The sequence below is a fragment of the Nansenia antarctica genome (genome assembly GCF_963989245.1).
Source record: "Nansenia antarctica genome assembly, chromosome: 8".
Lineage (NCBI taxonomy): Eukaryota > Metazoa > Chordata > Actinopteri > Argentiniformes > Microstomatidae > Nansenia > Nansenia antarctica.
In genome coordinates this window covers 45,409,252-45,481,340 of record NC_137678.1, presented here as the reverse complement: position 1 = coordinate 45,481,340, position 72,089 = coordinate 45,409,252, and the positions used below count along the sequence as shown (strand labels likewise).

Below are 72,089 nucleotides of genomic sequence, written 5' to 3'. Positions count from 1 at the left end.
AGATGGAACCTTTGTATTTGATTAATTACTAACTCAAAAATGTCAACATTTTAAAAATAACACCACACAGGCATTTATTAAACACCTAATGGACAGTGTTTCTCAACCCTCTCCTCGGGGCGCCCCAGCCGCACCACATATTTGATCTGTTCCACCACCAGCACACCTGATTCAACTAATCAAGTGCAAAGCAATTATGGTTTGTACTTGATTAGTTGAATCAGGTGAGCTGGTGGTGGAACAGATCAAATATGTGGAGCGGCTGGGGCGCCCCGAGGAGAGGGTTGAGCAACACTGAGTAACAAACTAAATGTTGACAAAAATGGAGATAGAACCTTATAATTCTAATGTCACGAAATGTGTCTTTACGCGCCGCTTCCGACCCTTAAAAGTTGTAGTTCCGTAGTTGTGATGTAATTTGCATGTCTAGTGTTCCCCCCCCCCCCCCCCCCCCCCCCCCCAATTTAAATACTATGTTCATGCTACTCAATTGACTGTTTATGAGCACGGTATTATTTCCTCGAGATATCGACGTTTCGAATGGAAAGAGAGCACCGACATGGCTTGTTTTGTGTTAACAATAGTTCATATAGTATATTGTTGTGTACTATAGGATTGCTTCAATAAAACCTAGTCCTGGTTAAGCAATCTGGATATATTTAGGTGACTTGAGTACCTGCTGTCAATTCTTACGCGTTATTACCCTACCCCTCTGTCCCATCTTCTCTCTCTCTCTCTCTCTCTCTCTCTCTCTCTCTCTCTCTCTCTCTCTCTCTCTCTCTCTCTCTCTCTCTCTCTCTCTCTCTCTCAGTATGGAGGTGGAGGACTGGGACCCGAGCCTGGAGGGCCTCGAGATAGACAATGACTCTCTAGGTGGCGTCCACCCGCCGTTGCCCATGCCAGCGGTGTTTGTGTCCCAGGCTCCCACCAACACCCCCACGCAGCCTAACCCCAACCTGAAAGACGACGAGCTCCGCATGGACATGAGCATTCTGGGAAGGAAACGCACCAAGACCTGGCACAAAGGCACTCTCATCGCCATCAATCCAGTCGGTAAGAAAACCCCCCCCAAAAAAGCAGCTGTCCAAAAGCTTCCCGATGATGCTTTGATGATGTTTAATCAGTAGTGCTCAGGGGAGGTAGAGTTGCCGTTTAATGATCACAAGGTTGGCAGATCAGAGCCCCGGCTGGCCACATGTCGAAGTGTCCTTGGGCAAGACACTGAACCCCAAAATTGCTCCCAGTGAGCGGGCCGGCGCCTTGCATGGCAGCTTGCCGCCATTGGTGTGTGAATGTGTGTGTGAATGGGTGAATGAGAGGCCGTTGTAAATCGCTTTGGAGCAGCGCTATATAAGTGCAGTCCATTTACCATTTGAACTGAATTTCACCACGGTGGCCAGAGGTGGCATATTTCCAACAGACCTACTCTACGCCTTGCTCCTTTTTAAGTTCCACGCTTGTATTTATTTTCTCTCTTTTGTTTGTAGTGAATAGATTGAACACCACCCTGTTTCCATCTGTCTGTCTTTGTGTTGTAGGGAGTGGCTTTAAGTTCAAGGTGAAGTTCGAGGACAAGGGAAAGACCCTGCTGTCCGGGAACCACTTGGCGTTTGACTATCACCCTACTCTGGAGCGACTGTACGTGGGCGCCAGGGTGGTCGCTAAGTACAAGGAATCAAGTGTATACGGGAACCAAGTGTGGCTGCATGCTGGCATAGTAGCAGAGATGCCCAATAACAACAACCGCTTGAGGTGAGTGGAGGGGGGGGAGGGGGGCGAGGCGATCGTTTGTGTGTGTCTTTACAGGAAGAGATAATGTGGATGTTTTTAACAATGCACACAGGTTCTGCTTCCAGTGTTTTTTGCCGGGTGGGATGTCTGCAGATGAAACGTTAGCAAATATAATTGCTGAGTGTTCTGACAGAGAAAGTTGGTTAAAATGGGTCGTTATTATTGTGACTAGAAAGTGTCTAGTAGATATACAATCTTTCTAATACCATAATGGCATATTTACAGTACATGAACAGTGGATTGAAGCATTGGAAATGTCTGTTTTTTATAGTTGGACATTGCCCACAGCAATCCAATATTCAATTATAATTATGTTATAAATTGATATGGATCAATGTATACCTCTTATTAGATTATAAATACTCTGGTTGTTATGTTTGCCTTTTGGTTGACAGCAAAAGAGGGAGAGAGGAGGATAGAGAAGGAGAGAATGAGAGAGAGCAGGATGGTGTCAGCACTAGGGATGGGACGATTATCGTTTTTATCGTTAATCGCGATAAAAACACCCGCGATAACTTAATCGTGGAGAATTTTAATTACCGTATTTTCCGCACTATAAGGCGCACCGGATTGTAAGGCGCACCTTCAATGAATGGCCTATTTCAGAACTGTTTTCATATACAGGGCGCACCGGATTATAAGGCGCACCGGATTATAAGGCGCATAGAATAGAAAATACTGCAGTCAAACGTTTGACTGGGGTTGCGTTACGCCCAAGCTCCACCTACTGCGTTGCGTCACCTCTCCATCGGTGTTGTGTCAACTTCCCGTGGTCCATGAGCGTTCTCACCGTCAATGTTCTACCTGCTCCACTGTCAAAAATATATATATATTTTTCCACCTCAAGTATCAGCCGTTCGTCATCCATTTTTGCAACAAGCGTCAAGGACCTGCGGTGATTCACAGCTGACTCGCGTGAATAGCAATTCGCAATAGCTGCGACCACGAGCTATAGAGTAGTTAGCTACAAGCATTTTCAATCTGGTATTATCTCTATTAGTGGATTAACCGCTGTGGTGATTCAACAGCTGATAAAAATACATCAAGTAGACTACAAACAGAGCAAAACAATAAAACACCAGAAAACAACCAATAGGCTATACAATTATAACCAACAACCAATATGTGACAGCTCCTGGTGAAATGTGCAACGTCATTTTTCAGTTTTTACACATGCTTAAACTACAGATTGTAAGCTTTCAAATGATGTGTCATACATTCAAATCAGAGAAAGATTGAACACGACAGGCGTATTTGAATGTTGGTTCACCTCAAACACTGAATGGGAGAAAAGTGACTCTGAATCTGAACGCAGCCACAGCTACGAACGCTGCTAACAAAACACATCGCTACGAAGGTCCAAACTGTATTTTAATAACATGACAACATACTGGGAGAACATCGACATACTAAAAACACATAACTACACATAACAAGATGAACACACAGTTCTTACTTTTGAACACGAGCTAAAACGAAAGTATGTTTACAAGTCAACCCTCTTACCGGTAGCCTCCGGCAAACGAGAATAATGAATCCAATACACACATTATAAGTGTTTAGTGATCGTTAAACTGTTGTTTATTATATCGAGTGGGTACTTTAAAACTTAAAGTTGAAAGCACCAAGAAGGACCGCCTCGAAATTCTTCGATGTTCATGTCCCGTGCTCGCGCTGTTGCCTTCATTCGAATAGTGACTGTAGAGACGCTTCTACTTGCGGCTCTCTGTTCAACAACCCACTGTTCGAGTTTGTCCTCTAACTGTGTTTGTCCTCTAACTGTGTCTAACTGTGGCCATCTCGCTTTGTTCCCTCGGAAACTCTGTTTAGTCTTCTTTACTTGGGGTCTTGTGGTGTGGGACTGTGAGTAAGCACAACACCGGTGTTTACTGATTACCGTAATGCTGCAAGCGGTGCGGCTTTGTAGTTTACCAGTCGTACTGAAATATTTTGACAGAGCGCCTTGAGCGCCGTGTACAACCAGTATGGATCAACCAATTAACAAATTGATCCATATATAAGGCGCTCCGGGTTATAAGGCGCACTGTCGTTTTTTTTGAAAATTAAAGGCTTTTAAGTGCGCCTTATAGTGCGGAAAATACGGTATTTGAATAATCGCATAATCGTATGTTATTAATAAACTGTGTTTAACAAATGTCTGGCGCTATTTTTCAGCCTAGGCTACATTACGGTACTTTTGCAGTCAAGTTAGCGACTGTTACTGTAATATAATTGCAATTCCTCACATGAGCCGCGCGCGAATATCCTCACAGAACTTGTCTCGCGCTATTGTTCAGCCTGCATGGGTAACGTTACTGTCAAGTCAGCCTTGTCAGTCAGTCACTAGGTAACGTATGCTAGCCTACTCACCATGGCTGGTTCAGTCACTAGGTAACGTATGCTAGCCTACTCACCATGGCTGGTGAAAAACTTTAGACGGGATACTGTCATTGGCCTTCCTTGTTATTACCAGGCAGTGACAGTCTATGGCTGCAAAAGGCACGGTCGCCCCTAAGCTTTAGCAAATATATTGTGGTTTACTTAATACTGTTCAGCACTTGAGGTTACATTCAATGCATGACTTGTGCTATAGGCTAAATACAATGATTAAAGCGGCAAGTAGCAAGTGTGCGCATCAAAGGCATTAGGCACGTAACATCCATGCTGTATAAACACATGACAACCGTCCGTTATTTCCCGAACTTTGCCCGAACCCCCTGCGAGGACCCGGGGAACAACGGTACGCTCCCCGCGGCTGCTATCAGACTGGCCGCGGGAGTGAGTGTTGAGGGAGAGAGGAGACGGCAACCCTCGCTCGCCATAGACTATATCCCTACTCGTCTCTCCTGAGCTCGGTTGTAACGTGAACCGTGGAATACAGGATATGTTAGATGCTTTACAGTAATTCCCCAAATGACCAGAAAAGGAAGTTAGATTTGTCGCTGGTCGCTTTTGACTAGTCGCCAAGGGGCTCTGGAAGTTGGCAACACTGGGAGTGCGTTCTTTAAACTTCCTTGGGTACGTTAATGAAAGGTGCTGATTGGCCGAAAAGGAATTGCTCTTTCTTAAGGACCCGGATTATGGCCAGAGATATGTGCCACTAGAATCTGAATTTGAATTACTGACTTAAAATGTCCTAAAAATACAACAAAATCTAAGTTAAAGTGATTACAGTGTGTTTTATTGGCATAAAAAAAAAATAATAATAATAATTTAATTCTCGCGATAATTTTTTGCCCACGATAATCGTGACATGACATTTTCTAATCATCCCACCCCTAGTCAGCACACCAGAGAGCGAGAGAGCAAGAACCGGGTGAGAAAGTGGACAGGTAGTCAAGACCACATAAGTAAGTACCCTTGAGAACCGATGGTTCTGGAGCCTAACGGCCCTTAGGGGCCTATCTCCTGTTTCCCTAGCGTGAGGCAGCTTAATGTACAAGTACACCCCTGGACATGACCCTGGTATGTAGCAGGGTCTTACCCCCTGGGCCGGGGGGGGTCCATGCCATGGTCCATGCCACCCCCCCCAAGGCAGCAAACCAAGGGGAAACACTGGCTTTCTATGGAGCATGTCAATAAAACAAACTGTTGATGTGCCATTTATTTCAAAACAAGTTTGTGAAAAGCGTTTATCAGATCCTATGTCGGTGTGTGTTTTAGGTTCCTGATCTTCTTCGATGACGGTTACGCCTCCTATGTGTCCCTGCCGGAACTCTACCCAGTCTGCCGACCCCGTAAGTCTCCTCTCTAGGTTTTTTTTTTCACAATATTTTTATTATCATTTTTATATGCCAACATCAAAGAAAAAACAACAAAAGACAAAGAAAGAGAAACATACAATAACAAAGATCACAAACATAGACACACACAACCTGCATCAATTTTGGATTGAATAAAAAACAAAACAAAAATTTCCTCCACTTTGTATAAAGTATTCTATCCTACATGTTCTTCATGTATGGTTCCCCCAGCTTGTCACCTCTCTAGGTTACTTTCATTCTCTATCTATCCTTATCCACCCACCTCTTCTCTCCATCTCACTCTCTCTCTCCTTCCCCCGATTAGTGAAGCGTACCTGGGACGATATCGAGGACGTGTCGTGTCGAGACTTCATCGAGGAGTATATAACAGCCTACCCCAACCGGCCCATGGTGCTGCTCAAGGTGGGAGAGGTCATCAAGACGGAGGGGGAGGGGACGTGGTTGAGGAGCCGGGTGGAGGAGGTCGACGGAAGCCTTGTCAAGATCCTCTTCATTGTACGTACACCGTCCGTCACCGTCCGGTTAGAATAGATTACGTTCAAAAGTAAGTTGTGGTGTGTTTAGTATGAAGAGCAGCGTGGTATGAACAGGGTATCCGTGGTGTCTTGAAAAGTATTAAAAGTTGATAAATCAATTTTGAAAAAATCAAGACCCTTAATAAGTATTAAAAAGTCTTATCACGATTTTATGACGTCTTGAATTTTGTTGGTATTTTTCTGAATTAGACTCTGTCCAAAGAGTTTGAGTCCTAAAAACTTTTAGTGAATTTATTAGTTTTATAAAAAAACAAAGATGAACCGGAAATTGTGTTGTATGATAGTGGTTTAGTCTATTGCAAACTAAAAATGTTAAGTTAAAGGTGTCACTGATGTCAACGGTTACAGCTCGAAGTGGCGGTGAGGTCTGGAAAAATATTGACAAGGTCTTTAAAAAGTCTTAGAAAGGTATTGAAATTAACCTCAAGATTCCTGTATATACCCTGATGGTGTACACTCTGCCTAAATGACTTATGTCACGAAAACACGTCCTTCTATAGCGGTGATGTGGTGTTGTCGTCCACAGGATGATAAGCGGAGTGAGTGGATCTACCGCGGTTCCACCAGGCTGGAGCCCATGTTCAACGTGATGAACATGAAGAAGAAGATGGCCGGCCAGTAGAGGACACGGACCAACATGGGTAAACAATCAGTCACAATCGAATCAATTGATCAGTCTGTCTGTCAATGAGTTTGTAAGATCAATCAAACAGATCTCCCTCTGTCTCCGTCTCTCTCTGTGTGTAGGAGCTTTGATGTCCTGGTTCCTATTAGGTTCCTCACCTTCAACCAAAGTGTCAGTGTCCATTTTAGACCGAACCCGCCAAAAGAACGATGAGACTCTCTTCTATCATCAGGGAAAAAAAGTTTAGCTTTTTCCGTTCTTTAGTAGAGCTTTTTGTTAAATAAAGCATTTCAAGTAGAACAGTGACTCTGAAGTTAATATTTTCTGCTTTGGGTTAGGTCCCAAAGCAGTTAGGACCCAGTTAGGTCCCATCAGAAATGTGTTCGTGGACGTGCTTTACGCTCGATCCTAGCTGTGAGGAAAGTGAGCCGAGAGGAAGCGGAGAACGTGGTGGATGAGGTGTTTGACACCTGCTTCAACGACCATGCGCCTTTCGGCCGGATCCCACACAGCAAGAAGGATGCCAAGTTTGCCTACAGAGATTTTCAAAACCGAGATCGATATTACGCAAACCTTTAATGTGTTGAAAGGCACACAAATTAACTGTCATTTAATTTCCAATGGTGCTTTGCCGAAGATCCTCTCCAAAAATGGGACTATGGTGCCAGTTACCACTGCTGCAGCAGAATGACTGTATCCCAAATGATCAAATGGGTTTGAAATCACCTCCGTAAGGGAAATATTCAGAGAGCACTTTCTCTCTGATACTATATTGATTTGATAGATCTAAGGATATATTGAATGGTGTGTTTTTATGACACTTTTCAGACACTAATGCTGTTAAAAAGAAAAGAAGCGATGTGAAGGAGTTGTGGCCCAATACTTTTGTCATCCTTTTTTATATGGGCAGAGGGGAATATATACAGTATTTTCTCTGTAGGGTTCCTTGGCCACCAAAGTAAGTGTTTATGCAGAGTAGGATGCCTGTTAAACTAATTTCAAGTGAGGAAGGTTTGACACATTTCCATGAGGTACTGTTCACTCTCTCTTCTTTGACCATGTGGACCCACAATGACTGAGATCTGAAAGTTCCCTGTAAATATAGTTGATTGTACTGTACTTGATTAGAGTCAACTTGTGTTGAATAAAGTTTTGGCTCTTATGAATAGATTTGACCTCAATGATTTATTCTCTAATTACTCCCTGTGAATTGAATAACAAGTTACAGAGAACAATGTCCAGTCCATCACGTCACAGTATCTCTGAATATGTGCATATTCCATAACAAGACTTTATTAATTGATGGCCAGTCAGTGTAGGCTTATGATAGTACTTATATTGTATGTCAATTGCAAAGATATGATACAGTAACAAGGTATATCTTCTACCACTAAAATGGATTGTAACATAATTGAATTTAATTCAAAGGCCCCTTTACAACAATTACTGACTAAAGCATAGACATTTTTTCCCACAACTGTTCTTTATAAGTTAATATCACAGTCATATTAGGCCGATTCAACAGCATGTGACTGATTGTCCCAGACCATAAATGTAATAAATCCAAATGAACAAATTAACAATTTAATCTTATAAATTCCTATTGTATCATAAATGTATAGATAGAAAGATTTTCCATGCTGTCTTTTTGTATTCTTTCTAGGAACTTGAAAATGGTTATTGCATCATGTTGTAATAAAGCATGCATTGGTCTTTGTTAATTCCTCTATTCAACAGTCAACACAGTAAGGGCATATCTAAAGCCAGGGAATATCTAGTGTTCATTATTGCATTGGCATGCAGTAGATGATCAGAAATGTGCCTGTACATTGATTAGTTCAAACGCAACAAAATAGAATAGGGGGGTTTGAAGCACTGGTTAACCACATTTGGATGACTAAAGGAAGAAACTTCACTTCTGGACAATTCTCCACATACTGCAAGGTTAGATGTTGTAGCCTTCTGTGTGACTGAGGCCTGTCTATTTTAAATGTGAGTGCAGGTCAAAATAGTGAAAATACCACCACTCATCCGTAATCAGATTTAGCTGTGGTGCTGGAGCTGAAGAGATTCAAATGGAATGAAAAAAGGGGTATACCTGAAGAAGGTCATGACGCTGAAAGCTTGTGCAATAAAAACACAGATTTCTGCACAGTTTTGAGTATGCGGATGCTGCTGTTTTAAAATCCTTTTTTTTTTTTTAAATGTTTCTTTTTATTGTCAAAGGTCACTGGTTACAACAATCGTCATTACATTCAACATATCACAGTCAACTCAGTTCCTATGACCAAAGTCTTTTTTTCTTTTTTATATTAAGTAAAGTAAAACAAAAAAACAAATAAAAAAGAAAAGAAAAAGAAATAGCCAGTGAACTTGGGGAGCTTTCATCTTACATATGACAGATTAGAATAGAAAAGGATTCAAGAAAAGAAACAACATTACATCACCCTCTCATGTTCTTTTAACAGTTCAACAGAAATCTGACCGTACAGGTTTAACATATCCCGTCCTCTGTTTTTAAATTCTGAATGTGAGTGGAGGGAAAACATTTTTTTTAAATAAATGTTTTAAATTAAAAAATAAAGAAAATTCTTCCATACCCAGATGGTGGCAACAACCACCTCTCCATCTTGTAAACTTCCTCGGTAAAATGTCATTGGTGACATTTTTATTGGACATTAGCATTTTAAGAATCTGTTATCCATCTTCTTTGATTAATGAAGAAAAATTATGTGGGAATTAGCCTCATAATCTTCCCCACCATTTGCTGCAGAATATGGCAGCTTTAAGTATATCGCAAAGAGAGCAGACATCGCAGTATGAATTGTAATGAGATATTGTGTGTGGTAGGGTGAATGTTAGACTGTACTTGTCTCTCATGTACGCTTCTCTGACGGCACTACAGATGGCAAGAATCTTACACGGGATCAAACAACAAGGCGAGTGGGTGGAATGGGACGAGGAAAGAAGATTAAGTTAATTTGAGAAGCTTACAGAAAATTGCTCTTCTATGCTTCAGACAGGGGATTACTGTTTGGTGAATGCATCATGAGAAAACAACATCAGTGGAGGATATTTAGGGGAATATGGTACACAAGAAAATACATCTGTATTCAAATAAAACAAAAATAATTACTTGTGGAATTATTTACTTATCAATCTTACTCTTATTAAGGAGCATCCCTTACATCAAATGTATTATTATCTACCATGAATGTTTGTGACACGGTGACAGAGCGTTTCACTTAACATACAGTTGAATTCTGAGCACTTGAATTCTGAGCATTTGATTACTGCAAACAACTTTGCTCAGTAGTCTACAGTTCTACCAATTAAAAACCATTGAATGTTTGGCACTTGCATTCACAACAGTCCAAGTCCATTGCAATACCGTACAGGAGTAGTACCATGATCATCCTTAGGATGGCAGTCTTGATATATTAAACTTCAAGCTACAGACAGGATGAGCAGACTCAATCAAGACTTTGAGAAGAAAGTGCTATCACCGTTTTATTGTTACACACATAATTGAATCAATTTCAATAAGCCACGGTTCAGGTGAATGCAAGGATTTTATAGGGTAAGATACAGCATGGTAATTAAGCTTCCACAGAGAGAACATCTTCTCTCATTATTCCATCTATTTAAACAGGCAGCTCCCGCTGAGTTCTAATTAGAAGGCTCCGACATCATTTAAGTCAGTCCCTAGACTTCACTAATCTACTCTAGGACAACACATTAACCTGGAGAGGATTAATGAACTTGTTTGATTAATTTGAGTAATTCCATATTTGGGTGTAAGGTTGAGAGACCATTAGGGACATTTAAACACACAACTTGTCTTTTGGTGAGAAGTTTTTAGGAAGTCTTAAAAATAATGAATTCAATGTAAATCCTATTTTGAAGCATTGACTAATTTGTTAAGCTGGTACTACAATGTTCTTACAATTCTCTTGGGCAAGGGTAGCCATGAATAGCAAGGTGTGAAACCCATCTTATCAGCCTAGGGCTAAAGTAGAACCACCTCCAAATTAGTTTTGCATTGTGTAAGGTTGAGAGCCATTAGGGACATTTAAACAAACAATGTTTCTTCTGGTGAGAAGTTTTATGAATTTTACTTCTGAAGAGGCTGATGTGAAAGCCAGCTTATCAGCCTAGGGCTAAAGTTGGAACTCTGAATTAAATAAAATGCGTTGTTCCAATTCTCACTAGTGACTCATATCTTTTCTAAGGCATGTACAATGTGTTATGTTTAAGTGCAGTCATTAAACATTGCTAGAATTAGTTTTAGAGGGATGCAAACAAATGACGTAATAGCCAATGTTGTGTACCTTTCAAAATGATCTGCCATGTCTGCCTACTGTATGATCTTGCCAAAGTAATTCTTTATAAGCCAATTACTGCCTGTTAATCAATAATGAGACAACGTGTATGTAAGGGATGGGTACACACAGTCCTGGGGGAGGATGTACATGAAATATAATGTGATGTGATATAAGGAATATGATTGAAATGATACACATAGGTGTTATGAAACATACACAAGCGTGAGCAATATGGAGTGATGATTTTAGGCAACTCCTTGATAAAAAAGGGAGAGATGTGGAAAATGCGGTTGAGTATGATGACCTTGCAAAGGAAAACTGCTTGGAATCAAATTGCTATCACTAGTTCATCTTTGGAGATTTTTACATTAAAAAAAGGCAGGTTGGAGATCTCTCCTCCATCGCCAAGATGGTCCTGTACTACCTTATTGCCCTCACTCTAGGGAAAAGTTCTAACAAAGGAGATATATTGAGTCCAAAGTGCCAGTTCTTTAGCCTGAGGTGGACATTGACATTCAGATGATTGAGGACAAGGGTGCATCTCTAAAGATGGCTTCATGAATCCTCTAATATCCCTATTACTCAGTTCACAGGGATACTAAGGACCACTATTTCAGCATGCAGTTTGGCTTGAGGACTTTTAAATGCACAAGTTCTACTCATTCAAGAACAAGCACATTAGGTTATTTTATTCTTTCAGCTCAATCATACAAAAGTCCACCATGTCGCGGAATTCTTATTTGCATCTCCAAAGTGTGCTGACCGCTAGTATCAGTCATCAAAACAAATATTGGCCGATACGATGATTAACTGAAATGATTAACGAAGAATAACATGGATATATCTGATACACAATAAATTACCATGTGCTCTCAGTGTGGCATTATGGATAATGATATGATTAAGGCCTATCAAGTGACTGGTGGTAATGAATTGAGTAGATATCATTATAATTCACAGCACAAGCCTACCTGAGGCTAAGCATCTAACCTGACGATTAACTTGCCCAGCAGGTAACCGCTGTAAGAGACTGACTCCGCATGGTGGTTTGAAATCAATTAATTATGTGTGCGGGGAATTTAATAAAGTAGGTGTTTAGAGATTGGCAAATAGCCAATTAACATCATTGTATTTTTATATTGGTTTTGAACCCAATGAAGGTTTTAGCAGGCAAATATTAGCAAAGCACTTCCGAAACTGTTCTTATTTGAACATAATTGTCACTCAATTCACTCAGTTTATTGAGATGCAATTTACACTTTAAAACACTTCTGGTGTGTGTCATCTTCACGCTCGTTCATAGAGAAGTTGTTGAATCTCCAGAACTAATTAGGTTGGCAAAGTACAGTTATGAAACTATGGAGAGAAAAACATCCTTAGTCAGCCTGCTGTGAACCCCTCTAAAGTACTGAAGGTCCTTATTTGTGCTTGATCATTATCATGAAGTCATCTCCCATGTCTGTTCTGCATTGTAACAAGCCTGTCAATTATCCAACACAACTATGTTTACCACTCCGTGAGTTTAGAATTATAAGGTTCTATCTCCGTTTAGGGTAGATCAGAGATATTGAGCGTCAAAGTTTTTACATTCCATTATGTTTTGTGAGATGGAACCTTTGTATTTTATTACTATAACTAAAACATGTCAACATTTTAAAAATAACACCACAAAGGCATTAATAAACACCTAATGGATCAGATTATGTAAAAAAACTCAATTTTGACAAAAATGGAGATAGAACTTTATAATTCTAATGTCACGACTCTCTCTCTCCCCCCCCCCCCCCCCCCCCAAAAAAAAAAAAACTAATTTGGAGGTGGTTCTACTTTAGCCCTAGGGTGATAAGATGGGTTTCACACCTTGCTATTCATGGCTGCCCAAGAGAATTGTAAGAACATTGGCACAAAGGCATTAATAAACACCTAATGGATCAGATTATGTAAAAAAACTAAATTTTGACAAAAATGGAGATAGAACCTTATAATTCTAATGTCACGACTCTCTCTCTCCCCCCATCCCCCCCCCCCCCCATCATCCCCTCAGACACACAAGCATGCATGTAGGGTCAACAACAAGTGGTGCACTGATAAGAAAGAAGACACTGAAAGTTACATAGGACGCCATTGTCCAGCCCTATTCCCATAGAGGTAACGGTAAGATGCCTGAAAAGGTGTCCCGGTATTTCCTGTCTGAACCCTGTTTACCTGGGTCACTCGTTTACACACATCAGTGTGTGTGTAAAAGTGGGATGGGAGGGTCTGGGAGCCTGCGGAGGTGGGAGGAGCAGGGCACAGGAGGACATAGTGGAATTCAATGCAAATGCAAATAAGCAAACCTGTGGGAGGCACAGGAACCGAGTGGAATTCAATGCAAATTGCAAATGAGCATACCTGCATTTACACAGGCCCCAGATCAGCTTTTTACCACGTCTATGACTAAAGCCCTAGTCTATGACTAAGGTCTGCCACAGGTAAAAGATTTAGCAGTATCCCCTGCCCCAGGCCAGTTTATACAGACAACAGTCACAGTAAATTACTGGTAAATTACCGGGACATGCCTCTGTGTAAACAGGCCTACTGTCACGAGATGACAGATGAAAAATAATTGTAATAAATGACTCTTGGCAAGACTGTTAACATTCATGGCAGAAATGCAATGCATTCTTCAGCAGTAATTAATGTTTGCTGGCATTTGAATCTTCATTTTGCTAATGGTATGCGTGGTATTAATTAAGCGATTAGCATAACAACCATTGGACAATATCCTGGGGGAAGAGCAAGGCTGCTGTTTCCCCGCAAGCCGTGTGCTCATTAATGAATCCTTTCAGCTAACTCCAGTGTCCTTGACAAACTTTTTTTCCCCAAACGAGATGTTTTTGTCATTAGTATTTGGTAATGCATTTATATTCCCTTTCGTTGAATCCTGAGGCAGATTTAAGATTCATCCCCGACCCCCCCACATTGGAAGTAATAATGCAGGACATAATTGCAAAACAACGCTTGGCCTCGAATTACTGATGTTATTGATTAAAAATACATAAATAAAAGCAAGGTTTTCAAGCATCAATGAAGATGAACTCTGTTCATGATGAAACGGTATGTACACACAGTACCAAACCCACCTACAGTACTCATATTTTACCAGTGTTCAAACACTGATATCGACAAAAAAAATACTTTAGAGAGAAGGTGAGTAGTAAGAAGGATTTAGAAGTAAACTTAGAATCCATATAGAATATACACTACCTGTATACTTTATTAGGAACACTATACTAATACTGGGTAGGGCCTCCCTTTGCTCTCAAAACAGCCTCAATTCGTCTTGGCATTGATTCCACAAGATGTTGGAAACATTCCTTTGAGATTCTGGTCCATGATAGCATGATTGCATCACAGAACTGCTGCAGATCTTTCAGGTGCACACAAGCTGCGAATCTCCCGCTCTACACATCTCAAAGGTGTTCTATTGGATTCAGATCCGGTGACTGGGAAGGCCACTGAAGAACACTGAACTCATTGTCATGTTCATGAAACCAGTTTGAGATGACTTTTGCTTTGTGACATTCTGGAAGTAGCCATTAGAAGATGGGTAAATTGTGGCCATGAAGGGATGCACATGGTCCATCACCAAATCCGCCTTCGTCCACCTAAGAAACATTGCCAGACTCCGCCCATCACTCTCAGACTCTGTTCCTGAAACCCTGGTCCATGCTTTTGTCGCCTCCCGCCTGAATTACTGCAACGGTGTACTGTTCGGGGTACCCAACAAAATCCTGGACAGGCTCCAGCTCCTGCAAAACTCAGCTGCCAGGGTTCTCTCACACACCAAGCCCTGGCAGCACATAACCCCACCCTCATCCACAAACCACATTTGTGATCATGAGTAATCATACTAATTTCAAGCACTCCTCGTAAACACTGTTTTTAATTATATTCGTCACTTTGTCATGTATCTGTGTATTATCTCGTTTTGTACTGTATTGCAATGTTGCGTAATTTTGCTGTGCCTGCTTAACTTGTATTGTCTTGCTTTGTCTTGTATTGTCATGTAGTGTATTGCCTGTTGTGTCGTTTTGTTATGCTTGCTGATGTTTTTAATGACACTACACCATTCATTTTGTAATAGCCTGCTCAGGGACTTGGGATGGAAATTAGCTCATGAGCTAACTCTGGCGCATTTACATTGATGTGGAAACTGATACTTGTTGATTAATGTGCACTGTCCCTGGTAAATAAATAAATAAAATAAAATAAATAAATCCACTGTGCTTCTGGTTAAGTCCTGCATTACCTATTCCTCCTCCTCACCTACAAGTCCCTCCATGCCCGCGCCCCCCAGTACCTATCTGACCTCCTCCGCCAACATGCCCCTCCCCGGGACCTGCGATCCTCAGACTCAGGTCTGCTTGCCATCCCCCGTACTAACCTGCGAACCTTCAGAGACAGAGCTTTCAGTGTGGAAGCCCCCACTCTCTGGAACTCTCTCCCTGCTGTGATCCGCAACGTCCCTACCCTGAACGCCTTTAAAACAGCCTGCAAGTCCCACCTGTTTGCCAAGCCGTACAGCATTTAGTTTAGTTGTTGTTTTTGTTTGTCTGACTGTGTGTCTGACAGTTTTTTGTTATTTTCTTGTATTTTTGTAAAGCGACCTTGGGTCCCTTGAAAGGCGCTATATAAATGTATGTTGTTATTATTATTATTATTATTATTATTATTATTATTAGTAGTAGTAGTAGTAGTAGTAGTAGTAGTAGTAGTAGTAGTAGTAGTAGTAGTAGTAGTAGTAGTAATAATATTAGTATTATTATTAACAATACTCAAATAGGCTGTGGAATTCAAGCAATGATTGATTGGTATTAACAGGCCCAAAGTGTGTCAAGAAAACATTCCCCACACCATTCCACCACCTCCACCAGCTTGGACTGTTGACAGGTATACAGGTATTCCTAATAAAGTCGAAGGTGAGTAAATATGTCTTACAGATCAATAAAACTACGAGAACTTGGGCCTTGAGTTGGAGTAGTAAGCGAACTCTGTGAGTTCTCAACTGGGACTTCAGTGGAGAAAGACTGGCGTTTGCCCCAGCATGAGTAAAAAGGCCCCTCTGCTGTACACAACAGGGCTGTCCCAGTGGTCCACGGAGGAGGCACAGCAGCAACCACAGCCCATGGCTTTGCTGCTTCGTTTCACTCTGAGGGGGGTTCGCCCCCTGATGGAGGAGGTAATTAGCTCGAAGTTGGTGCAGAGCCTGTGAATACACTTGACCTTGAAACAGTGAAGAAAAGTTTCTCCTTGAGCCTGCTGTGTAGTGAAAGTGGAGTAGCCCTATAGAATACAAGTGCGGGGAAAGTGCATCGTTTAGGATCGCCCTGAGATGAGACTCTATTCTAGTGTCAATGACAGAGGAATGTCCGGCAGCGTTCCACACTATTACTTGTTATCACCCAACAAGACCAAACATAGGAGCGGCAAAATCAATAACAGTTTTGGTGTTAAATGCCAGCTGACATTGAGTCATTCTTTGTCATTCTTGGCTCCAAGGACACAAAGTAGAATCACTTCATTCACTTCCTATCGGCCCCATTTGCAAGACAGCGTCCGGCCTTCTCTGCACTGTAAATCGTCCAGGGGAGTTACACATCAGTGGAGGGAGGAGCGGGAGATTGCCCGGAGCAATGGGAGAGCTCTCTGGTGAGCCAATTTAGAGTGACCTCGAGTTTGTCCCCTGCGTTGAGAGTCCTGATAACTGTCCCCTCGATCTGGGGGCTTTGTCACGCCCGACGCGCTCACTGTCCTGCAGCCATGCAGGGGAACCGAACCCGAACATCTACTGACCAGGGGGATTTCCTTTGACTCGACAGGGCCGGAAGACACACCGATAAGAACGGGAACGATTGGTGGATTTTCCTGGATTTTTTTTTACTGTACTTTGTCTCACTTTTGTTGTTGGGGGAGAGAGAGGTCTGACCCACAGCAGCACTCAGTTTAGTTAGGTGGTCTGGATTTTGATGAATGTTAAAATGCCCCAAATCTGGCTCAGCATTTGACCTCTTTACATCTCCAACAAGGTCTCTACAGTTCTGTGTGCATGATGGGATACAAAAGGACATAAATGTGAAGTTTGAGACATATTATTTGTGAATGTTTACAAGACCAGTTAAGTCTTAAGCTACTTCTGAGGAGAACGTCAACTTATAAACATCATAGACAAACAAACACACACACACACACACACACACACACACACACACACACACACACAAAACAATCAGAACTCATCCAACCAATCCATACCAACACCTCATCAAGCTCCACAGCTGGCCCATTTAAACAAGTCTCGGTAATTGTCATTTGCATGTTGGTTAACCTAAAGTGGCCCTAAATCCACAGAGGGTTCATTATCCAGGAGGGTGCCCCCCGGTAGGACGTCTTTGACCGGCTCTCTGACCCTGCCCACATCAATGCTGCATCTCCACCTCATTAGTAGTAGAAAGACATGGCAGAGCCTCGCTCCGAGGCAGGTCTAGAATGCACACACTGTTATTGATCAGCCTTTTTGTGTTCAATGTTTTCGTCGCACGAGGCGGTGCAGGCAGCAATTAAAAATGTAAACGTTCTGAAAGCATTGCGCATTTACCGTGACATAATGAATGCTAATCATTTCATACGGGAAAGAAAGAACATTTTTGTGTAGGCTACTTACAGACGATGAGGTTGAAGGAAAAACCGGAAGAAAAAACAAACACAAGGCGTTGATAACTTCTGAATACATTGAAACATTTTTTTTTCAAGTGCAAACAATGGTCTTTGTAGGGTTTTAGATCTTCCAATCACAATCAGCAGGTTTCTCAGAAGTACTAGTCAAAGCCACTAGATGTCGCTCTGATGATGCTGCTCACATTTTCAATTGGTTTACTATCAGTATGATTATGATCTCCTCAAGTCTCAGCTTCTAAACAACACAACATTTCTGTGAGTGTCAAATGTGTACTGTCCTCATCTTGACCTACAAGAATCCATTGCCGCATTATCTTGAGGAGAGAGAGAGAGAGAGAGAGAGAGAGAGAGAGAGAGAGAGAGAGAGAGAGAGAGAGAGAGAGAGAGAGAGAGAAGAGAGAGTGCTCACTTCCAACACATCGTGACGTTAGAATGATAAGGTTCTATCTCCATTTTTGTCAAAATTGAGTTTTTTACATAATCTGATCCATTAGGTGTTTATTAATGCCTGTGTGATGTTATTTTTTAAAATGTTGACATTTTTGAGTTAGTAATTCATAAAATACAAAGGTTCCATCTCACAAAACATAATGGAATGTAAAAACTTTGACGCTCAATATCTCTGAACTGCCCTAAACGGAGAACCTGATCATTCTAAGCTCACGACATGACATTACAACGTTTTTATTCTGTAATTACTTTACCACTATGGGCCACAGTCTTACAGTAGGCCTAGGATCTGACTGGTAAAGCCACAAGAGAATTGTGGCAATGTAAACACATTACTTTGCTTTCAGCAATCATAGACCCTGTGCTTCGTAAGCAGTCTTAAACCATAATTGCATTGTTGAGGAGCTGCCGGAGAGACAATACTAATTCAGCTGAATCTACCTGGTACTGTAAGATTTGCAATAAAAATGTAGCATCCTCTTGAGCGGACGGAATGAGCTGACAAACTTTTCTCAACCTTGTTTGACAGTTTCATTTTCTAGAAAGGTCAGTGCATATCATTATTTTCAACCTGCCAATTAGATTGGGCAAGAATTAGATGACCATATTACGTGAGTACTGTTGGGAATTTAGCCATACATTGGGGGGCAACCAAACAGCCTGCAATAATTAATAATAGACCTACTTGTTTTATAACACAGTTGCATATGCAACCTTATTTTCTATATTTTGATTATATCTCTCTATATTTGTTTCTCTCTCTCTCTCTCTCTCTCTCTCTCTCTCTCTCTCTCTCTCTCTCTCTCTCTCTCTCTCATGCTCCCCCCCCCCCCCCCCACACACACACATCTCTAGACATCCATGTGTAATGAATGCATTTTCATTTTGTGTTTGCTGATAAAGGCATAGACTATGGAGCTGAGCAACAGCCACATGTTTTCTCACTTAAACTCAGCCTTCACCATCTTTCATCTGCAGCCCTCCCTCCTATTCTCCTGATTCCCTCTCTCCCCTACCCCCTCAGAAAGAAAAACGACTCTCAAACCACTTCTGATGGAAAATGCAGCTGTTTGCAAGTTTGCTCTCTGAGAGTGCATGGAAATGGTTTGCAAGGCACGCTCCCTCAGACAAGCGTACTGTAAGTGGGTGAGGAGAGGGGGGTGAAGAAAGAAAGAGATGTACACAAGGGCCCGTAGCTGCGGCCGGGCATGAGCTTTGAGTCATTGACCAGAAATATGTCTCCTCACACAGGATGGTGGGGTATCAACAAAACAGAGTGACAGAGGTCACAGCGGGAAACAGCTTAATCAAGTACTGTAGCCTATGTTACTGTGCGATTGTGATGGCGTAATCTGCGTATCAGTTAATCTAATGTGCGTAATTCTGATTTGTATCAACTCCAAAACGATGAGTCAAGTTGCGACGAAAAGAATTTGCATGAACTTGCAAGTAACAAAAAAAGAGAAAGGTTGTGGTTTCAACAGCTACACGTCTGGGAATGCAGAGCCTCTCCCCTAAAGCAGTATTTGCCACCAAAAGTGAGAGAACATTTTGTTTTAATGTTGTGGGATATGGTGGTGAATAACAATAAGTTGTTATGTTGTTTAGAGTCATTTAAATTCATACAGTGAAAAAAAAAGAACAAGGTCCCTGTGAACTTGGAGGGTATGACATGAAAGCAAGGCAACCTGACTGGTATCACTCACTGGTTATTCTAAACCTACAGTATACAGTGTAGGCCTATCTCAAGCCAGATGAACTTTTTTATTCATCTGTTTCTGTCTTTTCTTTTCCTAACAGGCAAAGTTCGAACAGCTTTGTGGGTGTCAAAACGATCATTGCAACCGTGGCGAAGTGATTAAAATCGGACCTTCTTTTTTGATTGATGCAATATGGCCCACATATGTGCTCTTGAACTCTGGTAATTACAACACTTTGAAAGCCGTGGAATGTGCCTTTTGATGTATGTCCGTCTGCGCTGACTTTGAAGAAGTCCAACTAAAAGGCCATCTGGGACTGAAAAGAAAGATGTTCGTCAAAAAAGAAAAGAAAAAACCCACCCAGTGACATTCATGTCTGAAAATGCAGTTCGAGTCCTTTGAACAGCCCAAAACCTTTTTGAATTCTGACTTTGGATAGGGTTGTGACATGTGTCCAGTGCCTGGACGTGACGTAGAGAACCCATATGGTCATTTTTAAGACTCATGGGTAGTTTGAGGCGGATAGAGTGAGGTGTTCATATGGGTTATACGAAGCGTGGGAGTTTAAAGGGGTCAATACATGCCTGTATCGTGCATCACTGGAGCATGAATGAGAGCCTATGGGGAGATCATAACACAGTTTTCCTTATGACCACAGAAATGTGGTCATGAAGTAACCTACATCCTAAGAACAGTTGAGATATGAAAGCGGAGTTTTATATCTGGCATCTGTTGGTTTCTACGTACTCCCTTGAATTCACTTTTGTTATTGTACGATTATTATTCAGCAATAACATGAATAACGACAAAACTGCATCAAAACGGCACCAAACAGCTACGTCTTCTATTGTGGACATGATCAGTTTGAGTCTGCTATCATGGAGAGTAAAGCTCATTTATTTTCTGGAGGGAGTCATTTGTCCACCTGCACTTCTGAACACTAGGTTTGGTAACAATTACTGGTTCTGGAAAGAAAACATTACAGAGCCATTACAATAATGATAGTAATTCAGGCCAGGATTGATGTAGCCTCTGCAGGCTTACTCTCTCTGCCTCCTCTCCCTCCACTGCTCTCTTTCTCTCTCTCTCTCTCTCTCTCTCTCTCTCTCTCTCTCTCTCTCTCTCTCTCTCTCTCTCTCTCTCTCTCTCTCTCTCTTGCCCTTTCACTTTCTCTCTCTCCCTCATAAAACTTGTTTAATTTATTTGTCTATCTCGTATTTATGTCCCCCGGCGTCTCTCGTTTACTGTAACACAGCCCTTTGCGCCTCCCACTCACACAGTACATAAACAAATGTGGCCTTAATACAAATGGACAGACTTATATAGCGCCTTATTCCAAAGCACTTTACTTTCGGAGCAATTTGGGGGGTTCAGTGTCTTGCCCAAGGACACCTCGACATGTGGTCAGCCGATCCGCCGACCTCGCAATCATTAGACGTTAGCACTACCTCCTGCGCCACAGCTTTCCCGCTAGGGGTCTAGCTAACCTACATACAATTTTCAATAAAGTGAAGTATCTGCATGGTAGAGCTGGAAGACACTAGAATTCAGAGAATGGATTTCAAGCCACATGCTACCACTGTGCTCTAACTTCAGAGATAAAACGCTGCAATGACTTTTCCAATTCCCAAACCAGCAGGGGGCAGCAGAGCAGGAGAGGTGGGCTGCTCTCGCCACTAAGCACAGCCAGCAGCATTTTCTTTTTTATAATAATCTTATTTATATTTCAGAAACCCAGTTGACAGCGCCAAGACATTATTTAACACGCTGAAGGAGTCGCCACAGTTCTTGCCGTTCTCTCCCCCCTTGCAGTCTGGAAAACATTAAATCTTTGTTATGAAAAGAGTGTGATGCTGCTCACCCAAATGAACTGCACATTTCAGCTCTTCTGCTTCAGTCTTCATGTTGGAAGACATGTAAAAAAAAAAAAATCTCAATTTCCTTTTGAGTTGTACCAAATTAGTTTGGGGGAGTGGGTAATGTACACATGGCTTTGGCACTGTTACCCCGGACCAACCTACAGGGGAGAACGGTTGTATATCTTATTAAGAATTGATTGTAATATTTTCTGGGTGGGCTTCGATGTACATCTTAAATTAAGTCTCCAGAGGGGCTTAACTGTACCCTTCAGTCATATTTGTGAGAGTAATAACTTTTAAAAAAGAACCAGCCTTAGGTAGACCTATCCATCAACAGGGAGCCCCCCCCCTGGACAAATCCACCTGATATGGAAACTCTTCATCTATCAACTTGAGTCAGTGTTATACCTTAAACAGAATCCACAGGCTCAAGTGAGCTGGGAAATTCCCCTCCCTTCTCTCTCTCCGTACTGTTCCCTCTCCGCACTGTCGTCCGGCGTCGTCATTCAGCACTGTAACCCAAAACCAAACAATAAATATTAGACAGTTGGGTTGTTTTAAAAGCACCCGTGTTTCCACAACAGTGCCTGTCAGAACATGCTCACACGATGACGACGAAGGCGGTTTTTCTATTGTTAACCACTAACCCCCAAAAACTAACTGTAGCCTGCATTACATACACCCAAAATGAGATTTCACACGCTGTGTTTGAAGGAACACATTCCTCCGCTTTAGAATGTGTAGTCGATTCCATAGTCTTCACTTTAGGCATTATGGAATAAGTACAGTTACTACTCTGTCCACATCTCTAAGAGCTGACGGCCATATTCATAGGCCTACAGAAGAAATACCTGACCACCCTGAATCTTACTCTAGACCACAAGTCATGTTTTAGTTGTTTGTTTGAGCAGTTGATCACTAGCTTCCCAGGCCCAGTGTGTAAACCATGTCATGTGGCAAAGCACACGATGGAGCCAAGACTAGATTCTTCTAGAGGGAATCAACCATATTGTGTTCATTAATGACTGGCAAAAACTGAGAGAGCATGAGGTAATTGCATTTAACGCAACCAACCAACCACCCAAGACATTAACTCGATATTTCTCATGTTCCCCCACAGTGAACACTATTGCAGCTCCGACTGAAAATGTCGGTGAAATAAAAGGTAAAGGTAAAAAAGCACTCCTCACAATGAAACCCTATCAGCCACGGCGCAGTAACGGCTAGCTGTGTTTAACTCCGTGTAGGCCCAACGCTACTATGCTTGATCCCCACTCCTATTTGGCCAAGTGATTTGGTGCATTCCAAAACAGCAGCCATTTGGCGGCTTTTGGTCTTAGTAAACAGTGTATCGGTTACTGTGGTGAAACGACACACACCCTCTCTGAACCCATTCCCCTGTTTGTTTTCTGTTATCAGATCTGGATTCAACAAAGAACACTTCAAATCAATGGAGGGATTCTTTTTTCTTTTCTTTGGGGGGGGGGTGCATGATTAACCCTGCTTGTGCAGTGCATGCTCTTTCCTCCCCCTCCTCACTTGTCTGTCTTCCTCCTCCTACTCCAACCTCCTCCTCCAACCCCCCCCCCCCCCCCCACACACCCCTGCCCCCATCTCTCATTCAGGTGTTGTTTGAGCTGTCGACAGGGGGCTTGGCCTCAAATTACAACCCTTTGGTGTTTGCTTGCTCGTTGTCAACAAAAGGGCCCTACCATCCATTCCTTGCTGTGCATCAGTCACACCTTTTGAGAGTGCCTCTGCTGTGGCAGGTCATCCATTCCAACGTGCTAGGGGGAGTCCGGGGGGTGCTACTCAATCCACTTTTGGTGCCATTTTGTTCAGAGAAGGTGTGTGATTATATATCTGTGAGTTTGGGTTACAGTGTGGGGTCTTGAGTGTGTGTGTGTGTGTGTGTGTGTGTGTGTGTGTGCGTGTGTGTGTGTGTGTGTGTGTCTGTTCGTGTGTGTGTGTGCGTGTGTGCGTGTGGTGTGTGTGCGTCTGTTCGTGTGTGTGTGTACGTGTGTGCGTCTGTTCGTGTGTGTGTGTGTGCGTCTGATTGTGTGTGTGTGTGTGTGTGTGGCACATGGTGGGGTCCTCGTGCCTGGTGGTACAGGTCAAGCACACACTCTGTGTCAGTGTGTTTGACCCTGGAGTGTCTGAAGTGCTGGTGCTCCAGGAGGTCATAGGTCAGGTGGTGGTTGGTGTGGGAGTGGTGCTGTCTCCATGACGAAGCACTCTGGGATACATCCATTTATACATCTGTACATGACATACTGTACATAAGCTACCTTAACTGTACATATCTCATAACTGCATATGTACATATCTCATAACTGCATATACCTCTAAACCGTACATGCCTTACTGTACCTCACTATCATGTTTTTATAATCATGTTTTTTTAATATGATGTTCTTATATCACTATTTGCACTTCTGGTTAGATGCTAAACTGCATTTCGTAAGTTTTGTGCTTACCTTAAGTTTACATTCCTCCCTAAGTCCCCTAGGTTTGCCTAACCATCCATGGTTGTCTGACTGTCAAATCGCCCCTATGAATACTTAAATATGGCTGTGTACCTATCAAGGGTTTGGTGTATCATCCATTTGGAGGTGTTGAGTATTGTTTGATTGGATTCCACATCCAGTTAAGATCTATACAAGTAGACACCAGAATATGTCCTCCCTCTCTTTAGGGGAGGGGAGGTATATGTATCTTACACAGCAAAGCTTAAGGGTCAAAGCAATAAGTCCCTTGCAGTGAGAGTGAATAGCCTTCTCTTGATCGTCAAGCGTGCAAGGCAGATATCCTATCTATAGATAAGTGGATAGACCCTCTGGCCAGTTGCAAATTTAAGGGGGTACTATGAGTGAGCCATCTTCATAGTAAGGAAGCACCATCATAAAGGCAGCCATAGCCAGTGTTGGGGAAGCTACTCTGAAAATGTATTACCAATTACTTTACTAAGGAACGATGTTGAACTACACTAAAACTCCCCTAGAGATCAAGTATAATTTGTCAAACTAAAGCTACTTTGCTTTCAGCAAGTAGTTCACTACATCAAAACAATTTAATCCAACACTAAAAAAATGTTGACCAGTGCATGCTACAGAAAGCGTGTGACTGAAATGCTCTGGAATCATTGGGAGAGAAAAAAATGGTGAAGTGGCGCAAAGTGTGGAGAACGAATGAATGAATGAATGAATGGTCTTTATTGTCATTGATATAGTACAGGTACCAAACAACGGAATTTGGGAGGGGGGGCTCCCCTGGTGCTAGGAAAAACAACTAAAAACAAGAAGGGAAAAGAGCTGGTTTACATAAATAAAGGCTATGTACACTATCCACTATACTATACTATACAAATAAAACACTGTGCTGTACTCTATGCTATGCTATACCTAGTATTCTAACATTTCCTATCTCTGAACCTTATGTACCCGAGGGTTGTCATATTGCACATAGTGTTATTGCACATTCATTTAAAGTGTCGCAGTTTGCAGGTTTGAAATGTTCACAGTTGTGTTTCAGTATTGCACTTGATTTCAATCTAGTAGCTGCCATCAAATTGTCTAGATTGTCCAGGGCCTAGAACCTAGGTCTTTGCTGTGTTCAGGGCCTGAACGGCGCCTGTCCGAGGGCAGCCGAGCAAAGTGTTCGTACCCAGGGTGGGATGGGTCTCTGGAGATCTTGGAGGCCTTCCTGAGGCAGCGTGTGTTGTACAGCTCTTCCAGAGAGGGGAGGGGGGCGCCGGTGATCTTCTGGGCCGATCTCACGACTCTCTGTAGCGTATTCCTCTCTGCGGCTGTGCAGCTGGAGAACCACACGCAGATGCAGTAGGTGAGGATGCTCTCCGCTGCGCGGCGGTAGAAGGTCACAAGCATCTCCTGTCCGATGTGGTTTTTCCTGAGGACTCTCAGGAAGTAGAGCCTCTGTTGTGCCTTCTTGATGATGGCTGCTGTGTTGGTCTTCCAGGACAGGTCATCCTGTATGTGCACCCCCAGGAATCGGAGGGTTGAGACATTCATTCATTCATTCATTCATAGAGGTCAACCTATGATCCAGTAACAAGGCGATATTATTCAATCATCAATCAGTATTACATTATGTTCCGAAGCCATTGATGACAGCACTCCAAATAATTTTTAATCAGTATTACATTATGTTCTGAAGCCATTGATGACAGCACTCCCAAATAATTTTCAGTAACTGTACAGCAAAAGATATTCGTTTTTGGTCCTGACCTCAGTTGCATGATAACAGCCCCTCTTTTAAAATGAGATTTCGTATCAGTAGGCGGCCAAAACGGGGTGAAATATAATATGATTCGAGTAATTGCAGGAGCAGTCTGTGCTCCTCAGCCCTGGGACACGCCGGAGGTAATGGTTCTTCTTAATGGAGAGACTATCACGTCTTAATGGGCCGTCTGATTCGCAAGAGCCCCCTTCTATAATAGGAACCAACGATGTCATGGTAAAAATGGCATTAAAAAGTTACTAGTAACGAGGTAGTGATGGAAGAAAACTCAGGGAAATTTCAAGGGCTGGAATAATAGTTTAATTCCAATGTTTTTATGGTTTTCTTTTGGAAAAATGTAGTTACTAGTGACAGTGGGTTACTATACTGCTACATGGCAGAAAAGTAGTTAGCTACAGGTAACACTGCTAGGATAGAGTTCAACTACCCAAAGCTACCGCAAGATACTGAACAGTTCAACTGTTTCTGTTTGGGTATTCTTCCCATGAGCCACACTGAAATATGTAAATCTGTCAAATATGAAAAGTGTTACAACTTTTCAAGACTCTCTATCCACTAGTCCCTTTTTCATTATTGAAATAAACAAGTGAACTCAACAAAATTGCACAGGGGTTATGAAAACACTTCAGAGATGCACAAACAGGGATCAGAGACGCACAAACACATTAATATGATAATGATAGCCTGTCAATGACCGTATACCCATCGGGGCACAAAGTCACAGAGAGGAGTGTTTGCTCCCCGCAATGGCTCTCCGCATACAGTGAAAGAATGCAGAGAGGCTGGAACGTCAATCGTGTTGACAGGAAGAGCGGAAACCACCTGGAGTTAAACTAAACAGGCAAGGTCACCTTTCTTCAAGTGTTTCTCTCTCTCTCTCTCTCTTCCCTCTCTCTCTGTCTCTCTCTCTCTGTCTCTCTCTCTCTGTCTCTCTCTCTCTCTCTCTCTCTCTCTCTCTCTCTCTCTCTCTCTCTCTCTCTCTCTCTCTCTCTCTCTCTCTCTCTCTCTCTCTCTCTCTCTCTCTCTCTCTCTCTCTCTCTCTCTCTCTCTCTCTCTCTCTCTCTCTCTCTCTCTCTCTCTCTCTCTCTCTCTCTCTCTCCACTCACAGAAGACGCCCTGAAGACATATACTTAACCAGTCTGGATTTGTCTAGGGCTATAATTTCAGTCAGGTTAAACATAGACAACATTTACCTCTTTATTGGCAATTTGTTGGGATTATTTCTGTGGTGTTTGACACCGGCAGCATTGTGATACTATTCTTGGATTGGGATATCCACTGTGAACCTTTATCTGGTTAATGGCCTGGGGGGGTCCAGTGGTCTAGCACAGTGGCCTAATGTGCACACACATGCACATGTCGGTTTAGGTTTTAATCCAGCTATCTCAATCTCTATCCAATAAAAATATAAGAGAGGGATTGCCCCACTCAAAAAATATTCATTTTTTATTTTATTTTGAAATGTTTGATATCTTATATACAGATATCTAAAATTTTATCTATACTTCAGCAGTCACGTATACCAATCTTGTTTCATTGTAAGAATTACAGTCCATTACAAATCCCAACAAAGCAAAGCAATTAAGCCTGCACATAACAAGTCAAGAACATGTAAAAACCCTAACCCTATTGACTGTCTGAAACATACTAGCGGAGTTAGGAGACGGAAAAGGATGTCTTGTGGGAGTCTTCAATGCAGCTGTAAAGCAAAAAAAAAAAAAAAAAGGAGAGAAAAATCTTAATAGTGTCTGAGGTAGCCCAGGTGCTGCTGAGCTCCATGGCCTCTAGCGGGTTGCTGTCACCATCGCCCCCATAAATCCTCACACTTAGCCTCTCGTCACTGTATCCCTCATTCCTTTCTCATCCCTATCCCTCACTACACCAAGAGCACATGTCACAAACCCCCATTACCATGCTGGGAAAGGAGGGGCCATGCCGGTATAGTGCTAGATCTATTCCAGCATGGTTCGTCACACAACTAGCATGAGATAGTGATGAGGGTTGGTCCACCAACTCAGCGTCTCTCGCTAAATGCGGGCAGAAAGACCAGGGTAAACTATTTAAAATACATGTCTTGGTTTTACTGGTGGGGGCATGTCTGAAATGCAAAACCACCTAGAAAATGATGTCTGAATTCAAGAGTTTCTATTTATTTATTTACTTATTATATTATTAATATTCTTAGGTAGGTGACACACTTAGCATTATATTTCCCAGGCGATCAAAACAATATTTTCTATTGTTAGAGCATTGGGTGTTAGCCTGGCTATCATTCTGGCATGTATTCCTGCATAGCGAGATGTCCTCTCATACTAGACTGATTTGATCAGTGAAAAATGCAGTGGGGTATGAGTAGTGAGTGTGGCTTTTAGGCTATGTGAGAGACAGCGTCTTTTGAAAGCCTTCAAGAGTCTGATTCACGGCCTTGGTCTCGTCTTAGACGTTAGGGCTTTTTTTTCACAGGGGTGGGGGTCTCGCCAGTCTGACTGATTTAGCCATTGTTTTGTGTGGAATTAGTCACAGTAAAGGCTGAAATGGAGAGCTTTGGAGTTGTTGGGGGGAAGAGAGAGTGAAAGAAAGAGAAAGCCGGGTGTGGGCGTTTTTTTAATGTTTTCATTTATGGCCCCTCAGGTTTCCACCTGTGCTGACATGGCTGGGAGTTTACAATTGTCCCGAAAGAGTTACAAGCACCCTGGTAGAAATTCCAGTCTTTTTTTACGGGAAGGGTGGGGTGGGGGCCTAAGTTATTGTGGAACGTTTGTCAGACAGCCAGTTGCTGAGGCTGGGCCAACTAGTGATTTATTGCAACATCTGCAAGACGAAAAATGCTTGTATCTGCTTTTAATCATACGAGCCCCCATAGCTTCGATGGGAGAGACAAAGGAGATTTGGGGGGAGAGCTGGGGGGGGAGTCATTGATGGTGGCAGCGGTGGGATTGGAGTTGGAGAGTGTCTGCTCATGGGAAAAATGATAACTGACAATGTTTGACCGTGATGTTTGCAGCCATGTTTTCCAGTGGCTAAGTTGGTCTGGAGTTGACCCTCCCTAGTCTCTATTCCTGTTTTACCAGCCATCTGGGTCCCTTGCGGATGGATAGTCTACACATGCTATCATGCAGTGAATGATAGTGGTCAGCCAATGAGCGCAAAACATCCCTCTGCACAGTTGGTTTGAGTTACTTCAGTGGGGTGAAGTGTGACTATGTGACTGTGTGACCGACATTGTGTGACCGTGTGACCAACAATGTCAAATAGTAGTTCAGCTAGATGTGACAGACAGAAAGCAATCTTTTTTTTTCTTTTTTTTACTATTTGTACTACTGTTAATCATTTTCAAGGTGGGTGTAGGAAGTTCATTTTGGTATGAAAAAATAAGTCCAGTCAGTCTGGCAGGGAAAGGTAAGATACAGTGCTAGAAAGATTTTCCACTGACCCGACAAACTTGGTCTAAGCATCCATCACATGACAAAGAGCTTCAAGATGTCAAAGTCCACAAAGAAAACACATTTTATGAGTGCAAAAGATAATGTGAATTACATGTTTTTCTATTCAGTGTTTTGAAAAGTTCTCACCAACAGAGTTGAAAACAGAACACAGAGCTCTTGAGGAGGTAGTAAAAGTTAAGACTCTAGATTCCCTGAGCCTCACAACAAAAGAAAAACAATTTCAGTGAGCCGCCTGTAGCCATTTAATATCATAAACATCTGTCTCCATGTCGCCACATCTGGCAACAATGAAGAGAAATTAGCTACGAAATTCAGAGTGTCTGGCAATGAGATAAGGCTCTGGCATGCTAAATTAATTTGCTGGTCTTAGTCACAAGGGCTGGGAGGCCGAAGCCGGCCTGAGGAACTGATCTAAGATCTGCGTTCGACTGCTCCCTGTAAATGGGCATGGGTCAGCGTGTGAGGCTCAGAAGCTGATCCAGGACCACGAGTTGGGGGACTCAGTCACCCCACTTCCCAGTCATTGGTGGTCTGGAGGAATAGTCGACTTCCTGTCTCGTTTCTCTGGAGCCCAAATCAAAGAGGGGAAATTATTCTGCAATCTGGCCAGTGTTTTCTTTTCCCCTCTGGCTGGAAACGCTAAGGTTCTCGCTGGCTGCAGTCTCTGCAGTAGACTACTGGATCCAACTAAAAAAAATGTTTATGCAAACCTGATAACCCCCCTCAGCCCCTTGTTACGGCACAAATTGTTTCTCGATTGCAAGTTTTTTCAGAAAGTTTCCCAGAGGAATAAATAAACGATTTTTGGCCTCACCAAAATGTTTGGAGGTAAATTACATCTCCACGCTTAATTGCTACATGCATAGTTTCGTTAAGTGCAAACTTTGTTTGCTGGTCTTCACCGAAAAACATTGTGTGAAAATTCACATGGCCTCCTAATTCTACCATGTAGAAACCTCTATCGCTCCGCTCAACTAATAATAACTAATAAATCTGAGTTAACACGACAATGTTCAATGTCTACAATTAGCTTTACCTAGAACTATTAACAAAATAATACTTAATAGAACCAACAGAAACATTTAAGTAGGACTTTATTCTCATTTAAATATGAATTGTCACACTTGAAAATAAGGGAAGGTTTTACAAGTGAATGCTTTCAGAATATGGGAGTTCTTCCAAGCTCATCATTCATCACATCTTTTTGCATCCCCTCATTTGAATGTTCTCGCCTCAAATCTATCAGGCCTGACACACTACTCGAAACCAATGGAGTGCCAGGTTGAGATCACGTGACTCAGCAGCTGTCTCCCAGGTGTTTGAATGTGTGCGGTTCCACCATCTTGTGTTAATCCCAAATTCCTCAAAGGGCTGGCAAGACTTTCAAGAGGATTGTTTAATTCCTTTACAGTTTGGGAGATGAATTCATACTGAATAAGCATGCAGTGAATAGCAAGGTGTCGTCACTCAAGGAGGACATGAGTGGGTTTTCAGAAACATAATATTATGTCATTTTTTACAAACAAACCTCACAGGATATGGTTTCATAAACCAATAAATAAAACATTGTGTATTATTATTACTCAAAGAAGACCTTAAACAATTCCTACATTGAGATATTTTCCACATTGCAAGATTGGCGATGAAGTCGAGGACTGAAACGTCTTCCCTTCGTAAGGTATCCTGCTTAAACCCCCTCACACTACTGGCGGCACCATCCCCTCTCAGTGAATCAGCCATTTTATAAACACATTTCCAGTGTGGCAGCAAGAGAGCAGCCCGCAAGATGCTTTCCAAGTGCAAGTTTCGACAGCTAGCGCACAAGCACACCTTTTTCCTCCATGTTGAAAAGGAGAGGCCTGAAAAAACAAACCGAATGTGAAAAAGCCAGAGGGGGGACGGGCTTGGGGGGATGAGTCATCTGGTGAAAAGCCTCCATATGCTGAACCGAGCAAGAGCAACAAACCCCCACCCAACCGTGAGACGAAGCCCCGGAGAGGGGAGAAGGTCTGGGACTAGCTGGGCCGGTTGGGTTAGAGGAAGACCAGTCTGCTCCAGTTCTCATGTGACTTGTTCCTCTCCTGTCCTAATTTGGACTTCCATCTCTGGCCTCAAGGGGGGTCCTTTTACAGTACTGAGCCAAAAGACTGCAGGAGCACAAGCCCTAAACCCCAAACACACAAACCTCTTTTTCCAGCGTACACTTGTTGGATTCTGTTGGGACGACAGCGTGGGGGGGCTAATGGCAAGGAGCATGTCGTCCTTGGCGGTCTGTGGTTCGGCTCTGAAAAAGCCACTCTTTTATGCCAACCCCACCTTCTTATCCCCTGCAAGACTTGAGCAAGGTCCTATAACCTTGTTGTCCTCAGTTACGTACGCACAGTGTGGTGTTGTGCGAATCGTAAAACGCTGAAAAGTATTGAAAGACTCGCAGTACTTTTCGTGTACGTAGCAGCACATGTAAAGGTGTTTTATTAAGAATAGGTATGTGCAAAAGGGTGCTTAATCCAATTTAAAGAAACACAAAAAGAGGCTGGAATAACTGTATAGGCATGGTCTCTCCACACAAACACATTCATTTACAGGAAAACGTAAGCAAAAATAATTGATTCTATTTTTACACTATTAATTTACAAAATATAATAAACTTTGTATAAAAAATGTATATATTCAATATTCGTCTTCTTAAATTGAAGTTGTTTCCCCATCTTTCTTTCTCATTTAAAAAAGAACAGTCCTTACTGTTAAACATCTCCCTATTTTCATTCTCTGCATTTTGAAGGAATAATGCATTCTGTTTACATTCACTAGTTGCACATTTTCGGTGTCCGTTATAGAAAAAAAGTGTCCATTCACTGAGGTAGCATTTTTTTGGTTATCCTCTTGACGAAGGAAAAACAAAAAGGAATGTCAGTCTGTTTAACGTGGCACATATTCAGCTATGTGATCACTCGCGCTGGCTGAATAGAAGCAGTCCTGTTGCTATCAAAGGGTTGTTCATAGACACTCTGTTCTGATTGGGAATCCTCCTTGGAACGCAGCGTGTCCTTGTCCTCCTCGCGTTCTGAGTCTGTGTCCAGGGCGGCGTAGGGGTTCTCATGCAGCATCATTCCGTTGTGCATGGCCGCTGCTGGCGGGGGTGCGAATCCAGGGTATAGTTCCTGTTGAGGTCTCCAGGGGGCTTTCCCAAATGTCCCTGAGGAACCGGAGGGGGGGGACGACGACACACACACAATGTCAGACCTCCAGCATTCACATATTAGGTGACGTTAGAATTATAAGGTTCTATCTCCATTTTTGGTCAAAATGTAGTTTTTTTTACATAATCTGATCCATTAGGTGTTTATCAATGCCTGTGTGGTGTTATTTTTTAAATGTTGAATATGTTTAGTTAGTAATTAATAAAATACTAAGGTTCCATCTCACAAAACATAATGGAATGTAAAAACTTTGACGCTCAATATCTCTGAACGACCCTAAACGGAGATAGAACCCTATAATTCTAAGCTCACGATATTAGTCATTCAACTAACTCAATAAAATATAAACCTGTATGACTTCAAATGCAATTGAATAGAAAATAAAAGTTGAGATGAGATCGTAGTCTGACCTACTGAGCAGGAAGTGAAGTGGAGACCCTTACCCATGAAGGTGTTGGAGGACGAGAGCCTCTCCTGCGGCCGTCCGTACTCGTTCATGTCTCCCTCGTCCGTGGAGAGGGTGTGGTGCTCGCCCTGCAGGTGGGTGGTGGTCCCCGGGAAGTTTCCGTTGGGCAGCTGCATGAGCACGCTGGGGGTGCCGTGGTCGAAGGGGTCCTGCACGGCCCCCCCGCACGGGTAGTAGGCGCTCCTCTTAGAGCTGGTCAGGCTGCCGCTGTACGAGTCGATGCAGACGGGCCTCTGGTCCACGGTGAAGCCTGGGGGGGGGAGAGGGGAGAGGTTAGAGCGAGGCATAGCGAAGATCGGATGACCGTTACCACAATTCGTGACGTTTGAATTATAAGGTTCTATCTCCATTTTTGTCAAAATTTAGTTTTTTTACATAATCTGATCCATTAGGTTAGTGGTCACCAACCCGTCGATCGCGATCGGTAGATCTTTGAGACTTTCCCTGTAGATCAGGGGTGGCCAACCCGCGGCGGCTCTTTGGCTGTCTGTGTGCGGCTCTTCAATCCATTCATTAAAAGTGTTGGTGTAGCGCTCTCTCTGACAGGCCGCGTTCGTAAATTCGCCGGAGCGCACACTGGGTTTAACGTCATAATGGAACCAAGTAATTTGATTGGACAAGAGACGTGGAGGCACCAACGTTCTCAGAGCGAATTTACGAACGCGGCCTCTGTCTTGCTGCACGCTGCTGTAACCCGATACTTTTTTTTCAAGGATCATCTCGAGTCACTAACAGTGTTGCCAGATTGGATTGATTTTTCAGCCCAACCAGAGTCTAAAAACCCACCCAGAGTGATCATAAGTAGCTCGATTGGGCTGGAATCGGCCAAATCAGGCAACACTGTTCCCTAATTGTCCGTTCTGAGGAGAAGCTGTCACGTAACACGGCTTTTTGACAGTTCATTTATTGACAAATTACGGATAACAACAACAAAATAAAAATGTCAGGGAAGAAATGTACAGCTAAACGCAAGTATGGAGATGAGCACAGGAAGTTTTTAGCCGAGTGGGAGAGTGAATATTTCTTTGTGGAGCGCAATGGAAAGCCATTCTGCCTGATATGCCAAACATCGTTGGCACATTACAAAGCTTCCAATCTCCAGCGCCATTTCAGCACAACGCATGCTAACATTGACCAGGAGTTTCCAAAAGACACCGAACTTCGCAAGGGTAAATTAAACAGCTTGAAAAGCCAGACACAAACACAGACCAAGTTGTTCCAAATATTGGTTAAGCAATCAGAGACAGTGACACTTGCGTCCTATCAAGTGGCCTGGAACATTGCACGTGCTAAAAAGCCATACAATGAAGGAGAGTTTATTAAGAAATGCATCACTGATGTGATGGAAATATTTTCTCCAAATGAAACACTGAAAAAGATGGCCTCAGACATCCAACTGTCACGCCACACCAAGGGACACCAAGGGACAGTGACTTTTGGGGACTTGTCAGCAGAGAGAAGTTTCCTCTTCTCACTGCATGTGCACTAAGAGTGAGTGCCTACTTTGGATCCACGTATCTCTGTGAAATGTCATTTTCACAGATGAAAATAATCAAATCAAAGTACAGGAGCCGCCTTACTGACAGACACCTCACAGACTGTCTCAGACTGGCAGTCAGTAGCTATGAGCCAAACTACAAAGCACTTGTAGACAGTATCCACTCCAGCCACAGCCATCACACTGACTTGAGTGAGTAACATGACTGTTTCGATGTGAAAAATAATGCTGCATAAGATGACTGCACTTAGCACTGACTGAGACACAAGTACACATTACAGTTCTACTTTATAAAATGCTATAATTGTAAATATGTTTGTCAATGTTAATAATATGAGAAAGTACACATTAGTTTTACTTTTGTTTTGATGTGAAAAGTGATGCTGCATAAGATGACTGCACTTAGCACTGACTGAGAAAGTACACATTACAGTTCTACTTTATAAAATGCTAATTGTAAATATGTTTGTCAATGTTAATAAGTAAGAATAATAATTAAGTCAGTCAAGTGTCAAAATGTCAAGAATGTCAATTTGTTAACGTTGGCTAATGTTACTATGAACAAAATGATTTTATCATACATTCCTCCATTCCATGCCTTTATTTTTTTGTGTTGTAATGAAATGACATAATCAAACTTTGAATTGAATTTCAGTTATGTACAATTCTTAAAGCAAGACAGCTGCCTGATATGCTTGATACAGTCTTTTTTGTTGTTGTTGCAACAATTTTAATGTTGGACCAATGCATTGCATCTAATTAAAATACAGGCAAATAAACGTCATTAAGTTTAAAGTACTATCTTGGCTGTCTTTTTCTCTCAACGCTTCAATAGGTAGATCTTGCCTTCACCAAGGCCGAGGTCAGGGATCTTGGGCTTAAAAAGGTTGGTGACCACTGCATTAGGTGTTTATTAATGCCTGTGTGGTGTTATTTTCTAAATATTGAAAATTAGTGTTGTTCCGATACCGATACTAGTATCGGCATGGCCACCGATACGCACAAAAATGCTGGTATCGGTATCGGCGAGTACTAACAAAAAAAAAAAACAAAAAAAAAAGGGATTTTAAAACAGTCGTAGTAGTAGTGCAACAGCAAGTGAACATTTACAAACAAAATAACTTTAGTACTTTAAAAAAAAAAAAAAAAAAAAAAGGGATTTTTTTTAAGTACTAAAGTTATTTTGTTTGTAAATGTTCACTTGCTGTTGCACTACTACTACGACTGTTTTATATCTTAAATGGATATTGCACTGATTGGCATCTGTGAGAGCCACATTTCAGGTTTTATAAGGGGTTGATTTTCTTGTCACCATACCAGGTAGACAATAAAAAAAAGTTCTATAGTATTCACTCTCTGTTGGTATTTTTTCCTGTTTTACAAAGGTTTTGAGCAGTGCCAGACTAAGTGTTAGCAATAATTTTACATCGAGGTGAGTATGCGGCTCAAAAAACATGTTTGTTTTTTCAAACGCCGTGGTATCGGATCGGTACTCGGTATCGGCAAGTACTGCACGGTCAGGTATCGGTATCGGGATCAAAAAATGGTATCGGAACAACACTATTGAAAATGTTTTGTTAGTAATTAATAAGAATAAAATAGAATAAGAATAAAACTGGAACATGTCACATGTTTGTCGTGTGTGAAAATAACAATGATACAGTCTGAATCTGCCGCGCAATGAGTGAGAGGTTTGGTCAGTTGTGAAGAATAACTGAGGATCTAATTGGGATTATATTTAAGGGTAACGAATCACTCTATGGGAAAGATAGTTGCCTTCAGTTATTGGTAGATAGGAAAGTTTTTTTACAATTACTCGCTTACATTTAATAAGATCATTTTCGCTGCTCTCTGTAAAGCGCACCACACTTTTGTGAGAAATGCGCTATAGAAATAAAATGTGATTTGATTTGATATCAATCAATCAATCAAACTTTATTTATGTTCTATAGCACAAATCATGCATTGAATGTAACTCCAAGTGCAGTATTTACTAAACCACAATATAATAAAACAAGAGCTATACGGATCAAGAGTGTTTGTGCACAGCGCCACTGTGTGTGAAGGCGCTACTGAAAGTGATGACAGAACGCATGTCTCAGAAGATACGCGGTCACTTAGTGACGCAAAGGTAGTTCTGTATTTATCTCTATCTGTATTAGTACATTTATTTTGAAAGCTCTATTTTGACAGCTCTACCATGGGCACTTTTATTTTGATGGGGCATTCTTTGTTGATTGACTTACGACAGTTCAGGACGAGTCAGTCTCGCGACATGTGGTTTTTATGAAAAGCTTTAAGTATGTTCACTGCATAATTCTAAGTCTAATATTTCAGTGATTATTGAGCAGTATTCAAATATTTAAATACATTGAGCAGCAGCTGAAACTTTGTCTAAGAACCAAGATATTGAGAAAGCAGTTCATTCAATGAAGACGCTGTGTTGCGACTGTGCTTACGGTGTTTTAATGGTGTTCGACATGTGTATTGTAGCAGTAGGGCTCAATTATTTGAAATTGGCGCTCTCTCCTTTTTTTTTTTTTTTTTGGTATTTTTTTTAAATATTTTTCGGTTAACCGGAAAACCCCGGTTTTACTCTCTGACGGTTTTTCGGTTTCAATAATTGGAAACCGTCCATCCCTAGATAGAACCTTATCATTCTAAGCTCACGAATTGCCAACTTGATATGGTATGACAACAAAGGACATGCACCATGAATGCTGCCCGTGTTGTCATACAAGTGGGACTGCACTTATATAGCACCTTATTCCAAAGTTCTTTACAACGGCCTCTCATTCACCCGTTCACACACACATTCACACAACAATGGCGGCAAGCTACCATGCAAGGCGCCGGGTCCCGCTCACCGGAAGCAATTTGGGGTTCAGTGTCTTGCCCCACAAGTGTACATTTTGTTGTACAAACCTGTGAAAGCTTCCGAAGGGTCTGCGGTGTACATGTTGCCCCTGCGGAGGAGAGAGCCGATGGGCCCTTGGTAATGGCAGAGCAGAGGGTCAATGGCCGCCTCCATGTCCGCCTCGCTCCCCGTGTCCAGCTGACACAGGCCTGGACGGGTCAAACAAACATCTGAGGTCACTTTCTCTGCCATAGCACAATGGATTTTTTTTTACACCAATATGAATTCAGGTGAGGTTTTTTGATCGAGATTAAATATGGTTATGCAGCTCTGACGACGTATGATTGAAATTGTACTATTGCAGTCACGGTAATCGTCCACTTTAACGATGTTAACGACAACCCTGCGTTTTCAATGGAAGGGGGTGCGCTCCTACCGTTCATGTCTTTAGTCTGCAGGTAGAACCCGCCCATAGAGGAGCCAATGAACTGGTGGCTGCTGCCGCTCTCTGAGGGGACGTAGCCATCTTGTCTGTCCGCCAGCGTTCCCTGGGACGACAGGTAGCTAGGGATGTCTGCAGGCAGCTGGGTCTCGTCTACATGGGAAAACACACAAGGGAACGACTTACAATCACGTCCAAATATATTTCAAGCAAATCATTTTAAAACCTAAAAAAACACTCAATAATAATAAAGCCGAAGAATGTGGGAGTTCTAAAAAAACGACTTGCGTGAAAATCACATTTTGTCACAAGGGTGGAGAGACGTGAGACGTTTGTCACAAGGGTGGAGAGAGGTGGAGAGACGACATAGCCACATCAATACACCGTGACGTTAGAATTATAAGGTTCTATATATATTAGGTAATATACTGTATATATATTATAGGTGCTCCATTTTTGTAAAAAAAATAGTTTTTTACATAATCTGATCCATTAGGTGTTTATTAATGAGTTAGTAATTCATAAAATACAAAGGTTCCATCTCACAAAACATAATGGAATATAAAAACTTTGACGCTCAATATCTCTGAACTACCCTAAACGGAGATAGAGAAAACTGAACTCATTCTAAGCTCACGACACCCTAAACTTCCCGAGAAAAAAGAGAAAATACAATACTACTACCGGTCTCCCCCTCTCTCTCCAAAACTCACCTGTGTTGGTGACGCTGCAGTCCTCGTTGCGCCGGCGCGTGTGGTAGATGATGACCACCCACACCAGGGACGTGCCCACCACGCAGCACACGACCGCGATGATGACGATGCCCACCGTCGTCCAGCCGTCCTCGTCCCCGCCCAGCCCTCCGCTGGCGCCCACGGCCGCGCCGCCCGAGTCGCAGTTGGGGTTGGGCAGCACCGCCAGGCGGACGTTGCCTCGCTCTGTGCCCAGGGTGTTGGACATCTCGCACGTGTACTTCCCCGCGTCGCCTTCCGCCGCGTCCACGATGATGAGCAGCTGGTTGGCGGCGGCGAAGAAGTGGCGCTCCGTCACCACCAGGGGGCTGTCGTCTTTGGTCCAGTTGAGCCGCGGGTGGGGGCTGCCGCCCGCGATGCACTGGAGGACGGCCGTCTCGCCCTTGGCCACGGTGCGGTCCATCAGAGGACGCAGGAAGGAGGGGGTTTCTGACGGAGAGAAGGGGGGAGGGGGGGAGCCAGCCTGTCAGTTCTGACAGTTCTCTCTCTCTCTCTCTCTCACATAGACAGGAAAATGAGGTTACAGCCTTCCCTCCCTTCTCTAAGTTGTTCTCTGTCTCTCTCTCTTGCTTTCTCTCTCTCCCTCCCTCTCTCCCTCCCTCTCTCTCCTTCTCCTCCCTCCCTCTCTCTCTCCCTCCCTCCTTCCCTCTCTCTCTCCCTCCCTCCCTCCCTCCCTTCCTCTCTCCCTCTCTCTCTCTCTCTCTCTCTCTCCCTCCCTCAATGGTCGCTTATTAGGCACGGACACACCACTATACGGTTCAAGTTCGTTCACACGAACACACACATGGGTGAAAGTAGGTTACCGTGTGTGCGGTCGGTATAGTGAAGGAGACAACTAATGCAATATAATATCAACAGGTTAATAATAACAGGTATGGAGAAATTCCCTCACCTAGCACGGTTAGCGTAGCGTTAGCTGATATGGCTCCGGCCGTGTTCTGGGCGGTGCAGCTGTAAACGCCGATGTCCTCCGTCTTCACGTCCACGATGAAGAACACGTCGTCCTCCGGCATCACGTGCATGCGGCGCTCCCGGGCGGCCGGGAAGTCCGTGCCCCCGTCCTTCTGCCAGGCGATCTGAGGGGAGGGGTGGCCCACCGCCGCGCACTCCAGTCTGGCCGTGGCGCCGGTGCGGATGCTCAGGTCCATGGGCATTTTGGTGAAAGATGGAAGCACTGGGAGGTACAAAGAGGTTAAATTAGATTTTTTTTAAATTAAATATTTTTTTAAATAAACAGCACCAAAACAGAAACAGACAGCAAAACAGCTTGATTAATTTCTGTGTAAATAGATGCGGTCGGACTGATTTCCTTGCAGGATAAGCTAATCTCATTTTTAAGACCTAGCACCTCTTTTTTTTACCGAATAACTGACATTTTCGACCTTTTTAGGCCTTATGAGTCGGATTGCTGGATTTTAGACTTTGAGGCTTTTTAAGACCAGCGCGGGAACCCTGTATAATTATTTTTATTTTTTATTGATAGAGACAGTAGAGATTTTGACAGGAAGGATGGGTGACAGAGAGAGAAGGAATGACAAGCAGGATATGTCCGTGGCCGGAATCGAACCGGGAACCCTGCGGTTACGTGGTCGACGCTTAACCCGTTACGCCACCTAAGTGCCCCCGACCCTCCAACTTACTGTTGACGGTGAGCTTGGCCTTGGTGGAGTAGGAGGAGCCGAAGTGGTTGGAGATGACACACTGGTACTTCCCCTCGGTGGAGAACTCCACGGTGCGGAGCTGCAGTGTGGTGGTGTACTCGGTGACCTCCGCCTCGCCGGCCCCGGCCACCCCCTGCGCTCTCAGATGGGCCTGGTTGTGGATCTCTGCGTCGTCCAGGACCTCGTTGTCTTTCTTCCAGGCGAAGGTCATGGGCGAGTCGCTGGAGCTGGCCGCCGAACACACAAAGGTCACGTTGGTGCCCTTGATGGCCGACTGGGTCTCAGGCTGCACTGTGATCTGAGGCTTGGGAAAGTCATCTGGAGGGAGGGAGAGAGAGGTGGGGGAGGGGGGAGAGAGGTGGGGGAGGGGGGAGAGAGGTGGGGGAGGGGAGAGAGAGGTGGGGGAAGGGGATTTAACGGGTTTAACTTAACTGACGCTGAAGTTGAGTTGCATTTAAATTCACCAAAAAAAAAGCTGCGATGGGTTGAAAGGCTTAAATATGGACGTTGGAAATTAATTGCCGACGCCAAGTTCCCGAACCGAAGCTTGAAAGCACCTCAGGTTCTAAGACGTTCCTAATTAGTGAAGAAACTGGTGCGCCCGAAACTAGACAGAGTCGCAAAAATTCCTGAGCAATTGTTTCTTCTTTTTCCCCCCTGTTCACTCTGCCAGCCCAACCAGAGCTGAAATATTGTTCCTTTTTACAATGCTAGCTCCACTAGGGTGTCCAGGAGTTGGGGGGGGGGGAAACACTAGAACAATCTGGGTCAGTTCATAAATGGGAGAAACCTGTCACGGGTAAATGGCTCTTTTTAACAAGGGCTACAGTAACGCAGTTTGGTTGTGTGTGTGTGTTTTTTTTCGTTTATTTTTTTTCCTCACTTACCACACACAAAGTCCTCCTGGCTGACGGTGAACACGCTCTTGCCCTTCAGCATCTGGGGATGGGCACAGCTGGCGTTCACGAAGGGCAGAAAGGCCTGCTCCGCCACCCACAGAGGCAACCACTTGAGCTGGCAGTCGCAGAGCAGGCTGGATGTGTTCAGGTGCCTGGAGGGAGGGGAAGGAGGTGAGACGATACTCGGTTAAGACCCAGGGGATCACAATGGAGACGTGATGGATGTAGGGTAGACACGGTGGAAAACCTGCCCACTTCCTTTACCTATCAATCATCGTGAAAAAGAGAAAGAAGACTAGACAGAAACATCAACATGAAATGCCTTTATGTCCGATGTATGTCAGTGGGAAAAACACATTGTGAGATTAGATTGTAGAGTAGAGAGTACTTCAGCAACTGTAAGAGTCCTTCATACTTACAGTTCCTCGAGCTTTTTCATCTGAACAAAGGCGTTCCCTTGGACGGACATGATTGCATTGTTGCTCAAGTCTCTGAGGGGGGGGGGGGGGGGGGGGAAGGAGAGAGGGGGGGAAAAGATGGATGAGACGCTTGGGAGAGTACAAAGAGTAAGAAAGAGGGTATAATATTCCCCCGGTCTGCGCCTATCTGGGATAACTGAAGGCAAACACTTCAGAAAATGGGAGAGAAGAAAATGTCTGGGCTTGAGAACAATAAAACTCTGGGCACCGCCGTGCTTTGTTAATCAAGAGGCCTGACTCTGGCTCCTTTGAGCTCAGACACAACTGGGGGAAAAAGTTAATTAGAATCAAATGCAGCTGTTTCATGACTACCCCAAGCACACAAACTCACACAGCCTCTCTCTTTCTGTGTGTGTGTGTGTGTGTGTGTGTGTTCATGTGCGTGCGTGTCTCTCTCTCCAGTCTTCTGATTTACAGAGATGCTGAGTGAGGAGAAAGCTCTGCTCTTAATCAAGTGAAGAGAGAGAGAGAGAGAGAGAGAGAGAGAGAGAGAGAGAGAGAGAGAGAGAGAGAGAGAGAGAGAGAGAGAGAGAGAGAGAGAGAGAGAGAGAGAGAGAGAGAGAGAGAGAGAGAGAGAGAGAGGGACAGTACGGTCTGCAGTGTGTGCTTCTCATGTTTTCCATAGTTGTGGGTTCCATCCCATTGAGTTTACAGGTATGAGACAGGGATAGCAAGATTATTAGAGGGGCAACTTACAGGTGCTCGAGTATGTCCAGGCCGGAGAAAGACTTCTTGGTCACTGACCGGATTTGATTCCCTTGAAGGAACCTGGGAGGGGGGGGGGATTGTGGGTTTAATCTCAAGAGTCTCACAGTCCTTTGTAGCAAAAGTCTGACCGACGTTCACATCTTTATTGACCATCACATTCTTCATTCAATCATTTGTTCAGGTTTACCGACATATCATGTCTAAAGGCTAAAGCAACTCATGTTGCACTAATGGGAGCAATAGAAAACAAATATAGCTCAAATCAGTTATAGCATAGTCCAATTACTATTGTGTAACCTTCATGAAACAGGTCAGAAACTCACAGTTTTCTCAGCTGGTCCAACGCAGAGAAAGGTCCGTTCATGTCTTCAATGGTCCAGGAGATCTCGTTGTTGTGCAGATCCCTTTGCCGCGGAAACAAAGACAAACCACATTGTTAAAATCCACACCCAGACAACAACTGTAGTTGCAGGCTTCATAAACCTTAATGCGGCTTTACACCCCGTGTGAAGGGGGACAAGTTAAGACCTTAAATGTGCATTCAAAGTGGCCCTCCATCACATGGAGGACGTTTTTTTTCCCCTGGCTTTTGCGGGCCGTTAAATGCTTGCAATGGCTTTGCCTGTGTCTCAAAGCGCAAAGACTGCTTCACATGCAAGAACTTTTAACAAGAGGAACAAAACATGTCGGAGCCACTTCCTGTTACATCTAAGACGTAACTATCTATATTTCTTCCCCCTCAATTTTGAGGCAGGGTCAAATCAGATTTGACATCTTTACATTTACAAGTTTGTTGACAAAGATTTTTAGGAACAACACACTTCCATCAAATTATGATATCAACCTTTTTTCTTTTTACAATCACTTCCATCCTTTGTATCTGAACTGAATTGTGTGTGTGCCCCCCAGCAGGGCAAACAGCTCTGCTAGACACATTTGCTGTATGTCTTCACCCTGCCCCCCCTCTCTACTCCTCTAAATGCTTTCAAACTGCTAGTTTCCTCCTCTGCATGCCTGGTTACCACTGATTGGGGGGTTGAGGAGAGGTGGGGGGTGGGGGGTAAATCCCCCTAAGCTATCCCAGTCCACCTCGCTACACACCTGCCCTCTGTTGACCTTTCGAGCACCGTTAACATTTGGTTTCATTTAAGAGCACAACCAGGGGAAATGTTATACAGCCTTTTCTGAAGGAATTGGGGAGGGGGGGGGGGATGGTGAATGGGGGCGGTGGACTCGTGCTGCTGGCTTGTTGAGGTCGGAGCTGTGCCTCGAAGTTTTTTTTTATGTGTGGGTATGTGCTATTTCACATACCAAAAACAAACAAGGCAGAATATTTCCATTCGCGTTCAGAAGGGAGAGGGGGAGCTAATGTCACAAGCAGGCTGCTTGTTTACTAGCAAGTGCTAACTGCTTGTGTACTCCATTACATACCACACAGACAGGGGCCTTTTCTACCGGGACAAGACACAATGATCAGACATGTCCTTGAGGAGTTTCAAATCCTACCCTGAACCTTGATGAGCCCTCTGAGCTTTCTTCAACAATATTAAGGGGGCGAGAAACACCCGGGATTAGTGATATTAAGCATGGCTAATGCACTGCACTGTGGGAAGTGGAGAATCACCGTTTCACACATCACACCCTCACAAAAAACAATGGGTCATTTCTGAATTCATTGTTTCACTGAAATGTGAAACTTCTTCCCCCACTTCTTCCCCCACCTCACCAAAGTGACACTGGGGTCACTGGGATTGGGTCATCATATATGAACATACAACTCGGTGAACACAACTCACAGCATTTGGAGGTGGGAGAGTCCTCGGAAAGCTCCGTCGGCGATGAAGCTCACACGGTTGTTACCGATGTGAAGGTCGTCCAGCAGACTGAGGCCTACGAAGCTGGACTCCTCCAGCCTGGCCAGGTGGTTTGAAGAGAGGTCCCTGTCAGACAGAGAGGAAGGAGACATCAGTATCAAAAATGGCAGCCACGCACAGGACACACAAATTGGAGAAGAAAGTGTGATAGACGAAGTAAAGGCTAACGCTAAGCGCTAGGATGAGCTAACCCAACTCAATTCCTAAATCTACCCATCATTAAATAAAAAGGCAAGACTGACCTTAGTTTAAAAAAACTTAAGAAAAAGAAATGTTTGAATAGGCATACAATCTAGCTACTGATTATGACGGATTAATACACAATGTTTGCTAGCAAGTATTAGCCAGAAGACTTTCTTCAAGGAATATCCAACAGAGGAAAAAACCTGTTCTTTAGACCGTTCCACTCAAACTCTGTACAGACTTTGAAGTGAAGAAAAAATGTGACATGTCAAGCTTTATCTCGCATTTCACTTGGCATAGTTGCCCTCATCTGTTAACTTTTAGTAGACAGTACAAAAAGTATTAACTTTTGGACTGAAAACATTCGTAAGTAAACATCTGATGAGGGAAAACAAACAAATGGAGGAAAGCCGCCAGCGTATTTACCAACGGACGGGCAAAAAAAAAACTGTCAGCTGCCAATCTGGCTAAAGGTACCCTCTCTGGTTCATCTGAGAGGACAAGAGGAGGAAAACAACAACACCCCTTTCCAAAATGTCCTAGCCCGTTGTAAAAAAAAAAACATGGCTGACTGATTGACTGGTCTCGGCCATAAACTACGTCAACAACAAAGGGAACCCAAACAGTTTCTTGACGCCACTTCACTTGTCGCTGGAGACACACTCACGTTGTGAAAGCCCCCCACCCCTACCCTCTTCTACCCTATAGACGTGGCGAGGCAGTGAGGGGGGAGGGGGTGAGGGGGGGGGGGGGGGGGTCTTTCGGGGGGTGAAATGGGGGGCGTATTTTTTTGGCAGGCAAACTTGCCATGGTGTTGGCACTGGCTCTAAGGATAGAGCCGGGGGGGGGGGGGGGGGGTGTGTGGAGTGTGAGGAAGGGCGAGAAAGAGTGCGAGAGAGAGAGGGGATAGAGAGGAAAAAGAGGTGTTGGGAGTTCAGAGTGTGAGCAGGGAGGGAGGGAGGGAGGGACGGAGCGAGGGAGTACGAGAAGGCAAAAAAAAAAAAAAAAAAAGAGGGAGGGAGGGAGGGAGGGAGTTTGAGGGAGGAAAAAGAAGAAGAAAAAAAGGGGCACTCACAGCTGGCTGAGTTTCTGGCAGAACTCCCAGGCGTCGGGCCGGATCCTGCTGATGGCGTTGTGGCCCAGGTAGAGCTGCTGCAGAGTCAGCAGGCCGTACAGCCAGCCCTTACTCACCTCCGTCAGGTTGTTGAACTCCAGCTGCCTGTAAGGTGGATACAGAGGTACAGGCACACGTCACTTATCTACATACTCACACTGCGACACATACTCCACGTGACTTGAACGCAAGTGGGACACATGAACTGCAGACAAGACACGAATGGAGGGAAAACAATAGGTGGAGGAGACAGTTAAACACACGCACACAGGTAGAGGAAGACCAAATCTGGACAGTTACTTACAAGACCTCCATCTTGCTGAGGCCCCAGAAGGCGCCGTCCATCAGGCGGTTGATGCCGTTCCTCTGCATCTTCAGAGAGCGCAGCCCCTGCAGCCCGTGGAACGTCAGGCCCTCCACCCTGCGCACCCGGTTCCTGTTCAGCTCCCTGCAAGGTGAGACCACAGCAGGACCGTCAGAGAACCGCACCGCCGCCACCGTGTCATATGAACATCAACCGTGGAACTTGTGAAAGTGACAAATCTAAGAGCAGCCAGGGAGATCGGTATTTCAATAGCCGGTACAAAGTGGTCACGAGCACAGTCAGGGACGTCAAAGCAAATGACAAATCGACGAGTGTAGTCACAAAGCAGTAATGGTATGTTTTCAGGAAAGACACGTAAAAGAATGTAAAAAAAATAAAATAAATTGAAAAGTGGTCAAAGCTACCAAAGTGCGTTCAATGATAAGTCAAAGAGAGCTGTCAAGACGCAGCTGTGAAACAACGCTATAAACGGTCAAGAAGTATTCAGGGAGAAGTTTAAGAGGAGTCAAGTAGTGGTCAAACATCTGATGAAAGCACAACGGTCACTTACAGGTGCTGGAGGTTGGGCAACTGAAAGATCTTAGCAGGGATGGTCGAAAGGCGGTTGCGGTTCATCCTGAGTACCTGCAGGCTGCTGGACAGGTTGACAAAGCAGCCCGTCTCCATGGTCGAAATGCGGTTGTTGTTCATGATACTGAAGAGAGAAACACAGGAATGAGAATATGATCCTGATCATAACAATGAGAAAGAGGACTCACACATTTTGGCATTGTGTTTTCACTTCTGTACGGTTTCACCATAATAGGTCAAATTCAAAATGGAGGCACTTACAGGTTTTTCAGAGGTATTGCAGGAAAGGAGTCAGCCTTTATGTCCACTATGTTGTTGTTGCTGAGGTCCAGTGTTTCCAGGGCTTCCAAGGGTCTCAGTTGCTCCTGAGAGATCTTGGTGATTCTGTTGTTTGCTCTGAAAATACAGATACCACAGCTCCAATGAACGACAGAAAGAATTTGAGGTATTTTAATAACGCTGGTCACCAGTTTTCACTCGTTTTCCCCTCACGATTCCAAATATATATAACAATCCCACCAGTCAATTAGTCGGTAACCGGTGGTATTTAAAAAAACGACTAAACTTCACGAAGCATCATCTCTCATTGTCCTATTCTATTTAAATTCCGTCATTATTATGTTAATATTCAATTTTTTTGTTTACTTCCAACTTTGCATCTCTGATGATGATGAGAAAAAAAATGAAGAACCCCATTTCATGGTTGACTGGGCAGAGCAGGAGGAGGCGGCGGGGGCACCAGTGTAACCCAATGTCACACTGCCTCATCGCAACAGGTCAAAAACAGCCGTTTGGTTTAGTGCTGTGTTATTTTGTTTATAAGGTAATTACTAACAAGGTATTTAAAAAAATAACCTGCCAATTACTTGGCTGATGAATACCATTCCCCTCAGTGAAAGCATGCCCCAGCAGAGGCCGGCAATTTCCTGAGCTGCACGCCTCCTAAATTGCAGTGCAGGGACTGCTTAGTTATAAACAGTTCCTGTACAGTGCCCTCTTTGTGTGTATGGGGCTCGTTGGGTAGAGAGAGGGAGAGAGGGAGAGGGAGAGAGAGAGGGAGGGGAAAAGCAGGAATTCCCTCCAATGCACCAGACTTGCAACAGGCCCTGTTACGGTATTCATAGTGAGGGAACCATGTCCCCCCCCCATCTCAACAACACCTAACCCAAGAAGAGAGAGCAAAATAAATCAATCTTGGTTCATGTGATCAATCTGTTATCTGTTTGACCATCTTCTTTTTGGGGGGGGGGAAATTGAGCACAAAGTGCATGTTAGCTTTACATTGGCCTCCTGGGTGGAATGGGAGAATTGGAAACAGAGCAGCTAGGAAGGGGCATGCTGTGTTCATGATGAGTGAGTATAACAAGGGGAAGCCTGCCCACGCACAACATGTTAGGCTAATAGGCCGCTGATTCCTAGACAGTCATCATGACAGTTAGCCGTGACAGTCGCCATATTTTCAGTTAGTTAGGCATTACGGTTACTCTTTCAGCGATCTTGAAACAAAGATTTCTGATTTCGCAAGACGGACGCGTCTCATGAAACACGAGAGCGTTGAGTTGGATAGACCAGTCAACTTTCCACACATTTCGTTTATTTTCAGCTATTCATGCCTCCCTGAAGACTAGACTCCCCACCTAGAGAGACAGCTACACCCTTTGGCAGTCTTACCGTTAAAACATACAGAGGAAGCGAGACAACAGTCAGTGGAACCTGGGAACAAAGAACGAGGGGGGATGGATGGAGGCCCGGGGAGGAGAGGCTGGCGGGGAGGCTGGGGAACGTAGGGGTAGAACCTGCCAGAGCACGTCCCTCTCTGCCTAGCCCCTGGCAAGGCCAAGAGTGAAGCCTTGGTGCTATGCCAATGTAAGAGAGTGCATATGGCGGGGGTGGGGGGGTACTCGAGGCAAAAAAAAACACCGACTTTTTCTTAAAAGAGAAAATATTACTTGTTGCCTAAAAACTTGTCTTATTAAGCGTGGGAAAAATCCCAAAACACAGATTTTTCTGCCATCAGCCACCGACAGAGCTAGCCACAATGCAGCCAGCACACCACCCACAGTAAAAAGGGTACAAGCCTGCCTTTTGTGTGCAGATTTGCAAAGGGCTTTCCACGCACCGCGGCCTCTGTGGTCCCAAACAAAAGGGGCACACACCACCTGGGTCTCGGTTTTCATGTTCCCCTGACTGGTCGCTGAGAGAATGAAGAGAGGGGGTTGGCCAAGGCAAGAACCTGTCTTTCCAGTTTCACAAAAAAAGTGGAGCCCCTGCAATATCTATCTGGGGGCGGAGAGGGGGGGGGGGTTGGTGGAAAGCAACTGTCAGCAACTCTGTGCTCTCTCCCAAAAGAGGGCAGAAACTTGAAGCTTGCCAGCCGGGAGGTGTGAGATGGTGGGTTGTGGTGAGTCCCTGGTCACTGTGCCCCAACACCCACTCCCTACCCTGCTTAACATCTGGCTAGCTGTGGAGCCTCACCCACTAGCCTCGACACACCAAGACCAGACAACTTCATGATCGCATCCCTTCCACAAGCAAAATGTTACTCTTATTTGACGGCCACATTTGGGCCACATAATTCAATCGTTCCAAGTTTGGTTGCTATTAATGCCGGAAGGCCGTCGCAGCCGGAGAGGAGCGAGCTGCACCTCTGTCAGAGAGTTCTGTCCCATATTGAACATCCAGGGCCAACCAGATGGAAGGAAAAGCGCTCTGAGACACTTTATACATGGACCCAAACAGTGGTGCTACTTATTTTTTCACTTGTATTTAGTGAAGAGTAATACAGCCTGATGCACATGGAATATAAATATCCATACAAATAGTATTTATGGGAAGTATATACAGACCACACATGTCAACGCCTTTTATTGCCCCCCTGAGGACCCCCTATTTTGAAGGCTGTGGTCAAGACCATCTGGAAATACATGGGATTAGACACTCCATAGAGCCTACCCGTTATGGTATTACTGGCTTAGATGTCAGAGAGAGGCTGCGAAGCACTCATCCTATTAACCTTTCACGTTTCACATCTAGAACAACAACTGAATCTCCCGACCGGCTCCAACCTTTAACTTTTATCACCCAGTAACGCAGGCAGGTACTGGCCGTAATATCAACGGAGACGTTGTGCAGTTGCACAGCCAGAGAAGCGAAGGAGAACTTGGCCGTGGTCCATTCAACAGAGCTGTTTTTTCTCTCCTCCTCCTTCCTTCTCCAACATCTGCCGAGAGATCTAATGAGTGCCTTTGAAAAGCAAACCTCACTGTGTACCAGAGTTCCAAGTGCTTATCTGTTGATCTCCACCCTCCCGGGCCAACTCTGCACACAAACAAGCGGGGCATTGTCCATTTTGACTGCAAACACTTCAAATTTGTTCAGCCAATTTTCTCGCAAATAAGGTTATTACGCGCCATTATTTTAGGCTAATAGTTTCAGGGCTTTGCCTGTCAATCTTGTTGGAGTCTCGCTACATTTTCTGTTCCTTACGAACATTAAAAAAAACATATAATCCCAGTAATTCAAAGCATGTAATTAAATATGCTCTGTTTATTCAAAGAATGAAGTCGGCGACACACCTACAGTACATGCATGCTCCCAATTTGAGGACACTCCAAGCCTAGAGTAAATGACCAACTTGTTAACTCCTTTAATAAAAGGTCATTTACATGTTATCGATAGAGCTAGCCACCCATGTATTGGTTTCTTTAACAAAAAAACGTGATAAATACACCAATATCTACATCCCTCACAACGTGAAGGAAATTAGACGAGACAGCTCATCGGGGTCAGTGTTCAGCAATTTGAGGTCAGCGTTCTGCCTTCACACTTGGAATTTGTTTATCTGGAGAAATATGAACAGTATAAACAAGACCACAGTGCTAGTCGATTATAGACAGCTGACGCTGTCACAAAACTGAATGTTCCTTTTCAAACGAACGAGAAACATTTCCAATTAAAAAGGAGCTTAACGGCTGTAAAAAAAAAAACACTTTCCAAATGCACTAAAGAGTTCACTTTATATCAAACCCAAGCAGATCGTATTCATAACGCAGCCTTCCAAAGCCCCCTCTATTTTACATTTGGTACAGTCTGATTCCCCCCCACCCCTTCCATACTTCCACATACTACAGAATTTCTTCCCCTCTCTCCATGTCTCTGGCCTGGGAGGGTAGTAAGGGAAAAAAGGCCCCCAGGGTATCGAATGCCACTTATTCAAACAGCCAGGCAGACATAGCGGCAGCTCTCGTCGACTTCCTTGACCCCACAGCCCAGAGTAAAAACAAACGGCAATAACCCTGCAGCTGGTAGTAATTGAGTCGTGATCATCTTAATTAATTGAACAATTTCCCAGGAATGTATGAAAAGGGGGTTAACCCTTGTGCTGTGAAATCCCTCTCACTGTGCATGGTGAGCTCAACAAATGATCTGGAGATTTCCAAAGACTGATTAGGAATTTGGAGAGGAGGTTTGAGATGGAATCTCCTTTGTATGCATATGAACGGTAACCTCCAGTTAAGTGTGGATAGAACCTCAAATTCAGTGTTTATCAAAGCATTAGCACACCGTAATCTAGAGATGTTTGCTCTGCAAGCTATTAAGCATACCTGCCATTCTTTTTACAATGCTTTTATCCACAGATAGAAACACAGTAAGCCTCAATCTAGCCATTAGGCCTATATCATTACAAGTACGCAATTCATTAACAGTAACAAAAGAAACAGCACAAATGTAGCCTAACATTTCAAAACCTCAATCAATGTCTGGCTAAACCGACACTTTACAACCTATTCCTATCATTACTCAACTATTGTGCTTCCCATTAACTGGCTGTATAAGTGTTCTGTGTCGGCCTATCAGTGGTTATGCTGAAGCTGATGTGATAACATTGCTTCACAATTTGCAATAGAACAGCCGGTATAGAGTTCTGATGTGTTCTAGCCATCTCAGTGTGATGCTCTGAACAGCCGGTATAGAGTTCTGATGTGTCCTAGCCATCTCAGTGTGATGCGCTGTGTTTAATATGGCGTCTCATGTGGGCCCGGGCCTCTCTGCAGTCCTGGTTCTCATTACAGGCGCCACGGCAGAAAAATAAGTCATCTGATGGCTTCACAAAACTCTGTTCTTTTTCCAATAGGAAATACCACACACACACACATATATATATTCCCCATGAATATTGCCAACAACAAAAAGAGAGAGGGGGAAAAAAAGTGATTTTGCATTTAAATCCCCCCCCCCCTCCCCTCTGAGGGTCTGTTAGTTGCTGAGTAGACAACGGCGGAACGCAACTGGCAGAATTTTAGGATGGGCACACATACAACACACACCCCCCTTTTCGAAATCGTTGAGAGGCAGCTCTATTTTACCTCAGATGTCATGGTCAGAAGCTACAGCAGCAGGGGGGCAAATTTCAGTTGGTGTATTGTAGCACACAATGTTGTGGTGAGCCATTAGGATTTAACCATTCTGCAAAAAATGCTTTCACTCTGACTATTAGTCTGACATTCTTTGGAAAAAGGGGTCTCCAAGTTAACCGCCGAAATATATCGCAAATTAAACTGCCGTGTCTATTGAAGCCTCAATGAGAGCGGACAAAACTTGTCGAAAAATCTGATTACGTCTCTGAATTTGGTCTAACAAGCAACGTTTACACGCCTGTACAGTCCTCTATGAATCAGACCATAACCCTTTGGGAATCAAACAAACTCTGGTTCTGAGACTCAGGTTCTGCTTCTTCTGCATTGGCTCCAGGCCTGTATACCTTCAGCCTCACCTGCACACACAAAAAACGACAGGACTATAGCCCTGTAAAAGTGTGAGAACTGTTTGACTGTTATCTGAATGCCCCATGGCTGCTGGCTTCCCTGGTGTTGCTGTTTGTCAAGTTCAGGCTTGATGAGGAATATGCCTCCAAACTAGTGCATTCTTCTGCAAAAACATCACATCTATCGATTTTGAGGACACATGTTGCGCCTCAGGAAAAGAACAAATAAAGTCTGTGATTTTTGACATTGATAGCAACGATTCTCCTTTGAAAAAACACATGAAAGCACCACATTGCTCCATCATAATTCTGGGCCAATATTTCTTCAAAAAGTCTGAATTTGTCTGGGTTTGTTTGAAAATCAAACAGCAGTTTTTCCCATGTCATCAATCAACAGCAGCTAATAAGCCCCTCGACACCACCGTGCCATCAACACACTTACAAACGCTACAAACACCCACAAAACACAGGGATTACATGACATATCATATGACACATTCAAAGACCAATTCAACAAACTCTTGTTCTCTGATTCAGGACTGGCAAGGCAGATGGAAACTCTGCAACCAGCTACCAACCCTGGTAATTCCATTTCAAACAATGACATTTACTTTTAGTCATGTGACTAGTCTGAGGCTGGCAGCCATGGCTGGCACTGCCCAGTCTGGGAACCCACTCAGCCAAATGGGGGCAGGAACCGCTTAGCAGCTCAACACTTGCAATAACAACTCTGATGGGTGATCAGGCATACGTTGAATTACTTATACAATAATTATTATTATTTCCAGGCCAGTATTAAAAGGAAGGTGGGGTTGTAGGCATACAGTAACAGTCAAAAGTTTGGACACACTTTCCCATTCAATTGAATGGGGGAAGTGTGTCCAAACCTTTGATTGGTACTGTATTTCAAAAGTAATTCATACTTACAAAAGAAGGGTTGTGATGTTTGCTGCGTAAGGGCCCAAGTCAGGTATCGTCTCCAATTCATTGTTGTTTAACTTTCTGCAAGCACAGGCATAAAGGTTGTTTGTCACATGTGGTATAGAGAGGCGGGGGGAGAGGGTGTTTGAAACGGTTGTTGTTTATTCTAGGGGGTACGGAACACAGAGCATACTTACATCTCACTTAGGTGCTGCAGTTTCGAAAACAAAGTGCTGTCGAGCGACTGCAATTTGTTATGACTCAGGTCCCTGTAAAGAAAGACATTTGTTAGAGGAAAAAAGAAAAAGTACACAAAATGGAGGGCCATTTTACTCCAATCATACAGGCCTCTCTGTTTTTAAATATGAGAGAGAACTTTTCATGGAGAGAGCCTGTACCACAAACTGAAGTGAAACCTTGAGTAATGTTCGAAAGAAACTAACTGCTTCGTTTTTTCAAGCGGAACAAAACCCCAACAAGCTATTGTACAACCTATCATCCTTCTTCATAACACTGAGACAGACTTCCATGGCTGAAAAGCTCACGAATCAAGGTCTTTTCGGGAAACATGGAGCCAAAACAGACAAGTCAGATAACTTATGGAGGGGTGATATTCTTTTTTTTCTCCTTTAAAAAAAAAAAAGGGGGATGAAAACAGGCCCATGGAGCCTGGCGAGGCCAGTGTGCTATAAAGCTGTGGAGTTATTAACGCTGCTGCGCACGACCAACGTTGTGGTGCCAGACACTCTTTCTGGCTCCCCCCCCCCCCTCCTCACCCCATCATCTGGAATCCATCAAGGAGAACTGGGAGGAGGGGAGGGGGAAACCTAACAACTGGTAATCTATTCACAATGCCGGGAAAAGCGAGAGGACTGCCTTTGATTCTCAGCTGAAACACTCCTGTTGCTATATGTGGGCCTGTTTTTTGTTCTTCGGCAAAGGTTTTCTCCAGCTCCTCAACAAGAGTTTTTACTTCTATCACTGAACTGACATGTTTCTCTCTTCCCCCCCCCCCGCCCCCGCCTTTCTTCCCAGCATGCAGCTGTGTTTTTGCTCCAGTACTTGGGGCCATATGGGAGAGGTGTCATATCAGAACCCTGAGATAAGCTCTGAGTGGTCATGACACCTCCTCTTCCCTCCGAAATCTCAGCTCTGAAGTGTTTCAGATAAAAAATAAAAAAAATAGTACTGTGCGTGTGTACACATTGGCCTGTATCGACTGGACCCGGGAAATGTTGCACACTACAACTTTATCAGTGTCAAGAGGAGTGAATGAAACCAATCTATCCATTCTCTTTGTCGTGAGATAAGATAGGCTTCTCGTCCTTTGATGAAAATGCCATTCACAAGGGTATATAGGTCATTGACTGCTAGGCTATACGCTGACAAAAGGCATTCCCCTTCCCACTAGCTAAAGCTCTCACGTTATAATCCAGAACCTTCCTAGTCCCCCCAATCTGTTAGATGACATAACATAAGGGCTTGATATACCATTTCAACTGGGACTTTTCCTGTTGACCCTAAAGCCATAATCTCTGAGGTTAACTGTGGGAAATGTAATGTCATAACATGTCGTAATAACATGTTCTAATAGCGGGACATATCTTCTTTTAGTGTGGTGGGAACTCTAGCTGGTTGGTTGTAACGGAGTGGCCTATTGGGTGAGACTGCTCTCCTCAAATGGTAATTCTGCTGCACTACTACCCTAAATAGTGTCAAAGACTATTGATAGATCAGAACGTTTCTGTCTAGATTTGAATGGTAACCCCTCCTTCCCTCACTGGCTCCCAGAAATCTGAAGCTCAAACCAAATACCTCTCCCTCCTTCCCTCTTTCTCTCTCCCTCTCCCATACTCCCTCCCTCCATCTCTCTGACTTTGTTCGAACTAATCCAACAGCGGCTCCTTAATCAGTACCATCGGTGGCTCTGGAGTTGCTAATTCAGCAGAAATAATGGGGTGCTGGAAAACAAAGGGCCGGGCAGTTTAAGGGGTTTAAGACGTGCTGGAGAGCCACTCGTAAATTAGCATGCCGGAGTGCAAAGAATTTTTCCCCCCATGTGGAACTTTTTTTTCTTTTCTTTTCTTTTGGAAAGCTTGCCTTGGTTACGAGGCCCAATGTTGCCTGTTTTTACTGGCAACATGAAATATCCAGAGGAGCATTTTCACATTTTAGATGTGAAAAATAAAGACAAATCAACAGGAGACTAACTAGAGCCATGTTGTAAAATAGGAACTAGAAAATACAAGACTATGAAGACGCAACCGAATGAAGTCTGTCTGAGAGCCAGGCAGACTTATGAACATCTGTTTATTTTAAGTTTTTTATAGCAACTATTTGAGGCGTTACCATGGGAAATTGGCCCAGGGTGCCTATGACTTCATTTGACGTTATGCATTTATTGTCTTAATAGCTCTGGTGCCTGAATAACTTCTGAGCTCACTAAATATGATTGTAAATAAACTTTTATAAAGTTTAAACATTGTCATTCAAAGGCAATAGTTGGTTGCATACATGTAAGCAGTAAAGACTTACAAAACAATCTTAGATGCTGCTGCTTCTGGTATGACCTGACCTTATGTACATGCAAAAACAAAATTGATCAGCCCATATTTGGGTTCAACAAGGATTGGAACAATCGCAAAGACAATTGCAAAGACTGTTCATTATGGCTTTGCAGACTCCTGGAAACGGGGATAGCTCTAAAATCCCCAAAAGGGCCTGCTGAAAGGTTTTGTAAAGTAAGACAACTTGTATGACAGAACAGAAAAAGTTAATAAAATTGGCCAACAGCCTTATACCTCAGTGTACTCAGAAATAATGATCAGTAGCAGTATAAATTATTGAAATGAGCCCCACAGAAGACACAACCCCAGGCTGTACTTCTGATTCCCCAAGGCAAGGCAGACAATGGGACAGTTAATGTAAAACTAAATCAGTTTTCCTTTAAACAATCAGCTTTGTTAGTATTCACAGGACAGGGCTACCCTGTTGTTCTAGGGGAGGGTATGCCCCCACATGTTGTTAACATAGGCATTCACATATGCAAATAAAAGCAGTGTGACCTCCCAAAAGAGGACTTTGATTTTGAACTGATTGTAAGTGTTAAAAACCCTATCTTGAGGTTTTTTTGGTTTGTGTCTTTAAGTAGGCCTATATATATCTATATATACATATATATATATATATATATATATATATATACTTAATATATACGTAAAGTATATTAGGGTTAGGGTTAGGTGTGTATAGGTCATGCATTCCCTTCCCACCAGCTAAAGCTCTTTCTAGTCTCCCAGTATATATATATATATATATATATATATATATATATATATATATATATATATATATATACTGCAAATATCTAGACTAGCACACAAAAATGCGTGGTCTTTGGCACTTTGGAAAATGGAGAGGCCTATGCGTCATTGCAAAACACTATCTAAACAGACCCCCCAAAAATCTGTTTAATAAATACAAATGTAAGATATGACCTAAGATATGATAGATCTTTCTGAATTAATTCATTGTTTGCGAACTTGTAACGAATGTTTAAAAACATCTCAATTCTCTTGTCAGTAGTCTAGGCCATTTTATCTATTGTATTTATTAGTCTAGGATTTCGTTCAGATCCCCCATCGATATCATAACATTGATCACAATCACAGTGTCATAATGCGTGTGAAAAGTACTCATTAAGATAGCTGTTCTTATCTACCAAACAGTCAAGATAAGATGGGAAGTAGCTACAAAAATAAAAGGCTCTCTAAATTGACTTACAATTGCACGATCCACTTGGGGAGGTTTTGGGGGATTATATCTCCCCTTTTCAACCGACTGCAGTCCAGGAGGTTTCCAAAACATGTGCAGGGAGAGGGACACGCGTTTGTGTTCTCATCATATCCCAGCAGAAGTTCAATTCTGGAAAACAGGACGAAAACGATCGCGATCGCATACCTCGCAGCGCTGAGAGGCTGCATAGATGCGGACATGTTTTGGAGCACACTCAAGTCCCCCCAAGGTTTCACAGAAAAGCGCGAGGGAATCCGATAGAGTGAAAATTCCAATCCAAGGAAAATGTTACGCCTAATAATAGTCAAATGTATCCGCTCCCTTAAATCCAATTCTTCGTTCGTCTTCCTTTGTAACTACAAACATGTAAAAGATTAAAGTTGGACCCAAACTCGTCCATACCTCCGTAAAAACTTTCTGCCTGTACTTTTCGCCTGGCTGTTGCAGCGCTCACACTACTTCCAAGGCTCCCCACGGCGCGCGGCTCCATTGGCTGTTGGGAGTGATGCGCGACACACCAACGGTATGCGTTGCGGAACCTAGGATGGTAGGGGAAGGCAGGGCAATACCGCTACCTGATTGGTTGGCGAAGCACTCGTGAAGAGTCACTCTTCATGAGTGCTTCGCCAACCAATCAGGTAGCGGTATTGCCCTACCTTCCCTGCTTCGCCAACCAATCAGGTAGCGGTATTGCCCTACCTTCCCCTACCATCCTAGGTTCCGCAAATTCGCCAACGGCATGCGGAGGGAGCAACTCAAAGGGGACTTGGGAAACGTAGTCCAAACTGAAGAACGATTCCCAAAACCCTTATTGAAAATAAATGGAAAATAAAGCATAATCCTGCATGGTGCACGTAAAGGTAAAGTCTGTTCTTGGAATGGAATAATCTGTTACAACCGTCACGCAATGATTTAGAACACTATGAAAGAGTTAATGATACTTGATGATAGGCTTAAATAGTTCATAATATTATTTGTAAGTTGGTAAACACATCATTGCATTTGGTAAGGCGTTAAATACACAAACAACTCAAATGCATTCTCTTTGTGTCATTTCAACCAGTTTATCATGGTTTATAAACTATCTATAAAATACAATTTCACAGTCCATAAATAGGCCTATTGCACTTCTAAAACCTTTGCAACCCATTGACGTATTGAGTATTTGATATTGTGTCAACGAAAGAGGAGGGGAAACGGAATAAAAGTTGGCTAAAATGTCCTTGAACCACAAAATGTTATTCGATTTTATTCATCATTTCTGGTTGTTATTTCCTCTAAAGTATAACAATGTCAAATCTCTGATAGATGATAACATTTGCAAGATAAAGGTCACTATCCCGTAGTCTTTGTGTATTACCATGTGAAAACCTCATCAGGAACCATTCATGGCCCATTGTATGGCACTGGGTCTTCCCTGAGGCAACGTGTGAAAGAGCACTCAAGCTGTTTCCTGCTCTCCTCAAGCCCTCTCTTGTTTTATTTAGGCATGTCTTATGTCTTTTATGACTGTCTTATGTGAGGTGTGGACATTTGAACAAATTGGCAAAAACAATTGGTTGCTTCCACAAATTGCATTTGTCTCAACACAAATAAGATCCTTAGGCCAAAATCAGGGTGATCATAGTCATGTATTATTCATGATTGAATAATACTGATTGCTAGCAGCAGCATAATTGATTCGCTCTCCAGTCCTCCTCTATTCCTCCCAATTACAGAAATCCTCTCCCCCCATTCACCAGAAAACTGCACATTCTCTGGTCTATTCCAAACTGGGTTTCAATTTGTCTTTTTTTCCTAGAGTGCTAGTTGCTTTTTGCTCACACGCTCACAATGCAGGTCAATGAGTTCAGGCATTTGTTTTGTTTCCTGTAAGTAGTCTCTTGACTGCTTTATTGCATCAATAATTGAACCTTCAAGGTGTGAGACTTGTCCTTTGGCCAGTTGCCTCAATTAGCTTCCTCATTTGTATTCGAAACGGGGCACCCGGTCAATTGAAAATGAGATTGCCCTCTAGAATTAGAATACAAGCAAACTGGGACACAGGAGTTTCAATTCTCTCAGCTGACATTTTTGTCCAAAAGAGCAACATCATTATTCTGTTCAGACGTCGACTGAGTGTGTCCTCAGGGTCCCACGTACTCAGAAATTTGTAAGGAAATATTCCCATATTTCCCATTTCATTTCATTCATTTCATCACCACTTTCCTTCTGGATTCTAATTTTATGAATCTTCTCCATATTGCTCCAAATTCACTATCGTATCAGAGGTACATTAGTTGTGTGTGTTTCCATGCTAGCTAATGAATGCCTACTTTATGAGAGTGCAGATATAAATGCTGCAGTTACAAGTCAGTTTCACTAGGTGAGATAATAAGGTTTACATCTAAAATGAAGGTAAGATGTCTGCTGCTCAACTTGCAGATGTTCTTCTCACAATCTGGGCCTAGTATTTACTTGTTTGGGACCAGATCTATGTTGAATTTCAAGTAGTAATCAATAGTAAAAAAAGAAAAGAAAAACAAAGTAGTAAGTGCAATCAGATCTGATCTTGGATAGCAAAAAAGAAACCAGATCATTCTGAAGTTGAACTGAGCCCTGGAGTGAGAAAAGCAAAAGTTAGACACAATATTGTTAGCCCATTGAATATCAATAGTTACAGTCGATGCAATTTCCAGTTTGTTTTTAATGGAAAACCATTGATAAACAATATTGGATTGTGCAATCACAGGCACACACGCACACACACAGACACACAGACAGACACACACACACACACACACACACACACACGCACACACACACACACACCAGAGACACCACTCATGTTACAATCATCATTAGTGGTGAACAAAACTTAAATAAACTCTTACATAAAGAGGCAGAAACAACACTCCTTATGAGCTCAAAAAAACATAAAATAATACTAAAAAGGTGCACTAGGACTGTGCAAAAAAACAACTGTCCAACTTCAACACTCTGGTTTAACACACTAATCTGTCGAATCCATAGACAACCGCAAGTATTCGAGAATGTCTGAATTGTAATTGCACCCTGGAACAATCATACTGTGGGAATGGATTGAGTTTTGGGCATGGAATGGCACGCATTTGCATGGCCTCGTGATTGATGAGGTCCCTGTGGACCCCTGCTGGATTAGGGAGAGAGGCGGGAGAGAGAGGGATCATGTGGGATAGCCGTGCCTGGATGGTGTGTGGAATGCCCTGAGGGCCCAAGGAAGTCCATTCCTTGATCAGTTGATTGCTTCCTCATGCTCCACTCTGCAGTGGTCTCAAGACTGTGAGTTGAGCTGAGCTGAGCTGAGCTGAGCTGAGCTGAGCTGAGCTGAGCTGAGCTGAGACAACAGACACCAACGCTATGAGTGACACTATCTACTGTGACACCATCTAAAACATTCTGTATGACTGCTCAAGACTCTTTAGTTTTTTGGGAAAAACTTTCTGTCTGTCTGTCATTCTTTCCAGTACAGTCCAACAACATTCAGAAGTGAAATAATTGGTCCTTCAAGTCTAGAAACGAACACAAGCATATGCCTCTGTTTTTGCATTCCCCAGTTGGTGAAATCATATTTTTCGAGCGGGCTGCTGATTTGTTTGGTCACAACGGCGCCTGGATGATGGATGTTTTGCTGCAGAATGTTAAAAAAAAAACAAAAAAAAAAACGCACCCCCCACACAGAGGATAGCTTTGAGGTACATGAGACTACAGGTCCGTCGAGTGTGGTTTATTAAGACAAGTGTCTGGAATGTCAGAGAACGGAGCCTGTGAAGACCTGGTGAAGTCCTCAGGAGCACGTAGCAGAGGTTGGCAGCTGGCTGCTTTCACCAGCTAATGCTCCAAGTGGCCAAGTGCCAGTCATTATACTCAGAATAGTAACAGCATTAAAAAAAATGTGGTTACCCAGCATGCCTAGCTCCAGGTATCACCCTTCGCCAGTAAAAACATGAGGAGGCTAGAGGTGCTTGTGTGTGTGTGTGTGTGTGTGTGTGTGTGTGTGTTTGTGTGTGTGTGTGTGTGTGTGTGTGTGTGTCTGGGAGGGGTCTCTGCAAGCAATGGCAGGCAGACACTGTTTATACACATGAATTTTCTCAACCAGAGTCAGGAAAAAGGACTGCGTCTGTATTAGCCTCGACTCCTTCTAAATAGCTAATGCTGACTGACCTGATGGGGATGACATTGGTATAATAAAGGACAGTGGGAATTAAGTAGACTACTGTGATAAAATGGGATTGATTTTTTAGACCACAATCTAAGTTTCTATTTGTGTGACAAAGTAATTGGCTTTGCTTGTCATTCAGACATCTGGCATTATCTTATTTACCATAGATCCAATGGTACTTGAGAGCCGTCCTGGAATGCCAACACACGTTCACGATGATTTTATCTTGAACAAGTGAATTTGTAAGTGAGAGGAAGTGCATCGCGTCTGAAGAGGAGGAACCGTCGGAATGTGGCGCATCAAGACACATTCCAAGTTTACGAGATGTCCAGCCAAACGTCTTGACTACGGAGACGAACAAACAAAGTCACTTTCCCAGACTGCCTGCCTGCCTCGTTGACTCCTACCACAGGCAAGTGTCAGAACACTGCGGCCGTTGTCAAGGTTACACACACAAGCCTCCTATGCCTGTGTGTGGTTACTCTTGATGGGTGGTTGAGTGGGTGCAAAAGTGGTCTGTGTTAAGGTCTGAGTTGTGTGGCCCTCGCCAATTACAGGTCAGAGACCCCTAAGCAAAATAAACGTTGTGTTGACTGGGACGTCATATAAAGAGGGTAGTGTGTGGATGCATATTTCACGGTTAAGGATACCTGCCTCTTATAATTAATGAGACGACAGGCCTTGGCATTGAGTGCGAGTTGCAGGTCGATCACCCAGCGATTTGTCAACAAGCACTCACTCACCCCATAATCTGAACACCGCCAACAGCCAAGATATTTCTCTGTGCATACACTAGATCATGTCAGGTCACAAGTGGGGTGCTTTTTAAAGGAAAATGCACTCTCAGGCATTGCCTTGTCCACTTACAACATGTATCAGTTGATCATTGTTTGTCTTTGTGTTCTACTGTTAACTTGTTGACCCTATTAATCCAACATCCAGGGTTTAGGGTTTTTGTTGGTTGAATTTGACCTCACTGTATGTGATTAGGCTATGTCAAATGTCTCATGTGTCCATAAACAGGCATTATAAGCCAACACGCACATAATAACAACACATTTCTAGTAACACTAGTGGAAAACGTATTTTTCTGTTCAAGGCTAAAAGCCTAACGCTTCAGGTCCAAATGAATAGTAGTTACTGTATGTAATTATCTCTCTTCCTAAAGTATCATTTCAGTGAACTACATTTCAACTGTAACAACCTAATTGTCTTTCTATAGTGACCCCAGGTATTGAGTGTCAACATACTGTCAATACTATTATCTCCCTGTGATTGATTACGGGACATACACTATTGATGCTCCAGTTATGAAGTGACCTACTCTGTAGACATCTTGCTGATGAAACACTGCCCCAATTTCTGATTCAATCAATATCTTATAGGATGTGTCGCTGAGGGTTTCTAAATCTAGAGATTTCATACGGTCACAGTATGATTGCCTCTACACTAGAATGCCTGTGGCAGTGTCCTAATTTGTAACCAGACCGACAGTACTACTGTAGCTTGTGCGTACTCATGGCTTACTTTGATGTTCTCCTTTTCATAATGGTCTGCCTACAATAGAAAGCACAACAAAGCATCATCATGTCCCATTCATCTGCAGATCACAATTTGTAACTATCATAATACGTACTGAAGTAATTGCTATAGTAGATGGTGACATTATCCTAATCTGGTTGGACACAATAGCATTTAATTGGGGTAATATAATGCTTGCCAAAAAACGGAGCTTCTCCACTACCGTCCTGTACCGTACCAGAACCCGTGCTCCCGCTTTGTTTTGCTTTCTCTCCACTGCCAACTGGGCCGTACCGGGCCGTACCAGGCCGTAGTACCCGTACTGATTTTAGCTACTGCTCCTCAGTCGGAGCGAAAGGTACTATCCGTGCGATAGAGAGTCATGAAAGTAGGGCGCTGTAACCGCAGGGTTCCCGGTTCGGGAGCGTACCTATATTCCCCGGGTCCTATATTCCCCGGGTCCTATGTTCCCCGGTTCCCCGCTTCCGAAAAAGGGTCCTATGTTCCCCGCTTCCGAAAAAGGGTCCTATGTTCCCCGCTTCCGAAAAAGGGTCCTATGTTCCCCGCCTGCCGTTGTGTCAAGCGACCCCAGGTGTCGTTATGTGGTACTGCATGAGAGTTTGACGTGCGACCCCCGGTGTCGTTATGTGGTACTGCATGACAGTTTGACATGGGTCTTAAGATGTCTTGGAAATGAAGAACACAATGAATGTCATAGTATTGTCTCAGCATTTTATATAACTCCCTAGATAGATCATTTTCGAGATGGAATTGAAAATCTTATATTCCTAAAAGAACACCAGTGACAGTGTATATATATACACATTATTAAATATTTTTTCTATATTTTTGTCAAACGAAATCAAATAAATACAGTAGAGATATCAATCCAAAATATAGGCTTTTATTGCAACCAACTAATTAAACTATGTTTGTGCATACATAATAACCAGGGGTGCACATAACTGGTGCGCCAGTGCGCATGCGTCGCCAAAATGCATGCAGCGCGGCAGATCAGCGGCATGAACGCGCTCTGGCGCACCAACAGCTGGGAGCGCTGGGAGAGGAATTTACTTCCTCAAAAATACAACTGCTGACTGCTGACTGCTGCATCACTGCAAGCCCCACTAATCCATCACAACAGTCGACCGACGACGACCACGGCGACTCCACTCACGAAAACATTCGGAAAGTATCGTAACTCGTACTTTCATTCCGCGTATCGCGTATCGCACGGTTATCTCGCCGCCACGTGAAAATTCAGTCCCGAACGACTCGTCGCTAAAAGGAAAAACAACACCAAGGGACATGTTTCTTTTCTCTGAAGCTTTCAAACGTTCAGACGTTTGTTTTACAGCTTCATTATCGCACCTAGACCCCTGACCCAGGGAATATGGTTGGGAATTCTATTAGAAAAAAAAAAAAAAGACTTTGTTTCACAATCAAAATAATGAGCTATTTAAAGTGATAGCCTACAACATCCTCTACCATGGTTGAAATTGAGGACAGTATTAACAGCAGTCAAGAGAGCAGTGATGATGATGATTAAGCTTGTAGCATAAATAAATGCTTAGGCTGTAACTTTTTGTTGAAAAGTTGATTTCAGTGTTTACAGAACAGAGCAGTGCTTAAAGAGATGTCAGTTGATTTCATTGTGTTTAAAGAACAGACATTCAGTTAGTGCTTAAAGAGATGTCAGTTGATTTCATTGTGTTTAAAGGAGTCTGACAGACTTTCATGCTTAAAGAGCAGTCATTTGATTTTGCATTTGTTTCTTTTGTTTTGCACACAATCATTTGTTCGTTCATCTTTATTTATGACTACATGTCGTTTTGCTAATATAAGTTATCCATGCATCCCTTTTTCATCCATCCTGTGGGACGGGACGTGACTCGCGAGCTCGGGGAGCACCAAGCAGCATCCCTAGGTGCTCCTCTGAGCACTGGCCCCAAAAAGTTATGTGCACCCCTGATAATAACAATAATAACAATAACAATTATAATAACAACAACATCGGCCAAAGTGCTATCCAAATAAATGTGCAAAAATGCAAAAATCAAAAAGATCTAGCCCATACGGACGCTACGGCTGACAGCCCTCCAGTACGAAGCCAGATGTCTGAGGCCCTGCATATACTGTTCTTTCAGCCTCAGTAGACGGGCCTCCAACTCCCTCCACTTCCGTCTCCTTGTTGGGGGAGCGTGGCCTCTGTCTGCCATCCCCAGCTTATCCTCTGAAAGCGTTTGCTGATCCTTCAGGTGTCGAAGGAATATCCAAAGTGAAGGATGGCGCACTTGGACAGCATCGTTTAGAGTACGATGATAAGCTAGAACAAAAATACAGAATTATAACTTATTAGCCTATTAATGGCCTATTAATGTGCAAACTGGTTCTACATCTGCAAGCTGATCTACTAACGGTGTGCAGTGAGGATTGTTGATCTTTCCAATGTAGAAGATAGCGGGCCTTATTTGAAGTATAGCCTATAACAAGTATATCTCACAACTTCCCCTGTGTGTGAACTTCAATTAGTATTCGTTATTTGGGATCTTAGTAAATCAGGCCCTAAATGTTATTAGTTTGGCATGAACATTTTGACATTGAACATTTTCCCCTCTGTGTCTCCTCCTTTCACAATTTTAAATCCTTTCTTAATCCTTTCTCAATCACGGTGCCCGCCCATGATTGGACTGATGTTACGTCCATCATCATTAGCGCGCCTGTACCGGACCAATTGGCAACTCGTCCACCTGTTTAAAGAGCCCTCCTGTTTAAAGAGCCCTCCTGTCCTCTGCTGTGTTTGATGTTTCGTTAATTTTTGTTTCGGCTCATAGTTAACCCTCTATGGCACCTTGTTGCCTCTAGGCAACATACCCATTATGGCCTTTTACATTCACACAATGCATCCCCAGTTATGATGCAATACTTAGAAAAAGAGGCAGGACCATAAGGAACCAAAGGCAGTGATTGAATTTGTCACATGTCTCTCTGGAGGCCATGCAGCATCCCTTTCTTCCAGACCTTCCCACAAGGATCAGCTTAGACATTTCTCTCCACAAACATCGTCTGAAAACATCTTTTCCTGGCCTTTTTCAATCTGGAAAAATATATATTCATAATAATAGCTGAGTAAAGCTTACCTTCTAATAGTTTAATTTACTTTATTTGCTAATTAAGTAATGGAAACTTGTTAAAATGCAAATGTTGCCTTGAGGCAACACCGTACCATTATGGATTCACCATGACACCATGACACTGGTCAGGCGCACCTGTCAGGGGGCAGGCGTGCCTCTCTTGGGGCACCTCTCGGGCGCCTCTCGGGGGCACTCTCCATGCCATTACTTACCATTACTTACATGTATGTATGTATGTACTTTAGCCACTTTACTCTATTATATTTATAGCCTACCTTAATACTTGATGTCTTTTATTTTCAGAGAATCCACAGCTCCTGTTTGAAGGGACCGTGTTCCTGCCACTCCACAGAGAAGATCCCCTGACAGGCTGTGAAGAGTACAAGGAGGGAGCAAAGCTTCTCTTCCCACCCTCAGCCATCACTGACACCGTCCTGTTCCTACATCATAAATGTTTTTGGGAACCACGCCAACTTGTTGGGATAGGTATGAAGTCAACTGCCACCAATGGGCAATACTGTGAAATTGTTGATAAAAGAGTAGTCCACAACATCAGGAACACATGCTACCTGAAGAATAGGTTTCTCCACTCTCATATGGAGTAACTCTCCCATGTCACACTGTGATGGTGGTCATTGTAGTCTGTCTGGGATGGAGGATGTCAGTGTAGTCTCTTTCAGAAGGACAGTTTAGTCTCTCTGTGGTGGAGGGGAATCTTGGGGGAGTTGTTACACAACACATTCTTGTTTATTTATTTATTTGTATTTTAAATAATTAGAGCAACCTGGTCTCACACGGCAGACGTCAGAATTCGACGTTTATGGACAAACGTCGAATTCTGACGTGAGATCGCATCCAAACGTCGAATTCCGACGTGACATTAGCATCCAAACGTCGAATTCCGACGTGACATTGGGGTAGCTCGGGGTGCGCCTGTTATGTGCGCCTGTCGGGGCTTCTCTCGGGATTATTCCATTTTGAATTGCACTGGCATTAATTAGTTAGGCCACATTTAGGGTTAGGGTTAGGGTTAGGTTAGGGGAATAAAAGGCTCTGCTTGCCCGAAGGCTCGCAGAATGCACGGGCACACTAATCTTTTAGTTTTTTTTCTCTACTTTCAGATCTTTGTTCAGATTATGTCGTCGACCATCCACAATCCAAGGATCTCCGGCTTCAGAATTTCAGTACGTATCCAGGTAAGCACCCATTTTAACTGTATTTTTTATTTTATTTTAAACTTTTTTCAGGTTCTATCGGATCGCAGGTAAGTGTTTATTTCCTTTACAGATTTGTTTTCAGGACTGGACTGTACATATTAAATGAGAGGTAAGTTTTTGTATTTCATTTAAACCACTGGGTGAAATTGTGTTTAGTTCTTTAATCCAGTGTCTTTCCCTCATCATTCTCTGCCTTTTTGACCAACAGGTTCCAGATTCCAGGCCTACAATCAGGAGATTCTCCCTACCATGATCTCTAAAATGTTCGTACAGTAGGGTGGATTCCTCAATACGATTTACCCTGTAAAGGTGCTGTTTTAAACGTTCACAAAGTTTGTTCTTAGTTTCACCAATGTACCATTTAGAACAGACCCCACATTTTATTCCATATACCAGGTTTGAGGACTCCAAACCCAGAACATTCCAGATTGGAGCCCCTTTGTCTGTATATATGTTTGTAATGTATTTTGGTGTTTTTAAATGTTTTTTTAGTTTATTTTGTTTATCGCTTTTTAATGCTGCATGTACTAGCAAATCTTTTATATTTTTATTCCTCCTAAAGGCTGCAATAATTTTAAAACCCACCAACGGTTCGACGATATCTTGAGTCCTTTTAAAATTACTTTTAATCATTTTATTAAGTTCCATCGAGGATGGGGAGAACATGGAAACAAAAGGAATTATCCTGCAATTGTCCCCTTCTTTTGCAGGTCTATCCCCCCTGCTGAAGTTTTGCTGGACCTCAGCTTTGATGGTCCGGAGGAAAGTTCTCCCATAACCCCTCGATCTGAGGACCTTGAAGAGGGTCCTCGTGGCTGACTCCGCGTCCTCCTCTGCTGTGCAAATTCGCTTGAATCTGATAAGCTGCGATTTCACTATTCCCCTAAAGGTATGTTTGGGGTGATAGCTAGACTTGTGCAACAGCGCATGGGTATCTGTGGGTTTAAAATATACTCTTGTGCCCAGACTATAACCCCCCTCTCCTCTCTTAATAAACACCTCTGTGTCCAAAAACTCGATTTTCTCAGGTTGAATATTGAATTTTACAGTGATTGCCTGATGATGCGTGTTCAGCACATTAATAAAAACCTGGAAGTCCTCCCTTGTGTGGCTCCAGATGCCAAAAATATCGTCCAAATAACGGACATACAGTGTTGGGAGTTTCGGGCATTTGGGGAAGACAGTCCGCTCCCAATCAGCCATATAAATGTTGGCATACGCAGGGGCGAACTTTTTCCCCATGGCTGTCCCATGTACCTGAAGGAAACATCTGGAATCAAAGACAAAATCGTTTCTAGTCAACCCTAACTCTAAGAGATGGAGAAGAGCCTCATCTGGTCTAGAAGGTTTTGGATGGTCGTTAAATAGCTCCCGCACCGCTTTGAGCCCCAATGGGGTCTCTATGTTTGTATACAGGGAGTCAATGTCGACCGAGAAAAGCATCGAACCAATAGGAACCTGGATGTTTTTCAGTTTTCCCACAAATTCATATGTATCTTTAATGAAACTTTCATGAATTTGGGATAATGGATTTAAATAAAAATCTATGAATTCTGCTATTCGATAGGACTCGCTCCCACAATCGGACACAATCGGCCTTCCTGGGGGGACCTGATGTGGAACTGTCCAGGTCTCTGGATCCTTGTGGATCTTTGGCAAGAGATACAGTTGCCGTGGACGTGGCGGATCCTCCCCATACAGGTAAGTCATTTGTTTGGCCGATATAACTTTCTTTTCATACAGGTGAGACACCGTCGCTCTAATCTGTTTCTGGGTCTCCAGTTGCAGAGAGCCAGTTAAAGGTAAGTAGTGTGTTCTATTTTCCAATTGTCTGTTAGCCTCTGTCAAATATTGATTTTTATCCATTATTACAATTTTAGAGCCCTTATCGGCAGGCTTAATAATTATATCCTGGTTCTTTTTTAATTTGTTCAATGCTTTTCTTTCCCCTTGTGACAGGTTACTTTCTTTTTCACAGGCCCAACGGATTCCCTCCAGGTCCCGCACATCTTCCCTGATCAATCCCTTAATAGGGTCCGAGATGGAATTCCAATCAGGTTCCCAATGAGAGGGATTGATGAACGGTTCCCTGGTGAAATCCGTGGTAAACCGGAAATGATCTAAAAGTTTCAAACGCCTGTGATACTTTGCTAAATCTCTTTGTAAATCTTCTCTGTCTGTTACAGATGGCGTAGGAATAAAGAAGAGGCCCCTCTCCAGCAGCATTTCCTCTTCTGTGGATAGTTCAAAGGTAAGTGAAAGATTTAAAATATTAGAAACATTTAAAATATTAGAATGGGGCTTGGTAAGTGTCCCAGGTCCCCCTCTTTTCAGTTTAACTGTAGCATCCATGCCTCTAACATTTTTTTGTTAGGGTTAGGGTTAGGGTTAGGGTTAAGGTTAGGGTTAGGGTTAGGGTTAGGGTTAGGGTAACGATAGGGTTTCCAATTCAAAATGGAATAATCCCGAGAGAAGCCCCGATAGGGGCACATAACAGGCGCACCCCTGCGCTATCAGAACGAGCTACCCCAATGTCACGTCGGAATTCGACGTTTGGATGCAAATGTCACGTCAGAATTCGACGTTTGGATGCAATCTCACGCCAGAATTCGACGTTTGTCCATAAACGCCGAATTCTGACGTCTGCCGTGTGAGACCAGGCTGATTAGAGTTAGTAGATTTGTGACAGCCCCCCAGTGTGTCTGAATTGAAGTCCTAGCTGGCCGGGGTTTTCACCAACATCTTTAACCAGTCCCTGTCCCAGGCCACCATCCCACCCTGCCTGAAAACCTCAACTATCATCCCAGTCCCGAAGAAAAGCACGGTGAGATGCCTAAACGACGGTGGCACTCACACCAATCATCATGAAGTGCTTCGAGAAACTAGTCCGGGCCCACATACTCACACGCCTCCCGCCCAACCTGGATCCATACCAGTTCGCCTACAGAGCCCACAGGTCCACAGAGGACGCCATCGCGACGACTCTCCACGCCACTCTATCCCACCTGGAGAGGGGAAACAGCTACGCGAGACTGCTCTTTGTGGACTTCAGCTCCGCCTTCAACACCATCCTTCCAGACAGGCTAGTGACCAAACTACTAGACCTGGGTCTATCACACTCTATATGTGCGTGGATCAAGGACTTCCTGACCGACCGCCCCCAGAGGGTGCGGGTGGGCCCCCACACCTCCACAGCCCTCAGACTCAGCACTGGGTCCCCCCAGGGCTGCGTGCTAAGCCCCATCCTCTACAACCTCTACACCTACGACTTCACCCCCGTCCACCCCAGCAACTCCATCGTAAAGTTTGCAGACGACACCACCGTGGTGGGATGCATCTCGGGGGGGGACGAGGCGGCGTACAGGGATGAGGTAGAGCAACTGAGCAAGCTGTGCAAGGTTAACAACCTGCTGCTGAACAAGTCAAAGACCCAGGAAATCATCGTAGACTTCAGGAGGAAAAAGTCCGAGATCCAGCCCCTGCTCATCGACGGAGAGAGCGTGGAGAGAGTCTCAACCCTCCGATTCCTGGGGATGCACATGCGGGATGACCTGACCTGGAAGGACAACACAAAAGGCACCATCAAGAGGGCACAACAGCGGCTATACACCCTGAGAGTCCTCAGGAAGGAACACAGCAAGCAGGAGATACTGGTGACCTTCTACCGCGGCACAGTGGAGAGCATCCTCACCTACGGCATCTGCAACTGGTTCTCCAGCTGCACAACAGCGGAGAGAAATGCGCTACAGAGTCGTGAGAACAGCACAGAAGATCACCGGCGCCCCCCTCCCCTCTCTGGAAGAGCTGTACAACACACGCTGTCTCAGGAAGGCCTCCAAGATCTCCAGGGACCCGACCCACCCTGGGTACGAACACTTTACCAGGCTGCCCTCGAAAAGGCGGTTCAGGACCCTGGCCGCTAAGACAAACAGACTGAAGAACAGCTTCTACCACAGGGCCGTCCAGGCCCTGAACACAGCAAAGACCTAAGTTCTGGGCCCTGGACAGTCTGGACGGATTGTATGGCAGCTGCTGGACTGAAAAAATCAGGTGTAGTGCTGAGGCACAAACATGTACATTTCAAGCCTGCAAACTGTGACACTTTAAATAACGTGAAACAATACTATTGTGCAATATGACAACCCTAGTCGTCTATCTGTACAGTATAGTACAGTGGATAGTGTACATAGCCTTTATTTATGTAAACCAGCTCCTTCCCTTCTTGTGAAACTTTTTTTTTTTTTTCCCCCCTTTCCTAACACCAGGGGAGCCACCCCTCCTAAATTTCGTTGTTTGGTACCTGTACTGTAGCAATGACAATAAAGTCCATTCATTCATTCATTCATTCATTCATAGTATACTGTACTTCCAAATGGTTTAGCATGGGGGGTCAGGTTCAGTACTAGATTTGGGCCGAGGTCCAATAGTGTCCTACCTACAAAAGGTTTTGTACATATAATCATTTTGTTCATATAATAATGTTGTACACATAATAATTTTGTTCCTATTTATAATAGTTCCTGCAATTTCCTGTAAATGTCTTTATCAATTAGTAATCCACAGTATGATTATGTATTTGTGTATGTTGTTTTTTAAATAATAAAATGCTGAGACAATACTATGACATTCATTGTGTTCTTCATATTTCCAAGACATCTTAAGACCCATGTCAAACTCTCATGCAGTACCACATAAAGACACCGGGGGTCGCACGTCAAACTCTCATGCAGTACCACATAACGACACCTGGGGTCGCTTGACACAACGGCAGGCGGGGAACATAGGACCCTTTTTCGGAAGCGGGGAACATAGGACCCTTTTTCAGAAGCGGGGAACATAGGACCCTTTTTCGGAAGCGGGGAACATAGAACCCTTTTTTTTTTTTTTTGCTAAGAAGTCGGGGAACATAGGACCCGGGGAACATAGGACCCGGGGAACATAGGACCCGGGGAACATAGGGATGACCCCCCCGGTTCGAGTGGGGGACTGCCCCACTCAGGAAAAAAAAAAGAAAAAAAAGAAAAAGAGAGTCATGAAAGTGTTTGGTGATACCAACACA

The 72,089-nt window shown here is 43.5% G+C and overlaps 2 protein-coding genes across 2 annotated transcripts in view; one reads left to right on the top strand and one right to left on the bottom strand.

Annotated features, from left to right (window-relative positions):
* The window catches only part of LOC308163441 (histone-lysine N-methyltransferase SETDB1-B-like), an 8,438-nt gene extending 478 nt beyond the window's left edge, over positions 1 to 7,960 (top strand). Inside the window, exons 2-7 of the mRNA XM_080537627.1 lie at positions 812 to 1,053; positions 1,539 to 1,752; positions 5,455 to 5,528; positions 5,860 to 6,050; positions 6,618 to 6,732; positions 6,839 to 7,960. Of these exons, the coding sequence (XP_080393753.1) occupies positions 812 to 1,053; positions 1,539 to 1,752; positions 5,455 to 5,528; positions 5,860 to 6,050; positions 6,618 to 6,713 (817 nt within the window). The 3' untranslated portion in view covers positions 6,714 to 6,732; positions 6,839 to 7,960. The remainder of the gene's footprint in view (positions 1 to 811; positions 1,054 to 1,538; positions 1,753 to 5,454; positions 5,529 to 5,859; positions 6,051 to 6,617; positions 6,733 to 6,838) is intronic.
* Positions 7,961 to 31,927: 23,967 nt separating this feature from the next.
* On the bottom strand, positions 31,928 to 57,306 carry lrig3 (leucine-rich repeats and immunoglobulin-like domains 3). Its single transcript, XM_080538687.1, has 19 exons — positions 56,967 to 57,306; positions 53,381 to 53,452; positions 53,190 to 53,264; positions 46,760 to 46,894; positions 46,479 to 46,622; positions 45,908 to 46,051; positions 45,565 to 45,708; positions 44,229 to 44,372; positions 42,756 to 42,836; positions 42,421 to 42,492; positions 41,665 to 41,736; positions 41,234 to 41,397; positions 40,326 to 40,664; positions 39,578 to 39,859; positions 38,647 to 39,114; positions 37,928 to 38,086; positions 37,560 to 37,700; positions 33,114 to 33,386; positions 31,928 to 32,666 (listed from the first exon to the last, which is right to left on the bottom strand). The coding sequence occupies exons 1-19, from the start codon at positions 57,176 to 57,178 to the stop codon at positions 32,410 to 32,412; spliced, it is 3,378 nt and encodes a 1,125-aa protein (XP_080394813.1). The 5' UTR covers positions 57,179 to 57,306; the 3' UTR covers positions 31,928 to 32,409.
* Positions 57,307 to 72,089: the final 14,783 nt, after the last annotated feature.

Bases quoted from the DNA above. Each gene is read 5' to 3' on its own strand.
- lrig3 (XM_080538687.1), bottom strand. From the start codon at position 57,178: ATGTCCGCATCTATGCAGCCTCTCAGCGCTGCGAGGTATGCGATCGCG. The intron at 33,387-37,559 runs GTTTGTACAACA...TCCCCCCCCCAG, and splicing joins CCCTTCGGAAGCTTTCACAG to GCTTCACCGTGGACCAGAGG. The intron at 32,667-33,113 runs GTAAGGGTCTCC...CCGGTTCCTCAG, and splicing joins GTCCTCCAACACCTTCATGG to GGACATTTGGGAAAGCCCCC.